We start from the raw sequence: 72,089 nt of genomic DNA, 5'->3' as shown, positions 1-72,089 counted from the left end.
GCCACAGTTAGTGTGAAGGGATTACAATATAAAAAGTAAAAAAAAATCACAGAATGTACCATCACAACAGCCACAAGTCGACTACTGAGCGCACCAAATTCCCTGCAGCACAAGCAGGCCAAGCAACGTAGTGTGATCACCTGCAGCCAATCATGGCCAAGCAGACGTATCATCACAAATCATTCGAGTCGGCTGTTGGTATGTCTTGACCTCCGCCGAACACTTGAGACTGACTCATCGAACCAGTCATTTCAACACACTTACAAGGAGTTAGTGATCACACTTATCTGAATTGCACTACACACATCAGTATGCAGGGAAAACTTCCACGTATGGAATACTGATTAATATTCTGGTGACTTCCTTGCTCTGCACTACAAGAACACTTCCTATCGGAGCGAGGATGTGCCCTTTTCTTTCTGTTCTCCCTGCTAACCAAACAGCCAAGGGGGTGCTGGTGCTTTTTTTTTTTTCTTTTTCTTTTCCTTTCCCTCTTTTTTTTTTTTAAACACCCACTGATTTCCAGCTCACCTACCTGAAGGCAAAAAAGATTAATCTTTTACAAGTGTGAGTTTTAGACGGGCACTCATGCTGTGCGAGACAATGCTCCAGAGCGGACAGCCTTTACGCAATACCAATTAATGATTTTGTCATTATAGTGAAGGAGGGGTAAAAACAATGTAGCATTTGGGGCCATCTGTTTCAGGGGAAAGAAACAAGTGTGATGATGTTTTTTTTGGTTTTTTTTTCCCCCCTGTGGAGGGTCGGAGACACATAGGGGGGGAACATATGTTGTTTTAGAGCCCCAGGGCTGACATTGAAGATGAGGAAGGACAGGACTTGAAGGCAAACGCTCCCCCCCCGACATACGGCTTCCAACACCGATACTGTGGTGATGATTATTGACAAGTCTCCAGTGCAAGAGCGGGCAGACGAAATGCGCTACCGACTTGACTCGAAAGAGAATGGAATACATGCCTTAAAAAAAAAAGGGGGGGGGGGGGGGGTATCATTTAATCAGATTAGCCTGGAGGAGATACATAATCGTGCATGTTACTCCACATGCACCTGCGGCTGCGCTCGTAGCACAAGCTGCACTCTGCCTTGCTACTGCTGTGCACAGTTTATGAGGTCACATAATGCTAAAGTCGACACATTTCACTGCTTGTATTAGTTGGGTGAAATGGAAGCACTTTGTAATGATGGTACGCAGCATGGTTCAATTATTACCACTCTGTGCCAATCAAAACTGAGCATTAATATCAATATTTTTTTTGTATTAAGCTCATTAGATTGTCTGCAGTCTTCATTACATTCCACTTTGTCTTTAAAGGAACATGAATGGCATTAATGGCACCATCCACAGTGAGTCTGACTTTAGACAACTAAAAGCTTCAGGAAAGTTCTGCCACCACTTTTAAAAGCACTCCTGCAATATTAGTTCAAGTGATAGCATTGATGTGTATCTTTGTCTTCGCCAAGTTGGTCTTAAAGCACTTCTCCACTCAAATGCAGGGCCCGCACTTTGATGGCTGGCTGAGAGCGACATGATAATTGACCCAGCTTAATATCGCTGAGGTGTTTGTACGAGAGGTCTTAATGAAGGCACCTCGCTCGTGTTCACGGGCCTAAGTGTCTCGCTCGCCTTATCTGGCTCTTAGCAGCATTGGAGCCCATGATGAATGGGAGTCGAGATGGACTGCTGCCGAGGGAGAGCGCCTGACGGGCCCCGGCAAAGCCTTGGATGATGAATAATGACTCGGTAGCCCCGTTCCCCGTAGGAAGCCCTCATATGCTTCTACAAGGGAAACGCGGTTGACAAACGCTCCTTAACCAGAGACCAAAGCCTATCACAGCGAGGTGTGGCTGGGGACCGGAGACAGCACCTGCTTTAAGCAATTTGTTCTCATGATTTTCTCGTGAATTTAGTTGGAAAGCCGGCAAAACCATTCCGGGGAATGGAACATCATTACAACCATACGACTTCACGTAAATCCTCAAGATGGTGCACCATTTTGAAAAAGAATCCATTTTTGAGGCATTCAATAGCAGTCCACTAACGTATTTTTTTTGCTTATAAAAAAAAAAGACTTTCATTGTGGTTAACAGTCCCTGTTTTTTCAAGTAATTATCAGGTCAACCTACAGATGGAATGTGAGAGGAGAAATTCAAGCAAACCGCTAAAGAATTTGATGTGTTTATGAGTGCTATACATGGGGCATGTTGCAGTAGTCCGATTGACCGGTTTTGTACTTTTTGTTCTCAGCTAAAAGGTAAACCGTGAGCATTAAGGATATGGACAATGCTTACAATACATGTCAGTATTCCCTAAAATTGTAATGTGCGCGAGTTTGTGACACGATACATTTATAATTTTGTATATTTGCATTATTGTTAGCTATCGGCAAGAGCTAAATTAGCTACACTAGAGCCATGTGAGCTAAGCTGTTGTCATCGAGTGATTTAAAGCGACAAGAGTCATTCCAGTTTCCAAGAAGCTCCACCCATCCAGTTACATTGACTAATCGGCCCATCGTATCATGGCCATGCAGTCATGCAGAACACCAAGACCATCTTTTAGTCCATCCCACAACCCGTCTCAGTACAAGTTAAACATTCCTACACAGGACACATCCATCCAGCACTCACTCACCTGGATTCTTGTAACTCTGATGTCTGAAATGTTGATCTTGGAATTTAGCTCTTTATTCGACAGAATTGTTCCTTGTACCAAAACAGATTCACTTGGGATTCAGTATGTCTCTTGGAAAATGGTTGCTAAACTTCCTCAGAGAAGACATAAAAAGAGTGCCAGATGGCAGCTGCTCCTTCCAGGGACCCCACAAGGGTGCACGCTAAGCCCACTACTCTTTAAGCTGCTAACCCATGTTACACGTTAGATTACAAACAATGGTGAGGCCAATTAGAGGAGAACTGATGCAGTGGTGCAAAAAACATTCTCTTCCTCACTGCGGGAAAGGCTACTTTCAACATTTTTGTTCTCAACTAAGGACAGTGCATTACTTTTACATTTAAGAGTGAGGCAGAAGGAAGTCTAAGAGATTAGGAAAAACATGCATGTATGTTTTCTAATGAACTTTGATGGCGTTGATCTGATTTAGCGACACCAGTGCCAATTGCCAGTGGAAACCACAGCAAGCCATGAGGCACACAAGGCAAAACAAATCCAATCATCTTATTCCATCATGAGAAAACCTTTCCAGCACAAAACAGCAGCCCCCATCCTCCATCTTAAATCAATTGCAAACAAATAAAACCTGATTCCGCAAAGAGACACAGGGGGAATAAACAGTAGCTTTCAATTTAATTCAGCCGAGCGCCACGGGAGCAGCAAACTTTCATCCATCACTTTCATGTGCCTTGCAAGGCGTTCATGAGTCTCTTCGTGGCGGAAGTGATGACAGACGGGAACGGTAAATACGTCTCAACAAGCTCCTCTGCCGAAGCAGTCAACTTGGTGGTGTGACAGGTGGCGGTGCTAAATAGCAATAGGACTTGTCATCAAGCCGTGACATATTATTGTCAAGGCATGATCCTTCTTTATTTTGTAGATCTGTTAGTGATAATTGGCTGGGGCCTTCACACATACAATATTATTCCGCTTGGCATGCTCCTCCTTCCACATTTTTCAAACGATTCTCAAATCCAGGGCCTGGTGCGCTTCAATTTTTCTCATTTCAAATATTCACAGTTTTCCCAAAATTCCACGTTTTTAACCCCAAAATTGCCCATTCATTTCAAACGGGATATTCAACCATTCGCTACTATTTGAATTTGAAAATGTTCAGCTCCTTCAATTCACCTTGGGATCAGTTTTCAACACTCCCTCATAGGAAAAGCTCCACATTTTTTCACCAATAAAATTCCTCACTCATTTCTGAGTGGGAGGTTCAGGTTATGGTCATGGTTTAGGGTTAGCTCATTTTAATGTTTAGCTCATTTAATTCACCTTGCCATTCAATCTGAGACATCTGCTCAAAACCTTTCCACATAAATCTACATTTTTACACAAAAATCCGCAATACATTTTCCTGGCACATTCAACAATTTGTTCCCATTCTACATGTTCAATTCATTCAGTTCAGTTTGGGAACAATTGGAAATGTTCCCACAATTCCCACATGCCAAAAATTCCACATTTTTCACTCGCATATTGCACATTTTTCACCAATATCATTTTGCATAATTCTATCTACTTAAGTAAATGTAATTCTCTATCATTCAACATCATTGAATATCATTCAAAATCGTTCAATATCATTCCATATCCTTCAATATAATTAAAAATTTTGAACATATTGCACACCTACACTATCATTCAATATCATTTCATATCATTCAATATTGTTCGACATAATTCAATTATCATTCAACAACATTTCAAAATACTCAATATCATTCCATCGGTTCCGATGTTTTTTCATAAAGCTTCTTTCCACACAATTTCTCCAGAAATTGCATTCGCTAGTTAGGTAAACTTTTGACTTTCAGGCCTTCGCACCTTTACGCACCACCTCTCAAACTATTTTTGACGAACCCCAAAGCTGGAAAAGGATCTCTGCAGTAGTCTATGCATAAACCTGTCTCCCTGTGTTGCTTTAAAGGGAAGGTGGTCTGTGCAGTTCCTTGCCAGCATAGCTGTGCGCTAATCTGTGCTGACTGATGATGAGCATTAGCATACAGCACGTAGCCACTAAAATGTGCCATTGTGACGTGTTTGCGCAGCGAGTTGTGTATGCATGCACAATGCATGAGTGCAACTTTTACACCCCCTGCCTCCTTCATCACTCACTTCCTGTCATTAGGACACACTCAGCCTTCTGCTTCTACAGTTTTTTGTCAATCTAGTAATAATTGAATTGAGCAGGACTGGTCAGGTCCAGTCCGCCATTAGTTTGGAGAAGCTGATTTAAGATTGATGACTTGTGTCCCCTGAGAGTGGAATGCTCGTCTTAGGTGGAGTTTGGATACACAGGGTGTGTGTGTGTGTGTGTGGGCACTTCGACGTCCGGGGCTTTTGGGCTGCGCAAGTCGTCGGGCGAATTAGGGTTCTGAATTGATTTCCTCCAAATTTGAGCTGACTAATGTGACAAGTGGCAGCTGCGAGCGCCCCCGCTGCCACGCGGCCTCAGCTGTCTCCTCCGGGCTCCTCACTGTTACACCGCGGCGAGGTGGAGGCGGAGGTGGGAGCGAGGGGGGCGGCGCGGCTCCTGCTCGCAGGTGCACACACACTATAAGGTTTGCACGGGTGCATCGTGGAGACAAAGTCATGCAGAGAGAGGGTGTGCGTGCGCGTGTGTGCGCTGCCACTCCACCCCTGTGACACAGTGTTGCACGAAACTGCTCACCCATCAAACTCAAGTCAGTGACACAAATTACAGCCGAAGACTGGATGAGGGGAGCGTTGCTTGGCCTTGACACACACACATACACACGCGCACACGCACACACTGCTACAGTACTGACAAGGAACAGGTCAACATGATGACACTGGTGAATAATTCAAGAGAAAACAGAGTGAAAGAGAGCCCGTAGTGAGCTGTAAGAACTGGGAGACAGCTGATGTATGATATGTGTGTCTCTATGTATATAAAATAAAGTCACATGTATACCATACATGATGTGTTCTTTATAAATCATACATCCTGTCACATACTTGTTGTCCATCAGATGACTAAAGAACCCATTTATCCATGGGGAACAATCGGAAAACAAAAATCAGTTGCTCGATGTTTATTTAAAATAAAATTGGCATACTGATTGCAAGATTGTACAGTTTTTTTCTCCAAACCTCATCTTCCCGATAAGGAAAATTCCACTAACTGGCTGTAGTAAGACGATAGTATGAAGAGCTGATTACAATTACTGTACGTGGCAGTCACAATGAGTATGTCACAGTACTATCAATATCTGCAAACAGAAAGCTAGCATAGCAGAGATTAAGAGGATCCGTTTTGTTTTTTCTCTTAACCTCATGGGCATGCCATTGCAAGTTATATTTCAATTTATGCTGTTTTTTTTGTTCGTTTTCAAAGTTTAACTACTCCATTTTAGTGTTTTATTTTACATAAATAGACATTTATTTCACTTTTTTTTCTTAAGAAATCTGGTATCCCGTAGCTTAAAAACTTGACGTGATCGAGAAAAAACTTGTATCGGTTTTGTATTCTGCACCCAAAATGAACAAAACAATAGGGATAGGCAAAAACTGGTACTTACAACTGCGGCAGATACGGGCCGTTTTACAGTCGGCAACTAGAAATTGGAAGAATAGAAAATTTCAATTAATTTCACACAAGTTTAAAATCATCTGCCATTGTTTTTTGGGGGGAAAATGTATATATCCAACTTACTAGTGGTCTTGGTACTTGAGATCGGTGAGTACTGAAGAATTGAGTACTCGTACTGGTATCCATCCATCCAATTTCTGAAACGCTTGCTCCTCACAAGGATCTCGGGGGGTGCTGGAGACTATCTCAGCTGGCTATGGGCAGTATGCGGGGTACACCCTGAACTGGTTGCCAGCCAATCGCAGAGATGAACTCGTGTTGGTATTGGTCTGAAAATAAAAGTTTTGTAGGGATGTTCAATACCACAACAAACAATTGTGTTACCCAGTGTTACTGTATTAACATAAGGACAAGTTGTGCATATACAACAGACTCTTTGTGAAAGTGACCAGAAGCAAAAATGGTCTTTTTTTATTCCTCAACAAAAAAAGAACAGAAAAAAACCTGCTATCTTTGACGAGTTGGAATTGGTTTCACGCATGAACGCAGCCTTTAAGACAAAAGCACCTCAGGAGATAATTACAGTGTCAAGCATATCCTCCTGCCAAGTGCCTGACGATTGGCCAATATTTAGTTTTAATTAAATCAAAGCAAGAATGCAATTTATCCGCCACAAACTCTACTACACAAGTAATGTGTTTTCTTTGGCCCTGTCATAATGTCCCAAAATCCTCGTTTAAGATAATGCAGCGTTAAATGAGCTTTGTGGCCATGACATAAGAGAACATGCCAATACAAACACTAATGCACTTGTCTGACAAAGTCAGTTTGTTACTCTGGACAAATCATTTTTTCTTCCATTAGTTTGGGTTTCCCACTTTTCATGGGTTTCATCTGCGCACCCCTGATCAGGCTTACTTTGACCCACTTGCCCAAGCAGAACTCACTGACCTGCCTCCATTTCCAAGCGTCAATCTAAAATAGGAGACCCTTATCTCGCCCATGTTCACATCTTCGTATTCTAAAGCCAGTCATGATTGTTCCTCTCTACTGGCCAGCAGGAAAAGCCCCGCTCAGGCTGGAGACTTAATTGAGCGGATCTCTCGCGGGCTCGTACGGCCACCGGCTCGGCCGTCCGGCTTTCTCGGTGAGCCGCTTTCTGCTCGACGTGTTTGGGAAGATTGCCGAGGTAGGAGAATGTCTGGTGGACCGGACTTCACTTGCGCGTCCGCGGAAGCATTCGCTCATTACGTCGGGAAAAGTGTCAGAAGCAAGACGGCTACGGCTCCTCTAATGTAATCTGGACATTTGAACTTTTTCCTCCTTAATGATTGGATAGCCTGCCTTCATTTGAACGGCCGAGCAGCATCAAGTCAGAAGACCGGGGAGAGCCCAGAATTGTACAATAGCAGACTTTGGCCAAACTGCTTGTCTATGCAAGTCCTTTGTACTTCAAGCAAAGGTTCACACACTCCACGCAATGAATGATCTTCAAACAATTAAACACACGCTGCACAGACTGACACACCTCCAGAAGATTTAAAGACTAATCTGAGATGTTTCCTCCTCCTCGGGGGGGAACGAAAGGTGAAGTCAGTTATCTGCCATTATTTGGTTTAAAACATTCCCAGCAGTATCCGACATCTCTGCCTATTTGATTCACTTTGAGCATGTCTCTCTCCTGGATGCATTCATCCTCCCCAAACTCCTGAGTTTGGAGTGGTTCGCCTCAGGCAGAGGAAGCAATAATGTGAACCCTGGAGAGCTATTCAGAGTGAAGAGGAGTGTGGAGAGGAGCCTCTTCCACTGTTCTCCTCCAGCGGGCCGTTTGGGAGGCTAAATGGAGCCGATATCCCTTATTAAACCATCTGGCTGATGCTAATTAGATTATCAGAGATAAAGAGAAGGAGTTTTCTTTGTACATTTTAATGAGATGATGTGGCAGGCAATCGCACGGAGAAGCACGAGTGTAAAGACTCTTCAGGTGAAAGAGTGAACAGATAGAGGAGGGATGATAAATGCTTATCTGCCAAACATCTTGCCTATGCGAGGAAATGAAAAGATTTGAAAAGTTCATAGTAACTGAGTATAAAAAAAAAAAAAACTTTCAAGAAACTTGGTCGCTAAATTGGACCTCCAAAGCTGTCCATCTTTGCAGGCGGATGCACATGCGAGTTCTTGGCCCTAATGAGGGCATGGAGGGTGGTGGGGTGGCTATTGATTAGCCTTGTCACCAGAGAAGAACATAAAAGTACACATTCAATAAGGGGCTTCATATCCCGTTCGGCTAGCGTAAAGGTTAAGTGCTGGAGAATATCACTGGGATCAATAAACGTCTGCAACTTCACTTTTGCGGACTAGCATGGCTGCCTTGAATCATGAAACAAAATGCAAAGCTTTTTTGAGCTTTGCATTTTGCATTTTGAGCTTGAACTTTTGGAGCTTCAATGCAAGATCCAGGTGATCCAATTGAGAGCAAGACACCATTGAGAAAAGAGAGCATTGAGACGACCAAGACTTTTGGAGGTTGCGACTGAGACAAGATCAAGACTTATCAAAGAAAATGACAAAAAAAAAATAAAACAAATTAAAATAAGGTTTGAAACAAAAATTATGCTGTTGTTTTTGGAATAGTAAAATGAAACAAATCTCAAATTTAACGTGTGTGGACTCCAGGCGACACCGTGAAGGCAGTGGAGCATCTCAATTCTGTGTTTCTCACTGATCACCGTTATACTGGCCTGGTCTCGACTGGTCTTGGTCAAAAATCCCAAATCTGCCCTGTAAGAGACGGAGGCAAGACCGAGACGAGACCAAGACCTTTAAAAGTGGCCTTGAGACCAAGACCTATCTCGAGAACTACTTCACTACACGATCCAGCCTTCTTATGAAGGAGAACTTAGCACCACATTGTTAAGAGTCCAAATTGGAGTCCATTAAAATTTGATGACCTAAGTACATAACTGCTGCTTGCTGTGTAAGAACCTATTACGATAAACAAACTGAATTTCCCAGTGGTAATGGACAGAGAGAGACAGAGAGAGAGAAACGCTCCTTAAGCAAGACAAATGGAGGGTTTGCAGCACTAAGTAACAACATTAACTGGCTAATTAAACAACAACGGCGGATGCAGCTGCCCCCTGCCATAATTACACATTGTGGTTTCATGAAAAAGGCTAACTGCGCAGAAATGAATAAGCTTACACCAGCTGAGGACTGCTCATTTGGTATCAGCCTACATCTTCTCTCCTTTAGGACTGGAAGCCATCTTGGTGCTCGTGACAGGACGACATTCTGAGAAGAACTTAAAATGTGGGCATTAACTTATTTTAGAAAGTTAACATCAACTGGTTACTCCATCCTGGGCCTTGCATGTCCGTAGATATGCTTGTGAATTTGTTTTTACTGGGATAGAGGTTACAATTAGAAGACGCAGATGGATTCGATTCAGTTTCCACAAGCCAGACAATATGAAACAATACAACTGACAACCCTGATAAGGTTTGAGTACTGTAGCAAGCTGTGAAATCTTTGCTGCGTTGCATAAAAACATGATTCATTTAACACATGCTCTAACAGGCAGATTTGAAAAACAACTGTTCTGATCAATAATATAATTCGTTGACAGCACATGTTTGTGTCAATTATTCACTAAACAAAGTGACAAAAATCCATTAGCAACTCCAAGCATGAGCCAATAACAAGAACGATGTTTCATTGGTGCATTACTTTAATAAATGTATGAAACAAAATATTTATCTTTAGTTTCCAAACGGCTCGGGATGCAAATCTCCGATGATGAGCACTAAATGGATGGTGTCTTTTAAAAAATGGATACGCCGCCGCACAAAGCCTTCTCGCAGCATGCAAGCTTGAAAGGCTTTTTTCATGAATTTATGATGAACTGTTGGTTGACAAATAGGAAAACATGAATATTGAAAACATTTACGGCATTTCACTTCATGAGTTGACACATCTAATATGCTGACTAAAAGCCCACTGTTCCAAATGACAGCTCGTGACTGCGCTGTGTTGTTTGTCTCAGGCATTCTGCAGAGAAATGCTCACTTAGGACACGCTTCAATTTGACTATGTGCTCATTGCGTTCATTAGGGTCCGAGCAGGGACCGCTACGAGGTCGCTATTGTAGGAGCTTCTTAAAGGGCCTGTCAGTAGGTTTGACAGTTTCTGTTAGTAAACGAACCGTTTCTGTTTGTAAACAAACAATTCAAAATGGGCGCCTCCCATGGCTCAACCCACACGAGCTCAACGTTCACACCCCCTGCCTCTGCCCACCGCCCCCCTGCCTCTGATCACTCTGATCACTCTACTCGTAAACAAACAACCTGTCTGCCTACACGCCCCCCGCCGCTCCAGCCACGCCCACTCCCAACCCCCACTCTGCGATTGGGTGGAGGGGGAAACAACCGTCTGTCCACAGACACCACCCAGAAACGTCCCGTTGTTGACAAAACAAGCACAAAATGGTAAAATATAGGCTGGAGGTTGGGGGTAAATTAAAAAAATCACAACCATACATTAACTTAAGCCTAGAGGAGTCGACTGAGAAGGAGTTAAAGTGTGTGCATCCTGTATTTAAAAAAGTGCCTTTTCCAGAGTGAAACTGGCAGACAGCGCCTTTAATATTCTTCTACGCAAACAATCACATTTTTGAGACTCTAAAACATGAACAAAATCTCATCATACTTTGAAATCATCGGGTCTGGCGAAATGTTTGATATTTTCAGGTTGTCATACAAGTACCAACAAACTTATCTGTACGCCCCCTACAGATGTTTAATGCAGCTCTGTCCTGCTACGTTTGACCTTCGGTGATGACAATTGGGTAGCACACCGAGACAAACCAAAAAGACTTTGGTAGCCATACCAAAGATCAACAAGAAGTGAGGTATTAGTATTTGAACGTCCAATTTTGGCCCCTTTTTTTTCTTTTTTTTTTTTTGCAAAACCATACATGGCTCAATACTTTTGCCCCCTTGTCCTCGATGAACCACCATATTGACTTCAAACTTGGGCTCTACGATCACAACACCTGGCACAATATCAGGGAAAAAAAGTTGAACATACTATATGACAGCAAATTGTGCCATGAAAATTTGGAGGCACAAGTATCAGCCATCAACGTAAAAAAAATAAAAAAAAAATTGGTCTTTTGGAGCCATGTACTAAACCCAACAGGAAGTCTCCCATTTTCATTTGCTTTAGAATTTGGCACCATTTTTTGGTCCTTTTATACAGGTCAAATTTTAACCAACTCCTCCAACTCTGATTGTCTTCGAACAGGCATGTTCCATCTTAAACTCTTTAAGATGAAAAGTTATCGGAAGTTTTTTCCTGTGGCGATGCACTGTTTGCAAAGAAAAGTGCGACAGTTTTTGAGGGTCTAAACATGGGTGAAAACTTTTGAAACCTTCCAAATACATCAGACCCATCATGAATATCAAAATTTTAGAGATTTCTCATGCAATTTTCAATAAATGGCTCTACAATTTTTTTAGCAAAGCATTTTATGTTTCAACTAAATTTGTGAAAATTGGGAGGCATATATATTAGCTTCAGATCTGCAAAAAGTATTTTTTAGCCTTATGCTAAACCTAACCAAAACTAAGTCCACCATTTTGAATTTATTTTGAGAATTGGCATAATTGTTGGCCTTTTACAAACATATTTTAATGAATACTCACAAAACTCTTTTTTTTTTTTTTTTTTTTTTTTACATTTTAAAGGGTTCTTGTCCCATGTGTCAGTACCCCAATGTGGCCAAGGTTTGCGAGGGCCCTTTATAGCTGCTCGCAGCTCTCATTAAAAGTTGAATTTTATCAGGTTGCATTAAGATCAATGAGGCCTACACTGTATGCACGTAAGTAAAAAGGCAGTCAAAAGGTTGTCATTGAGGAGATTCAATACAATCACATGGCAGAATGTAGGGATTTGGGAAATGGTCTTTTGTGTTTGTGATAGAACGAGGCAGAACAAAGGATGAGCCACAGATGACATCCCAGGGAAAAAAAAAAAAAAGTATTTTTCGAAAAGAGATCTACAGTAATTTGGAATGTTCACCACTTTTTAGAGGGTAACACACCTCACTGCAGGGAATTCCACTTCTTAGTTTTTGACTCTTTTTAATATTCAGTGTTTGACATTAACCAAAAAAAAAAAAAAAAAAAAATGGCACCGCTTTGCTCCAAAAGAAAACTGATAGATTGTCAGAGAAGAAAACGATAAATAGCACTACAACTAGTGTGATTGAACCTTGTTGTGTGAAGATCACAGTCCCAAAATCGCACCTGACAATTCAAACACCAAATACACACGCACGCGCGTGCACTCTTCATGTCTCCCCTGTCTGTCTCTCAGGGGTCCTGCTTTATTAATGAGTTCGACACATAAAACGCATCCGGGGGACGGGAAGTGTCACTCATCAAAAAAGGCTGTTTTTGAACAGTCTTGGCGCATGTTAAAGAATTATTCTCTTTCATGAGGACAAGAGACACTCACTGATTGCCATTTTTTTTTTCTTTTTTACTGATGACCAGATCGTGAATCCTCATTCTCAGACGTCAGACGTGGCATGAATATTGCATGGAAATTGTGAAAAAGTTGGCCTGGCAGGTGAGAGAGAGAGCATGCGAGAGAGAGAGCACGCGAGAGCACGCGAGAGCATGCGAGAGCATGCGAGAGAGAGAGAGAGAGAGAGAGAGAGAGAGAGAGAGAGAGAGAGAGAGAGAGAGAGAGAGAGAGAGAGAGAGAGCGAGAGAGAGAGAGAAAGAGAAAGAGAGAGAGAGAGACGTTTGGTTGAGCGTTTGATTAAGTTCATTGACTGGATGTTTGGGGTAAATAAAGATCAGTGCGAGCCACAAATGAATTCAACTAATCAATGACATTGATTTTTCTTTCCTTTTTTCATTTAATAAACTTCTCGTCTGACTCAATATATGCGCTGTGATGCTGCCAAGTTCGACAATAACAAGCTACCATAGTGGGACCACACAAAGAATGCGTGAAAAGTGAAACGTGCACCATTTGTCATCATTTCTGCCTGAACACCAAATTTTACCACGTTCAACTTTGGTGGTACCATTTTAACATTGAAGGAAAATACTGTGATGCCTTGAGATACAAATGTCCTGACATTTTCTAGATACTCATCATCTAACTTTCTTTCCGCCACTCTCAGTTTAAATTTAATACCAAACCAAGCATAAAACTATGAAAATTAGACGTTAAGTATGTATAACAAACACATAGTGTAGCCTTTTGATGCTAATCCTAATACATTTACCATTAGTACAAATTTTAAATAGACCTATATAGGCTATATCCCAATACAGCATTTCTCATTAAAATGTCATGCAATGAATGGCAATTTCTAGGTCCTGATTGTAAAATGGCCACAAGAGTGATACCGTGAAATAAGGCCTGGTTGGTAACGGTTCGATACCGACACATCCCTAATCCAAAGCACTGGCAGTATCAGTATGTGGTAACGGTGAATACGCAAGTGTGAATACTCGACAGTCCACACAACAGTATAGTCGTAGGTTTCTCTTACTCTTACTTCCCCCAGTTGGCCAAAAAAATGTGTCATTTTTAAAATTGCATTTAATTATATCATTGCTGTACTTTTATACATTCCAGTGTTATACCCCGAGTGCTATTTTCCTCTTTTAAAAAATTTTGCAGGCTTGGAGCAGATTGTCATTTCAATTTATTTAAATAGGAAACGATAATTTGAGAGTAGTCACAAAAAATTCAACAAAGGTACATATGTATAGTGGGGCTGAACAATTAACTCATTCACTCTCAGCCATTTTCTGTGAAGCAACCACCTTCGCTCCCAGTTGTTTTAATATATTTTGACTCATTTTGCAAAGCCCACAGAATATTGTGTTCTATTGCTATAAAAACATGGAACCTAACAAAAGGAAGACAAGAGTCTTCTTTTAAATATATTTGCATCTGTTTCCGTTTTGCAGCAATTAGTATTAGAATATAGCTAAGTTTCATCAACTTTCACATTCTGGGTGAAAACACTAGCAAAACGAGCTTGTTGCCACATGGCACTGGCTGATCTCTTATACGCTGCTAGCCATTTTTTATTTTTTTTTGTAATAACTACCATTGCTTTAAGCCGCCTCCTCATATCAGAAGCTGCATCAAAGCCTTCTGTATGCTTTTACATTTAAAAAAAAACAAAAACAAAAAAACAACAACAACAACAACAACGAGAGGACAAAGTATTAAAACACATTTTTATGCCTTTTTGGGATGGAATGAGTTAATTGAATTAGAATTGCAATGTAGTGCAACACACAAATAAACTGCTTATTTTGGTTGGTTGGTAGGCTTTTTTTTTTTTTTTTAAATATGCATAGAGAATCTATATTGTCACATTTACATACTGTAGCTTTGTTTCAAGAACCATGAAAAATATGATGAAGTCACAGATTTGTTTGCATTGTGGAGTGTAAAGGGAGACAACTCGCCTTCTCCTCCTCATCATTATTTACCGCACCTCCGCAATTGGTGACTCCGACATTATGTCAGAACACGAAAATGACAGCAGTGGAAGGTACGAAACTTTGATATATATATATATATATATATATATATATATATATATATATATATATATATATATATATTAAAAAAATAATATTGAGAAAAGAAAAAAATATATATATAAAAAAAATAATATTGAGAAAAGAAGAAAATATATATATATATATATATATATATATAAAAAAAATAACAATAATGAGCAAAGAAAAATCCCATTTTGATTATTTTTCTAAATCTCTCCATCCTATAGTAGAGTATGTTGTTGTTTTGTTGCTCAAGTGTTGGCAGATCCTAAACTTTTAACAGGATATCCTACAAAATGCTTATGAGAATATACACACTCGTAGGAGTATTATGCTACATATTCAGCTGGAATTTTGTTGTCACAGTCCACACACACAAGCACTACACTTGTGTGATCCCGCCAGTGTCTGGAACAAATAATGGGGGCAAAGTCGACCGTGGGGTTTTGAAGCACTCCCTGTCAGTGACACTGTGTCAGCCTGCGATCTCTCTCTTCCAAACACACACATACACACCTTTGCTCCCCCTTACTGAAACAGCATAGGAAACAAGGCCTTTGAATAATAAATACGTCCAAAGTTTCCACATTGTGCCCGGCCAGAGATGCCCGTCCAGCAAACAATGTTGATGTTGTAGCAGGAGTGGAGCCATGGAGGCAAGCCCGGATGAATACAAGAAACATGATCACACGCAACACAGGACCTGAGCAGGAGGGGGTCGGGAGGAGAGGGTGGTAGTGGAGGGGATTTTCGGAAGTGAGTGCTACCTACCTCAAACTTCCAACATTTCTGTGTACACAAAGACATCTAACGTCCCTTTGGAGGGCGGGAGCAAGTGCAGAGTAAGCAAAAAAAAAAAAAAAAAAGTTGAGAAAAATCCCAACAGAAATTTGAAAAAAAAAATAAAAAAATGCCTGACTTCATCTTGGTAAAAAATGTGTGCAAACTTCTCACCTCGGTGTGGACATCATCGATCTCAATCTCAATTTAAAATGTCTCCTGTGACTGCCTGGTGACTGCTTGCAGCAGCCATGAACATCGTAAAGATCCTTCATGGGGGCCGTGCAGGCTGATGAACAGCGGCCATTGCGTATAGTTGATGTGTTCCATCGTCAGCTGGTATTTAATCCCAGCTTCCGCGGCGCCAACCCGAACATGACAGGTAATCATTAGCCACCTCAAGGCCGTTAACGATCACATGAGCGATTGAATAGGCAGTGAGCCGTGGACGTTTGTATGGCAGGTTAACGTCGGTTCCCCGAGGGGTCAATGATGAGGCGCATTTGGCAGACAACTTTGATGGCGTGCAGCTGATGGTAGAAAAGTTCAAATTTTAAGGGTCAGCACAACTAAAACCAAATATCTTTTGTTTAATAACCGAAATCAGTGGTTCTTAACCTTGTTGGAGGAACTGAACCTCTTTTCCTGTCAATGCCTTTTTTATTGAAGAACAAAATAGGATTTTTTTTTTTCTTCCCATATAGGTACTGGTGAACAAAATGAATAGGGAAAGTAACCTTTTCATCCATTGTGTCTCTCTTCACCTTGAATTCAAAAAATGTGTTCTTGTACTTCCATCTCCACACAGTTCAATGACGTGTTCCTTTAGAATAGAACTGCTAAATTTGGCATTGCTGTTTTTTAAGCTGGGACCCAGGCTCAGCAGATACAATAAAAACAGCAGAGGCTTCACAAGTGAACCCTGTGGAGCACCATACATGTGAATTCATATTGCACATATCCGTCCGACCACTTTTTTGCTCACCATAGTTAGCAACAAGGGATTACAATCATAAAGAGATCACACGACGTACCATCACATCAGACGCAAGTCAACTACTGAGCGCACAAAATTCCCTGCAGCACAGATAGGTCAAGCAATGCAGCGTGATCACCTGCCGCCAATGATGGCCATCATCATCTCATCAATTTTGTCAAGAATTTACTGGATTCTTGAAATTCTGTTGCACCCTTCTCCTAGCTGATACCATTGGAGAATGACACCCCTCTGAAGCTCATACGGCTTGAGCTGTAAGATGTGACTACAAAAACATGAGTAACAGCCAACTAGAACATCTGTACTTTTGGATTAAAAGTGCTGACTCTCATTTAACGTGACATTGAATGTGATTGGTCATTTTCAAACGGTCACATCACCAGTTATAAGAGGGTGTGCACACTTGTGCAACCCTATTATGTCAGTTGATTGTTTTTTTTTCCATTGGGTTGTACAAATCATACTATAGGTCACATTCATGATTGAAAATATTTTGAAGTGATTTATGTTTATGTATCACAAAAGGGGTGTGTAGACTTTTTATATCCATTGTATGCACCCTCGACAAACCAGCTCTGTTGCCCACCCAGGCTTGTCAGTATCATTCATTTTGGGTATCTGGGGACGTTTATGAGAGCCTGATTTGGGTGGGATTTAGTCCCTAGTGAAACACAGCACACACACAATTAATGCTGATAATTCTGCTTCCACCATATTCATTAAACCGGTCCTTATTAAATGCATTTCCCCTTCTTTTATGAAAGAAACACATGAAAGAGGTGCAAAATTGTGGAATTATAAATTAAGCCCGGGCTTCAATCATTTGCTTGGTTTGATAATAACGTGGGTTAATTTTTGAATGAGGTTAATTACACGAGGGTTAATGACATTCTCATAAAACCCAAGAACTCGTCACATTTTGCCGTCTAAATTACATCAAATATTTTAATGCGTAATTGTTAATAAATATGTGACAATTCAACAGGGAGGCAAAGAGGGGGGGCTTGGAATGACATATTTTCACAGATCCTCAACACATTTCCCGAACAATAATTGCCACTGCTGACTTCTCACCGGATGTAATCCGACTCTGGCCGCCTTCAGGTGGGTGGCCAATTTATTTCATGAAGTGGGCCAGATATCGCGCTGTCGTCGAGCACACAGCGGAGCGAGCGGGAGGGACAAACACGATCGCTCATTGGCGCCACGGCCGCTTGACGCGGAGCCCCTGGGGGGTCTGATTACAAGGCCTCGGGTGATCCTTCAGGACTTTGACACTCGCTGCCGACCCTCTTCCATCCCGCCAAGTCTTCTTCTTCAATCTCCTTGCCATCAGTTATTCTTTATTTGCCACAGTGTAAATCCAATAAATAAAGATGTTTATCTCTTTATGGAGCCCGGCTGTGCTGTTTATCAGACTTCAGACGTGTTTACTGCGTGTGTGCACAAGTGCTGTCCATTTTTATACACAGAGGAGTTGATGATAAAAAACTGGTTGTGTTAATAGAAAATATGACAATGTTTATGATTCCTGAACTGTTACTAATACAGTTGTACCTCAATTTAGCTTACCCGAGGAGTCACCACCGGTTTGTGCCATAAAATGCTTTATGGTAGTATATTCTTGTTTATTCTTCTATTTTTGATTTTATTTTTGATTTTTTATTTATTTTTATTTCTTTTTTTTTTGGGGGGGGGGGTAAAATAAGTCTCTGTTTCTCTCGCTCTCATAATGCAAAACGAGGTCACTGAATTGAAATTCACATCGATGTTACGTTACTTTAAAACACAGATGCAAATAAAGCATAAAATACATCCATCCATCCATCCATCCATCCATCCATTTTCTTGACCGCTTATTCCTCAGGGTCGCGGGAGGTGCTGGAGCCTATCTCAGCTGGATTTGGGCAGTAGGGGGGGGACACCCTGGACTGGTTGCCAGCCAATCGCAGCATACAATACTCACAGAAATCTATTCTCCCTGCTCTGTAGGAACAGCAATTCTAAAACGACAATTGACCTTTTCTCAATGACTGCCACACACTTTCAGGTAGCAATAACTCTGATGGCACCACTAGCAAACGAACCCTTAAATGTTGACATTTGACCAAGGCAATGGCTTGATGATTTTAGCTCAGGATAGACGAGTACTGAGAGCAGGTATTGGGTCCAAACCGGGCCTTATTTCAAAGTATCTTGTGGATGTTTTACCAACAGGAATATGCAGTCAGGCACACGTTAGCCATTAAAAAATGATTTATTTATTTTTTAATTGATCACACATATGTTGTGATTTTTTATTCTCTACACTTTTTTTGCCGCGTAACAACTCCCACATAATACTTCCAATTTACACTGTTCAAATTTCAACTAGCTTCAAAAATTCACGCCTCCCGGGGTATATATCATCTGATTCCACATCACTTACAGTATTTGCACAATGTAACGTTTAATATAAAATTTTCCCCATTCATTTTCAATTGGACAGACATTGAACTTTTTCTAAGTGTCACTTTTCACGCCCACTTCCATACATATAACATCATCATTAACAAGTGTCTGATACTGCTCGGTGGCAGTTTGTAAAGGCCATTGCACAGTAACTCGGAGGTCATAATTTCATAATTTATCTCTCAATTTACTTCATCACCATTCCACATGCATTCAAAAGCTTAGTATTCATCTTTCAGCATTCCCACGCAATTTCTCCAGAAATTGCACTTAGTCTAGTTCATTTTATTTTGTGAGTTCTATACAAAATGTGTTAAATCTTTTTACGTTAATAAACATAATAATGTGTTATGCATAATGTTAAATATTACATTTTTCAAAGTCCTCATGTATTTTTTAAGTTGATTTGAGTTTAACTGTTCAGTTATCCGTACATTAAAACAAACACGCGCAAAAGAGCATCCCTGTTGGAGAAAAGATTCATAGCTGACAAAACGGGTCCAATTGGAGCTCAGTCTGCCGAGGATTTATCTTCCCTTGTTAGGACACAAGGGAGTATTTTTCAGGGGCTAAAATTCTGCCAAGATGGGCACGCCGTCACCTTTCATGCTCTACCCAACAGAGTTCATATAGTAAAGCACCCTATTAACAAAACGGTCGTAGGCATGCAGACACTTCAACAGCGCTCGGATGCTCCAAAGGCTCGTCTTTACCATAACAGACGTGTGCCGGCTGTGATGTAGCTCAAGCAGCAGGTAGGGTCTCGTTCGCTTCGCTCGCTCGACGGCGGGGATCTGTGTTGTTCCCACATCAAAAAAAGGCAGACATTCAACGGCATCACCTGCCGAGCTCTGAAAAAGGGATGAAGCGAAACGGCTTCAAATCGCTTGTTCAAGACATTTCCCCCTATTAAGGCGGCTTCGGCGCCGGCTTTAAGGCGAGGCCTGTTAAATAAGCTAAGCGGGCTAACCGGCTGTTACAGCTGGGAGATCACACACTTGCCTTTCCACCATGCAACTCTGCTACAATAGCATGCAATTAAAAAAAAAAATAAAAATCAGTGAAGAGAATCACGAGTACGTGATTTCCACAAATTGAAATTGTTTTCTGCGTTCACGAGTGAGCCGAAGATGACACGGGGACATTAAGACCATCTTCACAATCTCGTGAAATCTAACAAAGTTCTGTTTGCAGATCACAGTAAAATCAGTTGTGTTAATTCAACACCTACAGAGCTCAATTTAACACTTCAAAAGTGTCTATATTGTCCATACTAAATTCATCGAACGCCATTTTGTTTGACACTGAGATGGAGTTAAAACAATTCTAATGGTAGTAGGGCTGGTCGATATGGCAAAAAAATAAAATCATGATTTTTTTCATTATTCAGGACAATTACGGTTTTAATCAATTTCAATCTAATAAACCCAAGAAACAGTCAAAAGTTTAATTTATTTAAAAATAATTACTGTGCAAAATGTTCAGACAACAGTAATCTAAATCGGTTTTAACAAAGGTATCATTCATAGTTTGTGTTTAAATGTCAGTCGCTATTGTAAATATGTCTCGTAAATCACCCATCCAACATTCTGTCACTTAAAATTACAACTCACAATAACATTTGGATGTAACGGAACATAAGAACAACAGTTTTTAATAATGCAGAATTAATTCAATTAATTGCCCAGCCCTAAATAGTAGTTGAAATTTAGTCAACACTGGTCAGTGTTGATTTTACACTGGACTATTGTGTAAACATATTACACCATCTAGTGTTGTAGTTCTAACTAGGGTGTAACGATAACAGCAATATCGTGATATCGCGATATAAAAACTGCCACAATATATCGTCGTCGCCATGTCACGATATTAAAAGCAGCACATCTGTTAAAAAAGTAGGCTTGATTTCCATTTGTGCAGTTCTAACACCCTCTGGTGGCTAGTGTTTTAGTGCAGTTTAATTTTCACAAGGCATGTTTTGGCCCTTCTATGTTAAAAGTCCACACTTTCATTACTGTATTGTACAAAAGCACTATACATACATATATGTGTATATATATATATAATTTATTTTTTTAGTATGAGCTCACTTTTTTTTTACAATATTGTGACCTTTTTTTTTTTTTTTTTTGGTATCGCCAACCTCCCCACAATATCGTGATAATTATCATATCGTGACCTTCATATCGTAATAATATCGTATCGTAATATTTGGATATCGTTACATCCCTATTTCTAACACTCAAAACAAGTCACTTTCATCAGCACTATATATGTTAATGTTAACTAATGAATGTGTTCAATTAACACTGCCAGAATTGAGGCTGCAGTTGCTTTTGTGGGTGAAAATGACTTCATGTGCCCAAACTACCTTTTGTTTGAATGTCAGTGTTGTCCAGTGAAAAGGGAGGAGGAACAAATTGCCACTATTTCGTCTCACTCAAACTGGAGTGCAGATGTGAAGGCACAGCTTAATTACATCTTTGCAGTTAATCTAACACAAGGTGATCAACTCAACAAAAATGTAACCCTGAAATGTTAACACCAAATTTTGCTGTGTGCAGAACCGCTTATTTTAATACGATTCTTAAATCCAGTCCGTCGTCAACTCAGTATTTGCAAGCTTGTTTTTTTGTTTTGTGTGTGTGTGTACGTGCATTCTTGTGAACCCGGGCAGCGCTGCTGTGTGCGCGTGTGTGTGTGTTGTAATCTCAGCAGCAGATCATGTTTTCCAGGCCTCAGATGAGGCAAAGCAGCTTTGGCAGCGGGCCGTTTCATCTCAGGCACTGGGGCCCAAAACAAAGAGAAAATGATTGATTGGATGATGAATTATTTAGAGGTGGAGGGCCGAGGACGAAGCCGCCACACTGGAAAGAGGAGGAGGAGAGAGAGAGAGCATGGAGGCAAGTGGGAAAAAAAATAGAGAGAGCAGGTTCACCATGCCTTCATCATCACTCGCTTTCTCTTTAAAAGAAAGGAATCCCAGTAAAACGCTTGCCCTAATTGTACTAATGCACGTCACTGCAAATTTAGCCCAATAGAATATTGATGCTGACGCAGTGACATCAAAGATGGAGGGGGCAGAACCCTTCTCAATGCCAAAAAAACAAACAAACAAAGCTTGTCAATGCCTAACACTTGAACGATAACGACGACATTTCTTCATCAAGTCTGCAACGGGGAATGTGGCTAAAGCTTAAGAGGCCGCAATGCCCAACTGGACCACAGGGGGCACTGATGTGATATGCAGCATTAAACAGGGAAAGGGGGGAGAGGAGAGCAAGGGGGAGAGAGGGAGGAAGATGGATGCAATGAGGCAAGGCTACAAGGGATGAACGGCGAGCATCTCTCTCTCTCTCCCATTTTTTCAATATCCCCTCCTCATGAAATTTCATTTGGATTGTAAATGTTCAGTAATTTACCATCATAAATGTGTAATGGGCCCCTGAATCCAATGACATTGTGCTGGCTAATCAACTCATTTGAAAATGAATATAGATCTATTAAAGGGAACGCCACATTTCCCATTCGTTAAGACTGGCATGCTGTCAAACACGACAACGCTTCCTCCCTAAAAGGCTTCTTTTGGGGACGAAGGGATCCTCTTTGATGATAATCGACTCGTCGCGTGTTTTGATGTTAAACGGAGATGATGAATGAGATTAAGCGGCCGCGCTGCTTTCTGATTTGTTTTGTCACTGGAGAAATCTGACAGCGCAATCGGCTTAAGAGAAAAGGAGCTCATTTTAAAAGCTAATTCGGGGACGGCAAGTTATTGACACTTCATTTTCTGCCAGGGAAAATCAGGGCAAAATTCAATTCTTGAATTTTAAACCGTTTCTCGGCCCCGCGGCACGCGAACGCAAGGATCGTACGGAGAGAACACAAGAACGCGTGCACACACTAGGATTACTGCTTATCTGCGAGAGACGCTGCCTCAGGCGCTACCTACAAACACTTAATCAAAAAGCAAGTTCAACTTGTAGCAGCGAGTGACTCGTACAGATGTGGAATGCAAATTGCAAAAGGTCCCTCGAAATAACAGCAGAATATCTTGCCACTGATTAGTTGGTACTTCGATTAGTGTACTTTTTTAAGTTTAAAGAACGTTTCACACAACCAAAGTCTCGATTAGACTTGCTAGGGATGTGAAACATTTAGAATTTTATGAATTGAATGTTTCGTTCCTGATCGTAAAACGGCCACAAGAGGGTGGCTGATGCTCATATCGGCCACTGTGGCGAGTACCTCTTGAAATAAGGCCTGGTATTGGCTAGGGATGTAACAATATCCATACATCACGATACAATATTATCACGATATAAAGGTCACGATACGGTAATTATCACGATATTGTGGGGAGGTTATCGATACTAATAAAGGTCACAATATTGTAAAAAAAAATATGAACTCATAAAGCCCACAAGATTGTTCTTTTGTAAATTACAGCAACGTATATAAACAACCTACAATCTCTAATAAGACTTAATATTGAGGCACTTACTTGCTAATGCACGCACACATTGAGTTCCTCCACATATTGACTCGGTACGTTCCCCTTCAAATAACCATTAGCATAGCTTTTAAACATAGAAGGCCAAAACATCCCTAATGAAAATTAAATTGCACGAATAAACTAGCCACCAGAGGGTGCGAGAACTGCACAAATGGAAATCAACCTGATTTTTTAAACTGATCTGTTCCTTTTAAATATTGTGAACATGACGATGACGATATTGTGGCAATTTTAATATCACGATATCACGATATTGTCCATATCGTTACAGCCCTAGTTTTGACCCGATACGGATTCCTTGTACAGGTACTCGCCAATCCCATTTAGAAGCATATTGATTAGTGTAAGCCACTGTAACATTAAAACATCTTAAATAATGATTAAGATGAATTTCACATAAACTAAAAAAAATAAAAAAAGAACACGTTATTAAATAATAAATGCAAAATTAGCTGCATTCAAATGTATTGTACAGGAAAAGTAAAAAATACACCGTACGATTACAAGATAAGCTGCATGAATAGAGCTTTGTTCTAATAATGCATTATTCGAAATTGTAATTTTTGTAAAATTGGTATTTCATTCAGTGAAGGAATCCCACAAACGCTGTAGAATCACTGATTTTATCTATAAAATCTTTCTTGTCCCATATTGCTTATCAACTTCAGTCAAACTCTTGTTAATTAAATAAAGTGACCAAATGTGAAGCCAAAATGTATTTTACAACTTACAACATACTTATATATTAGTTGTTTTGGTACATTTTCATCAAATTGATGATTACGCAATATATTCCAAGAAAGTAAAAATAATGACTACCAAATTTGAGTGAGAAGAGTCTCGCCATTAGCACAAGATGGCAGCTGAAGTCAATTAAAGTCGACTTCTTCGACTGTGAGGTCATTCGGGTCACGTGACGATGCCCGCGGCGTCGCCGCAGCAACTTCTAACACCGCCTCCTTTTAACACAGTATACTTGCTCCGTCTTGGTCACTTTGGCTACTTCCAAGCGCCTGATGTTACAATCAGGGAGTCAAAGCCGAGTTGTGTGGCCCGATGGCGGCAGAGGACGTATTACGCTCTGGCAGGGGGTACACGCCGAGCCTGGCTGCGTGGCTTTAGGCTATCGCCCTGTTGTAAGGTCGGCGTAATTAAGTCTTGGCTCACAGCGGCAGACGTGCCTTTGAGGTTCAAATGTCTTTCTCCCTTATCCTCATCACAGTCACTTGCTTCACCATTTGCTTAGGAGATCTCACACAAAAAGTCACTAATGTTAAGCTCATTCTGTGAATATTGATTTGTCTGGGCAGTCAGATGACTTGGAATGAGTTTGATTCCCCGAACTTTGCTGGGTGATTGCTTTGTGGAAATTGAATATTAGAGTTTCTGTGATTGCTGTAGATGGGGAAACTTGATTAAACACTTGGGATTGAGGATGCTAAACTTGCTGTGACCTTAAAAGAAGGATCCCAGAGGGAGACTTGAGACTATTTGTATGTGTCTCCTTAGCTCATTAGGGTCTCAAATGGCACAGGTGTCCTAATAATTGCTTCTTTCAGAGTATTTGCCGTCCCCATTTGAATATGACTGTCAAAGATTGCATTGATCAGTTTTCTTATTGCTATTGATAAAGTGTCTCATCATAGATATGAAGGCCCTAATTTAGTGACAGGATGCTACATGTCTGAAAAAATGAGCAATCACCATCAACTTATCAATACCTGGATGCTCATATGGGGCTTGGTAATGTGACAGTGTGACAATAACCACAAATCCTCAGATGACTTGAGAACAAATTAAGCACAAGACAGGAGATTTCTAGGGAGACATATCACAAACTGCAGCAAAATACCAGAGGTCAGGTTTAAGGGTTAGGCCGTGGTGAGGGGAGACACACAAATGCATATGGCACCCAAGTGTCATTTTATTGATGTTTCTATTTTTAGTACGGCAATAATATGTTTCCTATGTTAAGAGGACATGACATGAACAAAGAGAATAATTGGGTTCAAAATTTCTTTGACTTGGTGCTGCAAAAATCTCGCTCATTTTCAAAACCCGGAATTGTATGTATTTTAACGTGTTAAGTCCTACGTGAGTGGGTGACGTCAGTGCACTTATAATGTTGCGTTCAAGTGTGCCATGGAAAATCCTCAAATCTTCCACTTCCGCACAGTCACAGCTTTGAAAGACGTGCTTCAGAACCGAAGCATGGCATCGTTTGAATTTACGGGAATCGGTGCTCGGAAGTATCGGTCCGTACCAAATCGGTCCATATCACAAAAAGTACCGTCTTTATATTATTTATTTATTTATTTTTAATTATTATTATTTATATTTTATATTATTATTTTTATTTTATTGTCCATTTTTATTTTATTTATTTATTTATTATATTTATATTTTATTCTATTATTTTATATTTATAATTATCTATTTATTTACCATCTGTATAAATGTGATGTTTAGTCTACTTATTTATGCATTTATTTCTTTAATCACTCGCCTACTTATTAGTTTACTGATGTTAAAAAAAAAGTGGACGCACTTCAAAATGTTTGCTTTGTTCTTGTTTTGTTACCTTATTTTTTACTGCAAAACCGATATTTATGTTTATGTACAGCACTTTGTATAATACCTGTTCTTAAAGCGCTTTATAAATAAAGTTGAGTTGAGTTTTCGGTACCCATCCCCACTGGAAAATGAGTTATAAGTTATATATTAATATCTATGAATACAAACCATTTTCTACAAGTCCAGTACACACAGAAACACACACACCGGCGAGTCATTTTGCCCTTTTTGAACTTGACTTTTTTTTTGGTACACCTATCAAAGAGTACCTTTAGCATCATCTGCGCAAGGCTTCATCTTTGTGACAAAATGAACACAGGCATCCAACAATCTCCCACTTACATAACGTTGGGGGATTATAGCCGTGCCACCCCCCACCCCTCCCCCTTCCCTTTCCGCCTTCAAAATGCTCCTCACACGTCTGACAGTGATCCGCGCTTGCATTTCAACTAGCGGTGTACTGTGGCGTATCTTTGAACAAGCAAACAAGTCAAGTGAAGTGCCTGCAGTACTCTAAGCACTTTATCCTCAGAGCTTCATTGGGCAACAGACAGGCAAGAGAAAAAGAAACAAGTCAAAAAAATGCAAATCAACTCACTCAAAAAAAAAATACAATGCAGAATGCTAGACTCCCCCAACAATATGGGGGGAGTGTGGGATGGAGTGATGGGGGCGTGTTCTGTACTGAAGCTCCTTGACATCGCGTTGGGGATTCCATGCGTCTCATCATCTTGTTTAGAGTGCATTAGCAGCCAATGACACAGCCTCTCCTACTCTTCATCGCTCCAGTTTTCTTGTTGTCAGGGAGAGTGTCCTGAGGCAATAAACCCAACCATCCTCCCGCCTCCTCCTCCTCCTCCTACACCTCCTCTTCAAGCCGAGACGCGCCGGGCTCTAATTTTCCATCAGCAAAGCATGAAATCAAGGGAGAATGCCACACAACAAGCACTCTTAAGGAGGAGGACACTTTGCCAGCTCGCCCGCCCACGCACCCACCCAAGGATGCAAACACTGCCGCGTGCGCATCCGAAATTTCTGAATAAATTATGAAGTGGAGAGGATGCTGAGCTCAAGTGACAATCAGAAGGTTGTTGATGAGCGCTCAAATGTGACTTTGAGAGATGATTTGCACATTTAATGCAGCCAAGTTCACGTGTTCCCTTCTCTGCAGGGTTCTTTAGTACAAACAATGATGTAGAGTAATTTGATGAGATTATCTGCTTACACCGGTTGCTGTTAGGGATGTAACGATATCCAAATATCACGATACGATATTATCACGATATGAAGCTCACGATACTATAATTATCACGATATTGTGGGGAGGTTGGCGATATTTAAAAAAAGGTCACAATATTGTAAAAAAAAAAAGAGCTCATACTAAAAAAAAGCACAATATTGTGCATATTGTACATAACAGCAATATATATAAACTACCTCCAATCTCTAATAACACTTAATATTAAGGGACTTATTCGCATTAGCGGCTAATGCAAGCACACATCGAGTTCCTCCACATGTTGACTCACTTCACAAGCATATTACGTTCCCCTTCATCTGACAATTAATGTATTTTAAATATAGAAGGGCCAAAACATCCCGAATGAAAATTAAACTGCGATAAAAAACGAGCCACCAGAGGGTGCTACAACTGCACAAATGGAAATCAACCTGACTTTTTTAACAGATGTGTGGCATTTAAATATCGTGAACATGACGACGGCGATATGGTGGTAGTTTTAATATCACGATATTGCCGGTATCGTTACATCCCTAGTTGCTGTTATAGCAAAGTGCAAAAAAAAGGCAACAGTGGATGTCGATGAATGAAATTATAGTGGCATCAGAATGGGCAATCAATGAATGTATCTCACAGGGGGGATTTATATACTGTATAATTATAATCACCACCTGGGATGTGATCATAAGATATGATGCAAACACACCATGCACATCACTGGACCTCATCTGCATATGAGCACCGAGATGCAGTAAGTCAAGGCAAGGCAGAGCTTTATTTATAGAGCGCTTTTCACACACAAGGTAACTCAATGTGCTTCATATAGTTACAAAACAACATTTAAAGGCAAAATACAACGTTCAAAGGCAAACAAACGGAACACGTTGCACAAGATCATTGTTCTTAAAAAGATGTCAGCTTATTCCATTTGTGTGAAGCAAAACAGCAAAATGCTGATGCACCATTTTCACTTTGAACTTTGGGCTCCACCAATTGACCCGATAAGTAGCAGAAACCTAAATAAGATCTCCACTTATCTTACCACATGGCAAAAACGTTAGCTGCAATTGACTGACAGGTAGGCAAGAAATTAATAATTATTTTCCACCTCCAAAAGTTTACATTTGAGGTCACGTAGCCAAACAGACCGAGCGAGCGACATCAGAGAGGCGGAACTCGAGTCGAGCATTGCTGAAAAACAAGGCAGTCAAGTTATTAGGACAGCAACGCTGACAAACACTACAGAGAGCGGAGAACTCTTTACGCTGCTTCACACAGACGCACATACACAAACACAAAAGAGAAGAAAAAGATCTCTCAGTGCTGACTGACAAAGATGCCCTGCAATATAGATGACAAGAACAAAGCTCCCCATAACAAACTCCAGTCATATTGAGACGATTTCCTTTTCAATAATGAATCGCTATCAGTATCAGGCGTCAATACCGCCTCGTCTGTTTCTGTGTGTGTGTGTGTGTTTGGAGGGGGGAATAAAAACATCTATCCTCAACAAGAACAAAACTTCTATATTTAATCTGCGCTGAGAAGAAGCAGGCCTGCAAAGTCAAAAACAAAACTGGGGTGGCAAGCAAAGGCTTTTCTGTGGCATGCAAATCGCATGCGGACCAACCGGCTTGCACGGAGCTTATCCCCACACGTCTGTGTTGATTGACAGGATTTTTAAAATGTGTAGATTATAAATATTTATAATTGACTTAATATTGGCTGTATTCTTTCTTTTTGGTTGGAAAAATAAGGGGGAAAAGGAAAAACTTTTTTTTTTTTTCATAAAAGCAAAACAGCACAATCGAGTTCATCTTGAGCTCCCTCTTCACATAAATAATCCTTCTCCCTGTGCGCCCGCATTGTGTCTGCATGTGAACATAATGCTCAGTATTCCTTCTTCACTGAGGAATGTTTGCATGGAATTTTGAGCAGTTGTCGTGAAGGGGATTTGCGGATTTGTCAGAAGCAGAAGACCTCTGAGCTCCAACTTGGAACTCTTACATGGTCAGTCGAGTCACGGAGGGAAGTGTTTTCATAAGCTAAGCTAATTAAAAATAATGCCTTTTCACATATTTAATGAGCATCGTGCACTGTTTTCATTCCAGATTAAAGGTGTAGTCTGAGTGACATCAGTCCAAATTTCCCATCCAAAATTGCCTGCTGTTGTTTTTACTGCACTCAAGCAAACACTTGGCTTCCATCGAGCTTATATGACACAGGGAGCATACAGGTGTGTGGACAAGTACCCACTGACCTCCAAAATGCCTCTCTGAGCCTTTCAGCATCCATTTGCCGTTTCCGACATGAATCACCTCCTGGCCCGACAACAGCACTTTAACCAGAAAGAGCAGAGCAACATGAAACTGGGGCCAATCACAATGGGCTTTTTTTTTTTTGTGTTAGGACAGTGTTATGGGTGGGGTCGTGCGGTCATTGAATTGTTATGGTCATGTCATGATGATGAAGTTGATGTGGTCAGTTGCTATGTCCTTTGTGAAGATGAAAATGTCAGTTGCCATGCTATGGTCTGGTATTACCCACTCTTAATTTGTCCTATATTCCTTTATTTTGTCATATAGCTTACCTTGCCTGTACCTTGGACAAGTTGGAGTTACTGAAAGACACATTTGTCAATACGTCAAGGTTTTTTCTTAGTACGTTGAGGTTTTCTATTGCTACTCTTCCGTGCATCCAGTCCACTCAAGGTTCTTAGTCAATCTTGTCTTGTAGGCCATTTGAATCAAGCCCTGCTATATGTTGTTACTTTCTATTTTTGTATATAGAGACTCTCTGTTTCCCAACTTATGTGCCCTTTCTGCGTTTGGATCCTAACTCCACACCTCATGACATTTTGTCACGTTTTGGGGCAGCAGTACCTAGTGTGACTGTGAGGTCTTGCATTGAGGATGGATAGACTGAATACTTAAAATATACACCATGGGGAAACAGCCACAGTTTTGTTCTCCCACAACTCTAGAACCCAACACCGTAGGACATCTTAGTGGATGTGCAGGTTGAGTGTCTGGACCTTTGGCAAGAACTCACAGTGGTCTATGTCCCTTACGTTGAAGAATCCAAATCAACATGACTTTGATTTTGGACTGCGACTTGTCTTGTTTCATCTGCCTTGCATGTTGAACTCTTCCACTGCAAGCTCTGTTGTTTGGTTTCTGGGTCAAAATCGAAGATCCGTGATTCCTCACTGGTGATAACTGTCTGGTCTTACTGATCTCTGGAATTTGCTTTCATACACTCTCTCTGTTTATTCCTTTTATGTGGACCTGAACCATGGAGGGCCCTTTCAGAGTCCAAAAAGTCATGGCAAGAAAAGAACAGACTGCCAAGATGTACTCGGATTCAGTTCTATGAGAGAAGCTCCAGATGGGTGGAGGAAACACATTCTCCAGTGTAGGACAGGGTGGGGCTAACCTCTAAGAAATTTCAATTGGCCTTTGATTGAGCGTGGCCATGTGAAGTCCACTCCTCCGCGTCTGTCTTCCTCTTTCAGGTCCACATCAAAAAGGTCATCTGCAGTCAAGAGTCCGGCCAATGCCCCTGCAATGTGCCCACGTCGACCACCGCTTGCTCGCTCTCATCAATGTTCCTCTTTGATGTCACACAAAATACCGTTGCAAAGTTTTGCTTTGTTTTTTTACTGCAGTGGACCAAAAGTTTCCTGTTATTAAAAAAAAAATCCAAACACAAGGATTTATTTTCCAGTCTCAATAATATGAACTGCCTTCAATCCCACAGAGCATTAGGATTTAAAGTGAGCATGAAACACAACCCCTTCAAGCAGATTAAATTTCAAATCAAGCAGGCCATGTAAATGATGTGGTGACAGGGGGCCTCGTGCAATTAGCATGCTGGGCTAGTGTTAAAGCAATTAGGCAAAACAGACAGCTAGAGCGCCCCGTCTGAGCATGGCAAGGGGACGAAGGACAAACATTTCCATATCGTTTGCGTGTACGCATGTGTGCGAGCGTGCGGTGGCTGGTTGTTGTGTGCCGTTTGTGTATTTCTCAGAGGGAATCAGAGGTTAATGGGAACGGGACTTTGTTTACTGACTGCCAGTGCAGCCTTTTTAGAGCGCAGACAGAAAACTAAATAACAAATGCGCTGCTCTCTGTCGGCGAATTAAAAAAAAGAGACAGTGCCTCTCAAATTGCTTAGGGGAAATGACAAAAAAACACTGAGTGGTAAACAAGCCCAGAGCAGAAACTCTGGGAAGCACTTTGGGGGAAAAAGCAGACACATTTGGGCAAATCTCTCAGGTGGAGCCATCAAAAAGCAGCGGCAGCGGTTTGTACACAGAGACGTGATCACCTGGAGACGAGGACTGACGTTCGTTTGAGCGTAAATTACTCAAACAAGCAAGCAGGGGGAAATGGCATTTAATACTTGATGTTTCCCAGCGGGAACGCCAGCATGTGCCTCTAATTCAAACAATGAGTTATGATTTACAAATGCGACTAGAAACAAACATGGGGCGCTGTGAATTTTACGTGCGAGACGCAGGCCAACGGGGACGCAAAGTAGGACACTGACTTGGTTGTCTCCAATAGAAGTAGTCCTCAAAACTAAACATTTTGTGGTGACTTCTGGTGAATGATGGGGTACAAATTATATATATTAGACCACTGTAAAAGAAGATTTCATCTCACTTTGCTATAAGGATATATCTAGTTTTTTTTGGAATTTTTTTTCCTCGCAGCCAGTGGCTTTGAAACCGTCTTTATCGGGAGCTTTCAAGAACCAGATAAAGGTAAGCTTATCCTCTACTGGTTGTAGCCTCAACAAGGCTTAGTGTACAATTCTGTTATATGGATCCGAGACTTTCTGAGGTTTAGTCGGTATCTTAAGGCATATCTGAGTGGGCAAGCATTCTTGGTGTAAATTGTGGCCACTGACATGTAAACATTTTTCAGCTTTGTTTTGACAAATCAGGTATCATATTTTGAGCAGGTCATGTTCCAAAAAGCCAAACATAGCAATACAGTATAACAAACAAGCAGAAAATAATCATGACAAAAGAAAAAAAAACTTTCTGGGGTTGCAGCCATTGAATTAAACAGTAAATGGTGTGCGCTATCACCAAAACAACAACAAAACGTTTTTAAAAATGCGTTGATGAAAGCATGTGTTTCTTGTCACATTTTCCTGCTTTTAAACAGAACAAGCTAAGAAAACAGTCAATCAGGGCTGTTTGTGTGAACACCGGGGGTTGCTTGGAGACTGCATCCCCATTGCGGATTGATGTGACACCTAATTACTGAACTAAAAGTACATTACGTGAAGGTAAATAATAAACGTCAACTCAACGGCCAGCGGTAGGCACACCACAAGCATGATGAAGAAAAAGTACAACACATCACTGTTATAGTCAGCCTCCTGCTATACTATACTCACACTCAATGATTATTGCGCCCCAAAGTGAGCGAGTTCATAACAGGGTAAATTTCTTTCAAACAGTCCTAATTTACACAAGTCAATTAACTGTAATTTAAATGAAGCTGGCTTACCAGAGACCGTACTAATTAGTTCCTGTTCAAGTCACCGGCATGAATGTACGCTATGTTATACAAGCCATTGAGACTACGCAGCGCCATATGGTCGACATGGCCTTTGGGCTTTGTGCGAATTGCTTCTTTGAGACAGTCCAAGGCACGCAGGTGAAGCAATGTTTTGCTTGCGGTGCACCAATGTGCGTTTATGGACAGAGAGGGACACACATAGTTCAATCGACCAGATGGGGAAGAAAGAATTCATTTCACAAAGGGACATTGTATGAAGGAATGATTGGAAAAACACTAAACTTTATGCATTCTTACTAAAACGCTGCCTTCCAATGAAAAGTGATATAGTCGATTGCAGTCTTCTTGTGACTTTAAAGCCAAAAGAAAACAATAGATGAAAACAATTTTCCGCAGTACTTAAAGTGTTAGCAGTACAAAAGTGGTGCTCAGCGTGACTGTAACGAAGTTTGGCGAAATTATGACCGCGTCAGTCACCTGTCACGCCGCGTCTGAGAGCGGGTGTCTGCTTTCACCTGCCAATTACGGACATCTCCTAATTTCCAGACTATCATGAACAAGACGCAAGGCTTGCAAACAAAGCGCCCTCTAACAAAGCTTCCCACTGAGAATTGGCTGCGGCCTTGCTTGCTATTTACATACAGATGCACTGGCAGCATTTGCATAATGTTTTTTTTTTGTAGCTGGGTGCTCAGGGGAGCAGCATTGTAACATATTGGTGCCTAATGAACTCTGAAAAAAATTGATTTTCCAGCAAATAAATTAAGAAATGCATTATAGTTGTTAAAGCAATCTTGGGGGAAATCGGAGGCTTTCTCTGCTAAACTGAGCTTGATAAGTAATAAATTACATGATACACAAATTAGCTTTAATTCATGCCAAATTAATGTATCACTGTAGTTGTGAGGAGAGCCACGGGAGATTAAATTATTTATCAGATTTTGCTGCGTGTTGATGCAGGCATAAATAAGGTGGACTGTTTGGTTTGTGTCACTGGGCCAGTGTGATAATGGCGAATGTTTGTCACTGTTTGCGAGTGTCCATCAGCGGCAATGTCCAATCAGTTCAATGTGTGCCAGGACTTCCTGACAGAGGCCTGATTGTCAACAGAAGCAAGGCTCCGTTTTGGCACGCTTCCTCCCTTTCCTTCCTTTCCCGATGTGTGCAGGGTGACTCATTGTTTATAAGCCTTTCACTCGGCCGTCCTATCACCCAGGCGCTGACGCTACTTTTCCATTTAATCATCGTCTCGGCGTGCCACGGTCACATGACACCGGGTCTGGTGTTTTTGCTCCGTCATAGCCACTGCATTTGTCATCAGTGTAATCACTTTTGACTGTGATTTCTTCTCATTACAAATGATTGTTTATGCATTGCGGTATAATTGGCATTATCAGGATTTTTTGGCCACTGTTATGACTTGCAACTCAAAGAGAGTTTGAGATGCAGCTTGGGTATGTCTTTTGGATCTGGAATCTGGATGCAGATCATTTTGTAGCAGACAAATTCACAATTCAAAACCAATCCAATCGGGTTTGCGCACTTGACTCAATAAGAGTGGTTCTTAACCTGGGTTTGACTATAGCCCAGGGGTTCGGTGAGTCAGTCTCAGGGGTTCGGCGGAAGGTCAAGACACATTGGTGATGATACGCCCTGCCTAGCAATCATTGGACGCAGGTGACCGCATTATCTGGTTGTTGCGATGGTACGTTGTGTGATTTCTTTATTATGTTAATTTCTTCCTACTATGTCAAACAAAAAAAAAGAAAGTGGTTGGTCCATGGGGTTCAATTGCGGGCCCTGGTATCTGCTGCCCCTGGGTTCCATCTTAACAAAACAGCGGTGGTTGTTTTAAAGTGCACAATGAGTGATGAGAGTCAACGTCCTTAACGACATGATTTGCAATGCCAAGTTGAGCAATTTGAGTCCATTACTACTAGCTATCTAGCAAAGCTAAAGGAACACTTCCTTCAGCATGGAACAAGAACACAACACTTTCTGAATTCAAGGTGAAGAGAGCCAGATTCGTTAAAAGACTGCTCTCCCTGTTCATTTTATTCACCTGTAAACCTTATACGCTTCAACTTAAAAGAAAAAAAAAACATTTTATTTTTAAATAAAGAAGGGTTTGGTGAATCAAGTTTCATCAAGATTAAGAACCACTGCTCTTATAAACTTGACCTCCAAGAGGAAACAATTAAGGCCTAACTAAAATCAGATTGGATTTTTTGACTACTCGGTGATCGAATGATGTGCTTCTGTTTCCCTCCTTGATCCAACAGCTGGAGGCATATGTCTCCATGCAGCTACAATTACTACACACAACTGCGCAATCATAAAATGACTAAAACAGCTCATTAGATCCGCAAGCAAACCTGGAAAAACATTTCAACAAGAGTGACATAAAGGCCTCTTCTGTCACGCTGAGTAGGAATTAGAGGGAGTTAGCGCTACTTTGAAGCATCCACCGTGTCTCCTTCCCTATCACGGAAATATTAAAAAGCTTAGCCGCCGATGGTTTTTCCAAGTAAATTAGAGAAAACAAAATCTTTCAGATTAGTCAATTAAGTGGCACATTAGCCCGGGACTTAATTAAAAGATAGCAGCGGCCAAGCAGTCTTTAAGGATACAAAGAGGCGACGGGAGTGTTTAAACAGCAGATTGAACAAATGGCACTTATTAAAAACTTTACAGCGAGTCACTTGACACCTCTCACATCCCGCTGCACCTTGAACTACATAAACAGACTGTCTGCTCCCTGGGTTCCTGCTATGCAAATCTTGGGGAGCGGCGTTCCCCGTCTGGAACGCCGACATGCTCTCCCACAGTCATGTGGCTGACAAATATCACCGTTCTGCTCAATTTTTTACTTCAAAATCGAGATACGTAGTGTTATTTAAGAGCGAAGCGGTTGTCCAAAAGAGGGACGGTCCTGTTAGAGATGGATCTTTGGATTTATACTGTTTATACTGTATAGAACATCAAATTCCACAACACTGAACGTGTGCATGAGCATAACATTAAAGCAATCATGGGAGGGTGCCCTTAATTAAACCTTTTGTTCTTCCAAATTGACACCAAATGAGAGGCAGGCGAACGGAGGGCTGTTATTGTGTCAGCATGGCGAGGATTGAAGAGCAAGGAACGCTAAAACATCACAGTTCACTGCCCGTGTTGCCATCTCGGCGTCACATTCGATCCAGAACAATGCGACAGCTGACAGCTCGCACCCAAGAATTATCACGCTAAACTGAATTATTCCTGCCGCGTGTTAATTTATTAACAACCTGTGCATGCGCTAATGTAGCCCGCATTTGCATATACATTTTTAACCTGGAATTGTTTTAAATATTCTTTCAGGGTGGTGGTGTTGGGAGGGGTGGGCGGAGAATATTTCAAACTCTCTTCTGCATGTTTGAATTTTGAAGAATGTCCTATAAGAGGAGGGAATAAATCTCGCACATGACCGCAGGTCACATCTTCATTAAGGGCAGCCCTTCATCACATTGCAACATTCGAGCGGTGGCATCTCCAATTTGAAACATCCTCCACCTCACTAGACTAGCTCTTCCTCAGAGAAGAGGACCTACAATACGACTGTGCCCAAAATTGTCATCCTTATTTAGATGGCACTCAAGGACATTTGTACTGACGACCACCAAACTCACAGTAATCATAAGGGCCAATGAAGTATTCACATTTGGCTTCCGTGCGTGAGAAGCAATACAACAATGAGTAGTGAATATGTTTGGAATGCGTTTTGAAAGTTGGAAAAATTCTCTACATGCTCATCACAGTACATCCAGACAATAACCCAACAAAGAACACACACTACTCAGACAGCTTATATAGAGAATCTCACAATCTCATCATAGAGCGTGGCAAGACGTCGTATGACATGAAGTTCTCCTATTGGCTGTCGACCCATACATCACACACATCATCTAAAGGATTAAGGACTGACATCACACAGCCTAAAACTAGTTGAAACTAGATAATGGTTATATCACGGTTACATCAGTACAAAACAGACACTTGACCTCACGGTCGCGAACCCAACTTAACAGAGGGTGAGCGTCAAAGATTGACAACACTTAAAAATAATAATAAATAAAAAATACACGTACTTGTCCATGCACACCCATTACAAGACTTGTACTGTTTGACATCATGAGGTATAACCTACCCAAGTATCAAAATAGCTGATGCGTGCCCCAACATCATTATAGTGAACAAAAATGAAAGAAAAAAAAAACAAAACAATAAAATAAAAATGAAAACTAACAAACTATATCTTAAGTTTATAAAACTAACCATAATTATCGAAAAAAAATGTTCTCTGTTATCATCTTTGTCAATGTCATAGATGAGCTATCAGGGTTCATTTTAAATGTATTTATATCGATATTCATTTATCATCCATGCAGAAGAAGCAAGGTCAAACAGTTGGTTGAGAAATGTAGTTTATTGCGAAGTACGAAGTGACTTTTTTTTTTTTTTAAATATTGCACTCATTACTCCATATTTTAATAATACAAAAAATCTAAAATTCATACTAAACCAAATAAAAAAAACTCAAAAATGTAGCAAAAATAACTAACTGAACTAAAAAAGAAAAAAGAAAAAGTCAAAGTGAAATTAAAAAAACTAATAAATTCCAAAACTAGTATAACCCTGGTGTCACTTTTGGGAGCATAACTATCTATCTATCTATCTGTCCATCCATCCATCCATCCATCCATCCATCCATCCATCCAATCGCAGGGCACTTATAGACAGTTGTAGAGTGCTCGTCACCCAACGCAAAAGTTGTGGGCACAATCCACGGCCCTGGTGACCGTGTCCAAGTGCTCTTGAACAAGACACTGAAATCTAATTTGCTCCCAGGGGAACATGGCAGCTCCCTGCATGATGGCAGTCCAACACTGGCATGTGAATGGGTCAATGTGATGCATTTTAAGCACCATAAACAGATAAATAAATATGTTGAACGATTGAAGCTCTGATTAATTCTTTAAAAAAAAAAAAAGGGGGCTCGCAAAGGAGACTGAAGTATTTATTTGGGGGGAAAAAAATGTGAGGATATAATGTTGCCAGTATGCTTGTGTTGGTGCGCGTGTTGTTTGTGTGTGAGGCTGAGCCTGTCACTCATGTTAACTCAATGTGAAGAGGCAGTTTCAAGCGGAAGGTTGAGTCCGATATATTTGCCACAATGGCTGGTGTTATTAAGACCTTGTTCTTGTGTTGCCTTTCTGCATGGAAGGAGCCAAAAGTGACCCAACTTGTCCCTAAAGGGGGGAGGACACACAAACACGCAATCCGGCCCAGTAAACACAAATTTACAAACCACTGCGAGGGAGGTTTTCCATCAAGGGGTGTGCCTTTACGCTCAGTTCATAACGTTTGTGCTTCTATGCAGACACAAAAAAGGTCACTGCTGGTTTCCACTAAATATTTCAAATGAAGGGCAACATGCAACACAGAGCGTTTGGTGGCTGAATAATAAATTAACACACCCTTTTGGGACTGACAATTTCAATTTCATTTAGCGGTTATCCTCTCACAACAAGACAGATGCAGTTCAAGATGCTTTACATCCCAATCACCTATCACTAGAATGATCCAAAGATGTTGTTATATCAAGCATTTAAAAAATTATTATTATTATTATTATTTTAACATAAACCCCCAAAATTATTGAAAAAAAAACACTGACATTCAATTTGTTTTTCAAAAATATAAAAAGTGGCTTTTTTCAATAAAGTAAAAAAAAAAAAAATCATGAGTATGCAAATCTGTGGGTGCCGAAATGCAAAGATGCAGGGGTTGACTGTTTTAAGTTGCATTTTTTTTTTTTGTGTTTAAGTTGGAATTTCACAATTCACCACTAGATGGCTGACATGCTTAGTTGCACTTACAGTGTCTTACACTGCCCTATACTACAATATGAGTCAACATAATTTTTTGGGAATGATATGCAGGACAAACAGCACCTCCTCAATAATAATAAAACTTTGAGTGAGTTATTTTATTTTTTTGCAGGGGGAAAAAACTGCACAAAAATGCACAAAATTAATTTCTGCACTGAAAGTTGGTTTATTGTACAGCAGTTTTGTGCTGTCCTTATATAAATATATATAAATAAATATACACTCTTGTTTTCTGGATTATTAAAAAAGCTGATGTTTTAATTTCTGCTATATCGTGAGTTGTAATTTTGCACAAGTGGCAGAACACTCGATGTGCGGTTCACAAGACCTTTTACAAGAGTTAATTGTGTCATTTAAGTTATGCACAAGCTATACAGTGTATGTTTACATTAAAACTCATTTAAAAGGCCAGTGTCAATGAACTTCGGGTGGTGTGAGAGTCACACAGTGGTTAATGTTTACACATATACGATTTCTTCCCGTACTTTACATTTTCCAAACCCTTCTAACTTTTCCATGTTGACTTTGCAGTGTGACTGCAACGCACCTCGTTGCCTAATTAACATCCCCACTCTGCGTGCGACAGTAAACAACAATGAAGCACGCACGCACGCACGCCCCGCTAAACAACCTGCCAATCAGCCGTGAGATGCAGATGACTGCAGGCCATCGGGAGACCCGCTTCATTTAAGTGATGTTAAGAACAAACAATCAAAAGTGCTGCTTGGGAGAGCGCAACACGTCCAAATGGGCCCGTGACATGTAACAATGCTGACATCTAATTTATAGCTCAAGGAGCGTGTACAAGCAAATAAACAGGCATCCCTGCTCGCCACGTCCTCCTCAATTTGCCTCTCCCACGGTACACTGCCTTTCAGACGGCGGCGGGGCTGGGAGCAAAGTGGGAAAAAGTTGAAAGAGATGATGACTTATTTAAGAAAGCCGAGGCTTCTGTTTCTCCCTTTCAAAGCTGGCGCTGGCATCTGCGGCGCCAGGGCTTGAAGAAAAAAAAAATACGCCGCTTGGAAGACGAACATGCAACAGCATCTAAACGACACGGGAGGAAGTGAAATGTTTTCTGCAAAGTTGGGCCAAAAAGGGGGAAATGAATCTCTCCTTTCATTTCAGTTTCTTTCTCTTAGGCAGATGTTTGCGGGGTTCACGGCGGAATCTTTGAACCCCCCAACACTCTGGCTTGCCTCATGTTATCTTTGCATTGCCGTGGCGACGCCTCCAGGTATCAAGGAGATTAGAAGCAGTCAGAGGCCCTTGTACGGTAGCAAAGCTTTAGCAAAAGGGGGTCTTTAAATATTTAAGGTGTGAGCACCATCACGTATTGTTACTCTAAGAAGAGAAGAACAAAGAATACAAGGCTTTGCCTTGGAAAATCATTTACATTTCATTGTCACCACTGATAGATGCCTGAGCTGCATTTTGCACATAAAAAAATATCAAGAATGCCACATTAAATGAAAATAAACAAATTGGGTCTCATCATCTGTCACTACTAATGACAACCTACGAGTTTTTCATAGCACGGTTTGTGCAAGGTAAAAATAAATAAATAAATATGAAAGTAAACAAACAAGAAGCTGAGTGAGAAGCTTCCGGAGCCTCGTGTCAAAATCAATTAGATGTGTCAGGTAATGACCCTATTTGCATGGTAAACTGTGCGAGACAGCTAATGGGGCCAATACCTGATGAGCATAATTGAAAGAGACACAACTTGAACTCCTTTTGTCGTCATTTAAGAGTCTGTCATGTTTATGGAAGTGTATTGCATTCATTTGGGGAAAAAAAAATCCTGACAAATGTTTTTGGGTTCTTTTTTGTTTTGTTTTTTAAAATTTTGTTTTGATTTTTTTTCTGTTTTTCCTGAAATTTTTTTCTGTTCTCAAAAAAAATTATCAAAATAAAAATAAAAATGGAAAATTTGGATTGGCTGGCAACCAGTTCAGGATGTAACCCGCCTGCTGCCCGATGCCAGCTGGGATAGGCTCCAGCACCCCCGCGACCCATGTGAGGAAACCCAGCTCGGAAGATGGATGGATGGATGGATGGATGGATGGACATGGAAAACAAAACAAAATATTCACACAAAAAAAAAGATTATTCGGAAAAACGGGGGGAATTATTCAGAGGAAAAAAAACTGGAAAAATATTCCAATAAAATAATATAATAATGAAAAACAAATCAAAATAATCAAAATAAAAAAACAGAAAAAAATGCTCATAAAAACTGAAAAAATATTCTATAAAACATTTTTTTTGAATTTTCTCAAAAACAAAGCAGAAAAAAACTCAAGTAAATCCAATATGCTTCCGCACATTTTATTCCTAGTCAAAAAAAAAAAAAGAAAAACTTTTGATACGCATTGACAGTGAATGAGAGGCTTTCCTATTTACTTTGTGCCCACATGCTAAGACACATGACGTGAATTACCTTTAATGACTCAACACTGCATCCCTGACTAGATCAACACAAATTACGCCCAAGATAACAAGCAGGTAATGATGGCTATTATGCATTCACAGAGGTAAAAAAAAAGTGCTTGTATTTATAAAACCAATGTTCCATTAGGAAACACATATACTGCCATCTCTTTGTGTGCCAATTAGTCTTTTTTTTTTTTTGTGTGATTATAAGTCAAAAGCAACAGTTATTGTTTTCCTGGCAAAATGCAGGACACTCATTTACTTTCAAGAGAATGAGAAGGGGAACAAAGGACTGCCAGACGGTCATTTATTCAATAATGTAGACATAGAAATGAGTTTGACAACAGACAGGTCATGATTTAGTCACCTCCTGACGACAAACAGAAACTCAGGTTGATTGTCGCATTACAGCTGTGATTGCAGGATGGCAGAAAGTGAAAAGGCGGGTGACTTTGTGAAAAGGTCACCGCACGCCCACACTACCTGATGCTTTCTCGCTCTCTCTCTCACACTCACTCTCGCCCTCTCTCAGAGAGCAAGAATAAAGTATAAGAAAAAAAATGTGTGATTACAGAGAATTTTTATTTTAGATAAATGAATCTAGGTAGAAAATGATTACAAATTTTCAATACCATAAAATACAAAAAAATGCCTTTTTCATTTCCACATGAACATTTGTAGTTCCTGATTGTAAAACAGCCACCCAATGGCCACCGTTTTGAGTACCAATACCTTCAAATAAGGCTGCCATCGAAAAGATCAAGAAAAAGTGTTACTTATATGAACCGAATGGGATGTTCCATTTACTACAACGTACAAACCAACAATTCAAAAGTTTGCACATTGTGGCTACAAGATCAGACAACGCGTTTTGATCAAAAACAAAAATATTGAGCATTTCAAGTAAGCAAAAACATTTTAACAAAATTTGCAATCAACACTGTTGCATCACTCCGGTATTTATTTTAAAATTTACATTTCACAATTATGTACAACAGCAATAAAATGAGCAACTTACAGGGGTAAAGTAATGCATTAACAAAATTGCAAAGCTTGAGAATTGTAGTAGCAAAATATCAAATGACTTCTGTAGCTACGGGTTATTTTTCTCTTTTTTTTCAAAAAAAGATCTTCACATTGTGCTTTCTCAACGCTACAAGTTGACCCAAAGGAAAGGATGACTGAACTGGAGCAAAAATCCCAGTAATTTAGTAGAAAAATGGCACAAAAGACATCACTTATTTGCTCATGCACCTCTTCCACCTTATCCACGATGCCACAAGCTTGTTGACATCAGCAAGTGACAATTTTCCATCAGTTAGCAAGTGGTGCAAATGAGGACCAGTAATGAGCAAGCACCACTGAAAGAGCATGAAAGCTTGCGGGTGAGTGGAGATGTGCAGCTTTATGGAACTCTACAAGTGACTATATCCTCATTAATTTACAAAAGCAACATGTCAGTTGGCTTGAGTACACCAACACTGCTTACATGGCAACTATAGGGTTGCTGATTTTTAAATTCCTGATCAGCCCCTTCCTATGCAGAATGACAGTAGATATGGATACATAAAACTGAGTCGTCACATTTTACAGTGTTGTACAACTTGGCAATGGCAATATAGTAAACGTGATAGTCCAAAGGTTCTCAAACATTTTGGGTGCAGGCCTACATTTTTATATAGACTGTTATTTAGCTAGTAATTAAATTTTAATTAAACTGGAGACTAAAAAGGACTTAAATGTTGCCTATTTTCAACTTTATATTAAAAAAAAAAAAAAAAAAAAAAAGTTAGTATAGACTAGTACCCAGCAAAAAAATAATAATTTTTAAAAAACTAAGACTTATTCGGTGGAATAAGAAGTAATCTAATGAGAACAAAGTAAGGCTTTAAACCTATTAACTTCACATAACTATGCATTCAAATTTTTAAGTTAACTTCATAAGAGCTATTGAGCCCAGGAAGGTTCTGCAGGAAGAAAAGTAAAAATAATAATAAATTAAGAATTCAGGTGTTTTGAAAGACTATTTATTGGAGAAGACAATAAGTATGGATTCTTAAAAAATTTTGATGAAAATATTTTCCCTTTCATTAAAAGTGAAAGTGAAATGGCTCCAAATATCAGTTATTGGCTTCCTTGACAAGTAATAGAATTGTATCCGCCCTTTATTTAAAAAAAAAAAAAAGAAAAAGACTGGCTTTATTTCTATTTATCTTTATTAAGAAGTCAGTAAGAAAGTTATTGTTTTAACAAAATAATTATTGATATGTGAACTTTTAATTGGACGGGTTTTAAGAAAGGAACGAATAATTTGTTTTATTGACTCGCCCACCCACATTGTAGGTATGCACTTTTTTTCAATGATATGACATAATTTGCAGAGAGAGTTTGTGAACCGCAACAGGTTTGAGGGCCACCGTTTAAGAACCACTGGATAAGAATATATTCACGCCCTGCAAATGTACTCATATGGAAATTATGGAAGCGTTGAACTGCTATTAACATTTTTGACTGGTGATAACGTTCGAACAGATTTATGAGTATGTTGGAATGTATTAAAATATGTTCCAACATACTTGCAAATATGTTCAAACCTACTCACAAGTATACTCAAACATACTCGCAAATACGTTCGAACGTTCTCGCCAGTCAAATATGTTTACTCCACATTGTCAATTATTCGCTTCCGTGGGAAAGGACGTACTAAAAATACATCAAGTGAATAGTTATTGTTACAAGTTTACTGGACGTTATTACTTTTGTTTCAGGAGCCCAGTGTCAGTATGCATCCTAAAAATTACACTCAGGAGGTACAGCACATTTAAAAAATAAACAGTTTTTTCCCCCATTTTTGAATCAGTCCAACAAGATTCCAGTTATCCAAAGGTGTGTGCTCATCCCTACGAGGGGAAACAGATGCCACAGCACTCCATGCAGATTTCCAAGCAGTCCGACGACTCGCAGCAAGCGTCCATGATGCCGCAGTCCATGTCGCAGGGGCAGTTGCAGTCGTCGCCCATGTCCTCGGCGCAGCAGCAGCAACAGCAGCAGCACGACTCGGACGCGCACGGGCCGCACGACGCCGGCGCCACCACCAGGTTGCAAAGTGTCAGGAACTCGCAGAAGAGGCACGCCAGGATGCAGTGGACGCAGCAGTCTTTGGGAAATGAAATCCACGTTTTTGAGAAATCAAATACAAGAGTGGAAGCGGTTTAATCCGCCAAATTAGTACGCAAGTGAGTTTTTGCATGCGTGGCCAGAGAGAAGCGAGGAAATGTGAGAAATTTGCGGCAACGAATTCCTCGCCATCCGCTTTGATTAACAGACAGTTAAATAATTGCAGCATTATCATGCACACTGTTGCCTTGATCACGCAGAACGATTATCAGTGACGTCTTGCAGTCGCTGATTCCCTGGCAAACACACCGATTAGTTTTAGCCACGGCACACACCTCTTGATTAACATTTAACCTCTCCAGACCCTTTTGACGAGGGCACCTGCAAGTTTTGCTGAATTTACCATTACAAATTACAAAAGCGCTCATCTGCCAGCCCGAAGGTGTTTATAGATTAGGCCGAATTAGTCGCGTTGCAAAATGGCATGTAGGACTTGAATTATTAATGACAAAAATGCCCACTTGAGTGACTTTCTAAAGCAGAGTGGTGCATAGGCACTTTTAAATTGTACTGTGGTACCTCTACTTATGAACGTCCCTTTATATGAAATTTTCAAGTTACGAAACTCCTCAACAGGAAAATATTGCCTGTTTTTACGAAAGAAGAGACGGGGCTTTTTTTGGAAAAGATGCCTCGCCGTACCTGAAGTTTCCATGAAGTTTCGGAATTTGTTGAAAAGAATCACCTAGGAAAAGTGTTCACCAGTCGGGCAATCGCTCACTATGATAATATGTTTGCCTTGGACATTTTCGAAGGATTGTGTTGTGTTTTTTTTTATAAAAGATTTTGGTTTTTACATTATGCACAACTCATTTATTCTACAATAATCTAATTGGAACATGTATTTGTTACATGTTTTGATGAATTTTTATGCTTTATGTAACATGTCTGAATTTTGGGAGGCTTGGAACGGATCAGGGAATTTACATAGAAAATATGTCTCTACTTATAAAATTTTCTACTTAAGAACTTTTTTCTAGAACCAATTAATTTCGTAAGTAGAGGTACCACTGTAGTTGCACCCAACAGTTAGTAGTTAGTAGCCCTTTGTTAACAATGCCATTCACCATTCTTCAAAAATAGAGTGACCAGAATTTCAAATTTAAACATTGGGACGCTACCATTTTGCTGAAAATCAAGTATACAATAAATACTCACCGGGAACTATTTATAACAAGTTTAATCGCTTGTCAATCTGATGAGCGGTCCTTGTGCAATACTTTAGCTACTGCTAAATGTAATCTTGGTTGACAGTTCAACAGCACTAAGGAAGCAATAGACATCACCGTTATCTAAACTAGCGATGTTAAATAAAAATCCCACCTACATTACTTCAAGGTAACTACAAGTCATTTTCATATTGTTATTATTAATGATCAAATAACCGTGCTAATTCCAATTTAGAGTCTCTAAACCAGTAACATACAACTTTTCCTGTCTGTGTAGGTGTCAAAACTAAACATTGGAAGCAAAATCCAGTGTGGCACAAATGCTTTGGAGTGCTAAAAAGTCATGCTGATGTATGACCAAAAAAGTGTGTAAAAAAAAAAAAATACCATTACAAACAGGCCACATTTGCATAACTTTCATCAGCCCATCTCGAGCTGTCGGAGAGGGCTGTTGCTGATTGGGTTAGAGGCGGAGGAGAAAGCAGGGGAGTATGGAGGACGGCATGGGAAGGCAAGCAGAGGACTGCTGGATGCTCATGTTTGATTAATCAAAGTCAATTTTTTTTTATGCTCAGAGGGGGTGCAGAGCTGACCAGGAGCACAGGCTTGCTGTGATATAAGCAAGATGCGTGAAGTGTGTACTGAACTTTTAATGCATCTTATTATGCTGATCTGAAGACATAAGACTTGCAGGGATGGAGCTCCTTCACTATTAAACATATGGCTGTACCCCAAGGTGCCGAGGAGAGTGCTAAACTCCTGGCTGGGCCGCCACTACTTGGTAGAAAAAAAAATAGAAAAATAACAGAGAAAGAAAACCTCAAAGCTCAGTCTAACAAACTTTGAAGGACCCAGAGGGCAGAGCCACGAGCCACGCAAGTGTTGAGAATCTAAAGAGCCAACTGTAAAAACGATAAATAAAAAACACAGTACACAATCATTAAGCAGTGGCCGGCCCTTCTCAGCTATTCACTTGGATGTATAATTGAAGAGCAGAGATTAGTGTGGATCCAGTGAGGAGGAGTAGAAGGCGGTCATACACTGCACACAACAGAACTGGACACTGACAGAAAGCAAACTTCCAGACTGGCTGTACAGAATTTGCAAAAATGGAACTTGAAATTGAAGGCACCTGTAAATGATGCTGATGACGCCTCAAGACTACAAAACAAAATTTACCGAGCAAGTAAGAAACAGTGGCCCATCATAATCAGATAACAGCAGCTTTTCTTTCTTTTCATATATTACATTTAATACAGAGTAGTGTGAACAGCTAAAGCTGCACTGCCTCTCATTCAGCTGTACAACTGATTTAAAAATTATGCTACTGATCTATAAATCACTGAATGGTTTAGGTCCTGAATACATGAAGGACATAGTAATTGAAAATAAAGCCAGTAGGACTCTGAGGTCTGAAGACAGACCAAGGCAAACATGGTGAAGCGGCATTTAGCTGTTATGCTGCAAATGAAAGTTGCCATTAGAAATGATGTCAGCCCCAAGTATAAACGATTTACTTAAACTCAATTTCTCTCTGTGGTCCATTAATAATTCCAGAAAGCTACTTTTTATTTCTTTACTTTGCTTATATGTCTTTAAACCTTTTCTTTGAAAATTATGTCAATATAAATTATTGTAATAATTTTAGATGTGTGAAGCACCGAGTTATCCTGTGTATGTAATGTTCCATGTAAACAAAGTTGCCTTGCCAAAAGGGTTCACAAATAGTGAATGGCGGGGATTTACAAAGGGGGAAGTCACTCAATCCTGAGCATTAAAAAACAAATTACACATTACAGACAAACTAAGCACCCGGCATGCTAAAGTAGCTTGAGGAGTGTATCTTATTATACACAATTAAGCAAAACGGCAGCTGGATGGCACAAGTCGATCCGACTGCGCTAAACAGAGGAAGAACTTCTTAGAACCCCAACGGGTTCTGGCAGATTGGTCCCGGTGCCAAAGAACACAGGGAATCCCTGGAGCGAGCTCCTCCGAACTCACGCCTTTTATTTATTGTGTTCAGGGGCCTGTTTAGGAGGCTAATTTCACAGTCAAACAGATTATGCTAATCCATGTAAACACTCAAACACAACAGCTTGGCTTTTCTATTCTTTTTTTTTTCCGCGGGGAAATAAACACTCGGGAGCTCGTGAATTGACGCCGAGAGCTCACGTCTGCGAAACAGTCAACACAAAAGCCGTAATCAGACCGACTTGTTGAGCTGCTGTTTTATTTATTTATAATAATAATAATAATAGCAATAACAATAATTATTAATATTATTATAATTATTTATCTATCTCTCATTTCACCCTTGTCACCCTCTCGTGCACTCTTTACCAATTAAGACACACATGCAACATCCCTGGAGGATGCTTTACTGTATGTGCCTCTCCATGTTCACCCGCTACGCCACCTGATGCATAATTCAAGTGTGGCAAATCATCAAATAAAGCTTACGACACGTACTTTTCTCCTTCATGTAAACACACATATCAATCGGACCGTTATAAATCAATGTCCTTAGGATAGATGTGCGCGCTAATGCTTCATAAAAGCTTGTGACCCGCGAGGGACGCCGATGAAGGCAGCAACGTCCGTGCCGTTAATGAGGACCCTGCTTGCCACGATGCAAGGCGGGCAAGGAGAGAAGGCCCAGAGAGGTGTGAGGGGCCCGGCGAAGGCTGGTCATGACTTTTAATGGGCACCCCGCGCTCTCGGCCTTTGTTAGGCGGTCACACCTAGTCTGTATCTGTGCCGATAGTCATTACTGGACCCACCTCGGCCCCACACCTGACAAAGTGATGGCCTCGCCGTGAGGCGTACAACGCTGGCGTGTCGAAATTAAAAACACGTGCCTGATGCAAGTGATAAAAAGGAGCGACAATGCACGCCACCATTACAAGGTGAGTGAGAGTACAAATGTGCTGCCAGTAGCATACTCTACTTGGAATCCAATTACCAATACATTCTTATGTGTTTTTCCCAACACCCTTATTGCATATGTCTGCCTTAGAAGTATGATAAAAGATACTGGTAATGGCTCTATAATGACCTTCTTTCAATGTATTGGCTCTTCCTGAAGGCTGCCAATACCAGCCACCGTTAATTTAGGCAAAAATAAAAAATAAAAATCTGACAAGTTTGGTACATGGGGGAGAAGAGGGGGAGAGAGAGAGAGAGAGAGAGAGAGGGGGGGGGGGGGATGGGGAAAGAAGAGAAAGAAAGACAGAAAGAAAGAGAAAATGAGACAGACAGAAAAAGAAAAGAAGAGAAAGAGAAAGAAAAACAGGCAGACATGTGGTCTACTTATTACATCTGATTTTGACTCTTTTTGTGCTTTAATTTAATAATGTAAATCTCATTGGAAATTATTCAACATCCATCCATCCATCCATCCATCCATTCATTTTCTGAACCACTTGAAAAACAGTAAATTCATAAGAATATTTTTTTGTTAAATATTTCCAATTTTTGGAAAACCTGTCATCTAGTTTAACATCTATCACATGGATATGACATTTTAATAAATGGTATTCATATATTTTATAAATATGTCTACTTGCCAGTAAACTCAAGACAAGTAAAGATGAAATGAATTGACTTGACTTCTGATTTGTAAAAAGCAGGATGCGTTCATTTCAGTTTAGCTGTTAGTGGTTAGTAAGTTTTAGTTCTGAATTAGTTTCAAGCAAGTGGGCAACGACTCACCTTCTGGTAAAGATGGTTTTGGCGACTCGGTGGAGCTTCCTTTGCTGCGTCGGCTGCCGTCGCTGTTGACCGACAAGCTGGACTTCAACTTCCGCTGCATCCTCTGCGAAACCGGCGTGGACGGTTGCCTGGCGTTCGGCGGCGCCGCTCTCGTACCGGAGGTCGGCCCTCCTGTGGCGCCGGAGCTGGTGCCGTTGCCGCATAAACATTTGCACGTTGTCCTCGCACCAGTCGCGCCAGGGTAGATGGCATTGAGATCGACGGGTGTGCCGGGGCGAGTGAGGAAAACGCCATTTTGTCCTTTTTCAGTGTGGGGTTGAGCTGAAAACAAAGACATCATGTCTTGTAGTCAACTAAATAAGCTACTGCTCACAGGTAAATACATTTTTTGTCATCCCAATGAGAACATAACTCATTTAAATGAGATCAGGATGAGAAAGTTTCCTGCCCTAATGAGAAACCTATTTCACCCACCACCACCAATGTCACTTTCGGACACCGTGGGCATTCATTGACTAACTAATAAGAGTGATTTCCATCTAACTTACTTTTAAAATCAAGTAATCAGTAACTATGACTTTTTCAAGTTAACTGTGAAATTAACCCTGTAAGCCAAATTACCAAGGTACCACTGTAGCTGCATATGATCATAGCAATACCATTTCTGTCAAATGAACTTTCCTTTAACTCCGACGGCGGTAAATGCTTGATAACGGCACTTTATTTAAACGAGAGCGAGAACTTTGTCAGCACTCTGCCATCAGGCTTGGTGAAAACTTTATTCGCCCCGTTGGTTCTTAGCAAATCTTCCGAGTACGCCGTAGCGCGATATTGATCAGATGGCAAACATTTCTGTGCTGGGATGACAGGAAGACGCTGAAAGATGTAGGGACCTCACATGTGACAGGATCACAAAAGCCGCCGCAGTTGGCGGATGGGAGCAGTACCCAGGTGAGTTATGCGAGGGAACGTGAGATTAATACGAGGGGAAATAAAAGTGCTTGTGATAGTGTGCTTATACAAAATAGCTGCTGTCTGCAACAGTAATGATCTCCTTTTACTTGAACGCTCAGGTGGCCTCAGCAAGTCTTCAAGTCAGAAGACGGCGACCTGTCTGATAAGAAAGGCGGCAAAGGATGAGTGAGCGAAGGATATGGCATCTCGCCGAGAGGAGTACCTGCGCATTCAGCTCTACTGGGAGTTCCCCTTTCGTTACCACCCCCCCCAGTACACATCAGAGCCCACCAGTGCAATGTTCACTTCGGATTTGGTGAATTATTCACCTCCTTTTCATTCGCCATTCGACACTTTCTTTACCTCCAGTCTTTCTCAACCATCCTAATTGAGCTGCTTTATGGAACATCCCTCAAGTGTTTTGCCGTCTCAAAAAAATAAAAAATAAATAAAATGTAGCGCCTAATGTAATTCTGAGCCTTTATTTCTATCGCTGTGTCAGCTCACAACAATTACAGTTAAATAGGAGCGAGTGTGGGAATCGGGCCTTGGCGCTTTTTTTTACTGCACATCACCCAGGGAGAGGCCGGATGTGAACGTAGACGTAAAACAAAGCAATTAAACGCACTCCTCGAACTGCTTCAATAAACAAATAGGGACTTCAGGGATGGGGATTCCTTGCGGTCAGAATTAGACAAACTGGCAAGCAGGCGGCGGAGCTTTGTATGCAGTGATTTACAACCCACTTGATGGATTTCTCTCCGTCTCGTTTTACGAAAGACAAAAGGCCGCCCGTGACAATGCGGTGGCGGCAGCGTGAAGTGTATTAACGAGAGAAGAGGATGGTGATGAGGCAACAGCTGTTGTGGTTTCGCACTTTGCCGTAGCAGATGCGGCTCGTCTTCGACGACGCGTTCTCTTCCCATCATTCATACGCTCGGCAACACTTCCTCATAAACGCGCGCACACACACGTACGCGTGGATTTTTTCTGGACCGACCGCAACAGCTTCACTAGATAGGACGTAGTTCAACACGACAAGGACACATTCGGCGCACTCCAAGTTTTCTTCTGCGACTTCATTCACTCATCACACTTGGAGTAACATGTAATAGAACAGTCGCTTTTCCCATTGAGGTTGGCCACATGCACTCCCAACGCACATAAATGCTCAAAAACGCCAAAGTAGACTAGCAGGTATAATTATCTCCCCGCCACACAGGAAGGCAAACTTTCAATTTTCCGGAGTAGAAATAGTTGTTAAAGCAGCCACCAATGTAAGCAAGAAAAAAAATAAAATAAAAAATAAAAGATCTTGCCGAAGCACCGCAAAGCCATACAAATGACTTCAATTCATTGCGGCAGGTTCTCTGAATTAGAACTTTTTGTTCTATTTTTATCCCAATGAAGATGAATGGACACAATGCATAATATACTATGCATAACCATTGATCACATTAATGATGATACTGTCAGGGATGGCAATGACAGACGTGTACAGTCGCCCCTCAACAAATGAAAAAATAATGAGACAAAAAATGGAGTGTGGAAAGTTGTGTTGGAATTATTGTACTGAGCTAAGTAAGTCAGGGCAAAGTTTTTGTGTAGGAACAAAAGGGATCATCGTCACTGGATTGATCAGGTAAATTTTAGCTGGCAAGTCACATGTTCACAAACAGATGCATCATATTTCTCTAGAATAGAAAAAAAAAAAAATCAAATTAAAAGCTGTCCTGTTGCTACACCAGTGCAGCGATAACTGAATGTACCAAACACGACAGGATGCATTAAAACCTCATGTATCCTGCACCCACACGCACACATACATACACAATGGACTAAATTGGACTTGTAACCGCCCTATTTCTAGCACATCAACAACTGTTGAGAGTGTACATTTGTAGTTGAATAAAACATGCTATTCCCCTGCACACACTGTCACACACATCACAGGGGAAACTGCGGGGTGAGTGCTTCTTGACTGTCTAAGCAGCATCCCAATTTGGTCGCCACTACCACTAGTTGACAGGCTGGGATATCTGGGGAGCATTTTTAAAAGGCCAGTGTTTGATGGATTCATGAAGAACACACAAATATAATTGCCATTTGTCACAGAGTCTTCAGCGGCGCCGCCATACAGGGACAGAGCACCAAAGAGCTGGGCGGGGTTTGGGGATCGTGGATCACTCCATATGTAAAAGAAACACCTTGTGTGTTTTTTTTGTCACAGAAAATAGGTCCTACAGGAAAATTTGAACATTGCACGCAAAAGACGCAAGAGAAAGGGCAAGTGTGTATATATGGTATACAGGACTGTCTCAGAAAATTTGAATATTGTGATAAAGTCCATTTTCTGTAATGCAATTAAATGAGCAAAAATTCCAGACAGACATTCTGGATTCATTACAAATCAACTGAAATATTGCAAGCCTTTTATTATTTAATATTGCTGATTATTCTTAGTGCTTAAGAAAACTCAAATATTCCATCTCAAAATATTAGAATATTTCCTCAGACCAAGTAAAGAAAAAATTGCCATAATCAGCAATATTAAAACAATAAAAGGCTTGCAATATTTCAGTTGATTTGTAATGAATCCAGAATGTATGGCATTTTTGCTTATTTAATTGCATTACAGAAAATAATGGACTTCATTACAATATTCTAATTTTCTGAGACAGTCCTGTACACAAACAGGCTGGAATATACATACATGTAGCCAGCAAGGTAGCTGTACAAACAGCAATAGTGAAAAAGGCAAAAACATTAAAGTCCAACAACGAGGTCACACAGGCCAGTGTGAAGATTGTCAGGAGCCCAATAACAAGCGGCATTTTTTAATATTAACGCCCGACAGGGAGTGGCTGATGAAAGGTGTTTGCCCACATAGATTAGAACTATGGAGGACCAAAACTGACAAAATTCGGAATAAATAAATGACTAAATAAATAAATAAATGACAAAGTGAAAATAAAAAAATTAAAATAAAAAAATATAATTTGAAAATTATATCAAAAAAATAAATATAAATGGAAATAAATCTGTTTTTATTATCACTTTTAGCCATTTATTTACCTATTTATTTATCTATTTCAGTCATTTATCTATTTTTTTTTTTTAGTCATTCAATTATTTATTTAGTCATTTATTTAAACTGCCTGTCATTGGTGGAGTGAGCAGCTCGGCAAACAAGGAAGTCTCGCCGGCTTGCAAAGGAGAGCTCCAGCAATGGACGACTATCTTGTCCACCATCTGCTCTCACTTGTTGTCTAACAACTCAAGTCGCAAGTTGAGGTGACAGTGGAAACGATAGTCGTCCATTGCTGGAGCTCTCCATTGCAAGCCGGCGAGACTTCGTTGTTCGCCGAGCTGCTCACTCGACCAATGACAGGCAGTTTGCAACGGTGGAGTTCAACCCAAGGCACGCATAGGACTGCCCCCTCATTTGAATAACATTTCGACTTGGAAGTACAGCCCAAAACTCCCAAAATTCAAGATAAATAAATGACTAAATAAATAAATGACTAAATAAATAAATAAATGTGATTGGCTGGCAACCAGTCCAGGGTCTGCCCTGCCTTCTGCCCAAAGCCAGCTGAGAGAGGCTCCAGCACCCCCCATGACCCTTGTGAGGAATAAGCGGTCAAGAAAATGGATGCATGGATGGATAAATAGATAAATAAATGACTAAATAAATGAATGACTAAAAGTGAAAATAAAAATGGATTTATTTCCATTTATATTTATTTTTTAATATATAATTTTCAAATTATATTCTTTTTATATTCATTTTCACTTTTAGTCATTTATTTATTTAGTCATTTATTTATTTCGAATTTTGGCAGTTTTGGTCCTCCATATACAACGGCCATCATGGCGCAGACAGTCATACAAATGTCACATCATGTCAAGCAAATAAACAAGGCAGCTCATATTCATCCGCTAAGTGCCATTATTACACAATGCAAAGACTTTAAAGCCGAATGGAAAGAGCGGTGTCATTCTGAGCCAAGTTCTGAAAGGAATAAACCGCAGGTAGCTCGGAAATGCTAATTCCCCGCGCCGGTGTTTTGTTTATCTTTTGTGTGGCGGCATTAGGAAAGCGTGTATATTTTCCACTTGGCTGCGCATGTACCTGCATGATTGAAATGCTAATTTGTCAAATGTGCAATGACCTAGCCAGAGTCCTCCCTACCACCATCAACGCCAAAACAGCCCCAGGTACCATCTCTCCTCCTAACAAATAGCAGTGTGTGGAACAGCCCCTGCCTTTCAATCCAAAGGGATATATTTTCTCATTAGAAATTATACATCTTCCCCGTCCGTATTTATAGACGCAAAACCAGGGGAATTATACGACAGAGATAGCGAGGGGGGAAAGAGAGAGGAATATATAGTACAATGAATGTTATTACAAAAGGGCTCTGATTGAAATGTTCCTTGGCCGTATCAAAGCCATGTTTACCATTTGACCTTCCAAACTTGAAGACAAGGACTTTCTTTGAAATATGCAAAAGATGCGCTGGCTGGAAAACAAGCCACTCCAGTGTTCATAAATATGTTTAAGCATGCCAAGATGTTGACATGATACCAACATGGAATTATATAGTGTATGTTGACATTATACTGTCAATGCGAAACACTGAAAATGGCTTAATCTAGAATTCAGATTTATCAATGTTGCTTGTCGGTAAGTACCGTATTGAACGTTTAAATATGGTCAAAGTCGAACCAGTCAAAAAAATATATTGTGAAGTAAAAAGCAAAACAAAAAAAAATTTTTCCAGAATATACGTCAATTTTTTTAGGGGAAGCTCTTTTATATGAAAATCCAGACGAAAAGTAGAGCTATGATCCAAAATCCCCGTTCATGCCGTGTTCTCAGATCGCGTCACTCAGACCATTTGGAAACAGAGTGTTGTTCAAATGTGGCCTTCAGTTATTCCGAGTGCATCAGGCCGTACTTCTTCTACTTTGTGAGACAAGGTAGAATTTCAGTAGTAGTAGTCATCATGGCAACCAGCATTCTGCTTCCTTACATCAAAACAAAGATTTAGCATTTACAGCACCAAAAGGCGCAATAACCGACCAGGATTCTACCTTTGGCCACAATGCGACATGGGATTCTAGCTAAGGTTTTAAACTAAAATGAAAAACATTAAAATGTAGTTATAAATTTCTTTGTCATCGTTTGCTGCCGGGTGCATCCGGAAATTCGCACCAACTCCTTAACACCACTTGTATTTTGGGGGGCTTTTGGAGAACTCCCATTCACTTCCGAAGACCCCTACTCTCAAGTCTGGTGTACGAGCATCAGAATGAATTTCCGAACCTGAGGGAACGGGTATTTTTGGTGCATGTCAAGCTGTAATTTTAATATATACAAGTCACACCTGATTATAAAACGAGGACTGGCCAAATTAAGATTTAAAAAAGAAAAGAAAAAAAAAAAAAAAAAAAAGGAAAATAAAAAGTGTGACAGTATGAAAATAAAGTCGATAGATCCCTTTTTTAGATCATTATGTTGATTTTTTTTTTTAGGCCTAGGCACTACTATAAAACCTTTTTTGTTAATTTTTAATGGCATAATCCTCCACAACTGAAGATCGGGGTAGCAATATAATCTATAAATATGTACTCTTGTCAGAAGTGGAAGATGATGTGACATGTGCTAGCAGAAATGTCACTTGTTCCATTGCATCTGAGGGGGTGGGGAGCTTACCCCTGACACTTAAACACTGTTGTGAATTTGTCCCACATGAAATAATGATGATAGTGGCGATGGAAGTGATGAGGATAGCGGGATTACCTGCTTGGATATTGGTTACTCATCAGCAACAGTGACACTCTTGGGCATGTGTGGCCTCGATTAGCTGTCAAGACTCATCTCATTTAAATCATTTAAACGCGGAAATGTTGCATTATTTTGCTGTTCTTTGTGGGTCGATTGTGTTCTACTCGTATTGGCTCAGATGTGTAAAGTATCATGTTCTATGTAGTTCACAATGAATGCTGTGCTTGGCAAATAATGCGATTTAAAAAAAAATTTAAAAAAAGAACTTCATTTTGGTCGGTCGAGGAATTTAAGTGATTAAGTGCAGTCCACGTTTACATATTATTTCATGTAACATGTTTGCATTATTTTTATATTCTGACGTTTATGGTTTCGCCACACTTGGTAAATTGTCATAGTGAAAAGCTTTAATAGACTGCAAGCTAAAGTGCTAAGTTAACTCTAATGGAAGTAGATAAACTGTCTTTCATATGATATACTGCAAGACCAAAACTTTTATTTACAATAAATACATTATTGTAATTCAGATTTTTTTTGCGTTTGTTAAAAATAGGAGGAGGACCTTAAAAAAATAATTGTATATTAAATTTCAATCACAGGCTGGCATCTATGCAGCGTCCAAAACTGCTCACGTGTTCCGATCTACAACTAACGGGAATCTTGTTGAGTAGACGCCATTCGCCTTCAACAGCGCCTCGCCCCCTCCCACCACCCCATTTTTCAACACTGTTATGTGGAATTTGGCAGTGTGCTAATTTAAGCGCTCATCTTGTAGCAGAAACACTTGCATTACTTCTGATGTAGTTGCACAAGTTTGTGTCATTCATTGATGTCATTTCCTGTTTCTCGCCATTTGAAGAGTGCACACACACCGGCAATAGTGACCACTGAATGCTTGATGGAGGTTCATGTTGCAATAACGTCTCAAAACGACGTGACTCAGAGGCCGCCTGTGGGAGCTGCCTCAAAACAAACCCCACCCTCCTCCACTCCAAACTGGAGTGAGTGAGAAAGAGGCGGAGAAGTGAGGGAGGGCGTCAAAGTTGAAGCAATGACTCAAATATTCCACTGACTTCGACATCCCCGCGCCGAAACACAAGTTCCACAGGAAGTTCAAGCGTTTGCGCGGGAAAAGTATACGCCGCACAACAGACCATCTACAGTATGTGCCCCACTAACCGACTGAAGCTCCCTAAAAGGCCAAACACATCTGAGGTGTGACTGCGGGTCACAGAGAGGATTGGCAGTCTATCAAAATAGCCCCACGCCGAGTTCCTTTATTTGCTCAGTAGCAATCTCAGCATTAACCCTCCGCTAATGGGACAGCTGTGGGTCAGCGCCTCACATCTCGGGGATGCCAATCAAAACCCTAAGCTGAGAGAATCAGCCTTCGGGACGGAGGTGCTCGTCCGCCTTTGAGTGGCTTCTTAAACGCCGAGACGCCCGTATCGATTTTAGCTCCAGCCTGAAAGGGAGAAGGGAGGAGGGGGCTGGTTGGATCGCTTCAGCCTGAGACGGAGTCAGGGCGGCAGCCATGCAGCCAACTCGCCCCCGCCCCCAGACTCTGGTCACCCTCTACTGCTCAGGGGGGGCCTGACAGAATGACCTCGCAGCGAGGCATTGAACCTACAAACACGAGGGGGCCAGGGAGCTGCAAACTCAGGGGCTGGCGGGGGCAACAGCAGCACAGATCGCAGTAATAGAAAAGGGTTTTAACCTTAATGTTGGAGCCAAAACCCTGTTAGAGGCCACATAATCCCCCCCATGCAGTTCTCATTTAAACTGGCTGGAGGACCCCCCCACACACACACACATCCCTTATCAACCCCGTTCCCTCTCTGGAAAAGATGCTGTCATGTGTGGCGCACTTGGTGAACACACTATAAAGCCTGCCATAAACCACTCAAGTAAAAAAAAAAAAAACATTTTATTTTAGTGCTTCATCTAAACTCGTCTACTTGGAAACGAATTAACTTTTTAAGGAGCCATAAACAAAAAATGCCTTGCTTGTGAGTAATACAAAAGAAGCCAGGCATCAAAATGCTTCACAGGTGACATTTAGGTACCGAAAGGTCATTTGGCATTAAAACAGTGGTTCTTAACCCGAGTTCGATCGCAACCCAAGGGTTCGGCGAGTCAGTCTCAAAGGTTCAGTGGAAGTCAAGACATGCATCCCCACTTGGCCGTCATTGGCTGCAGATGATCACAATACTTTGCTTGGCCTGTCTGTGCTGCAGGGAATTTGGTGTGCTCAGCAATCAGTTTGTGGCTGTTGAGGTGCTACGTTGTGTGATTTCTTTATCAATTTTAATCGCTTCATACTATGTTAAGCATAAAAAGAAAGCAGTCGGACGAATATGACCAATATGATGATGTGTGCATGCATAACGGAACGTATGGTGTTCCACAGGGTTCCTTTCTGAGACCGCTGCTATTTCTATTGGGTTCCATCTTAAGAAAACAGCGGTGGTTGTTTAAAGTGCACTATAAATAAATAAAGAGTTGAGCTGGGTGATGGAAGTCAGCATCGTAACTGCATGATTTGCAGTGCCAAATTGAGCAATTTGAGTCCAGTACAACTAGTTATCACAGGCAAAACTGAAGGAACGCATTCTTATGCTGCACGGAGAAGGCAAACAATACCATGCTTGCTTAATTCAAGGTGAAAAGAGCCAGATTCCATGAAAAGGCTACTCTCTCTGTTCATTTTGTTCACCATTAAACCCTATACCGAGGTCTTGAATTTGGGGAAAAACAAAACAAATGTATATATCTCATTTTTCTAAAAACAGCGGTTCACTGAATGAGCATAATAAATTGGTGGGCTTCAGTACCTCCAACAAGGTGAAAGAACCACTGCGTTAAAATAACTTCTACTCTCTGCAGCAATAATTAAACAACTCTTAAATCACAATCAAAATCCATATACTTTCTTCACAATCGGGGTATGCATAACTAATCATGTGGCTCGAGTATGTCGACTATTAAAGAAAAGAAAAAACACTAAATACACTCGGGCACTTTGGGTAAAATATGCTAATTAACACACTCGAAATTTCCCATATGAAATCTATCTGCGGCAAGACAATGAGAAAATAATTACAACAGAGGTAGAATTACAATGGCCATTATAATCAACCCCTGCGCTAGCATTTCACCCTATTTATACCATTCAGGATTCTGTGACCCAATGCTAAGTAATCACTTGAAAATAACGGTGGAGTTCATAATGGCTCTGTACTTTAGAAACATTGTTTCTGCACAGTCAGGGCTCGGAGGGCTACAAAGAAGATATGTATCTTGCATAACAACAATCACACAGTTCCAATAGCTGAAAAGAAAAACTAACAGGTTAAAAAGTCTTGAAGCACTTTGGCAACTTGGAGGCAGCTTGAGAATGTTGATTTAGTTTCGCTTTGATTCGACTCCTTTTAGTAGGTCTGCATGTAAATCACAAAATGACAATCTTCCATTAGGAAATCTATTTCACGTCAGTTATTAGAGGTCGCAAATTCACTTCCAAAGAGGTCAATTGAGCGCACAGGTAATAACCTTGAAGGTGTGCTGCTCAAGTCCAATCAGAGAGTCACACAAAAGGTGATCTTTCTTTAAAACAGAGTGGTGTTATTTGACAGGCCTTTCGCACGACAGATAAAAGCAGCAAGTAAGGTCATCTTTATCGGGCATTCAAAAGTATTTGACAATCCGGTGAATAATGGTGACGATTAAACCCCTCAAACCGGTTGCAATTTATTCAGGGATGAAGCCAAGGGAGGCAGGGTCCTGTGTGCAGGAGATACGAGCTGCTGGAAAACCCAAAAGGGTCTCTTGGGGACTGTCTGTCGACAAGCCCAAACCCCTCCAGAATGGAGGAGCCACTGAGGAAGCCTTCCCCCGGTGACAGCCTTGCTGGAGATTTTGTACTTTACTGTAGTCGAGCAAATCTCGGTCGGTTGACAATCCCCACGGCATCTGTACTATAACCTTCCGACTAGTGTGTCACTTTTGGTAAAACCTTGAAATGATCAAAGTCAGCTATATAATTTCAAACAAATTAACTGAAAAGCTGGTCAAACTCTGAATGATCAGATACCCTTATGGTTTGACAAACAATTCAATAGTAATCCAAAATACTAAGACGAATGGTAAAAAAGATGGAATTGCTATGTTGGGTTCAAGTCTTCTGTTATTTTCAGTAGGTTTTGAAAAAATAACCTAAATGCATTTTTATTTAATATTGCAATTTAATAAGCGATTATTTTCTTTTCCTACATATTCTTAAACAAACAAATTATTCTTTATTGCAATGAACAATAGCATACCTATTATAGATTGTTTTGGTTTACACTACATAAAAGCAAATAATCCATCAATTAAAACAGACTGTTTTACCTACTTCTATTAGAGTTATGAACTTAAACACTTTGACTTGCAGTTTTAAGAATTTACTTCAACTTCATAAAATTCTCTCAAACAAATGTCAAACATAAGTCAGTTATAAATCACATCTTAACAATAATGCAAACCAATCTACAGCGTTCTCTTCAACAGGTTTCATTAAAAAAATAAAAAATAAAAAAAAACACTTCTCAACATATCTAGACTAAGGATGGGTGAGTGCCGGTACCAGGTATCGTATCAGTGCCGATACCGGCCTTATTTTTATGTATCAGAATTTTTATGGCGGCCGATACCAGTATTGGCCACCCTATGGCGGCTGTTTTATGATCAGGAACCGGAAATGATAAAAGATAATTGACATTATTTCCTGCAATTTTAAGGAAGAATGCTATATTGGGATATATAATTTAGGCCTTTCTTTAAAATTAGGCGTTATTGTTTTTGGGGGGAATCTTACTAGTGGTATCGTATCGGTGACGACTCGAGTTCGGTCTGAAAAAAAAAGGTCACACTATAATGTATAAATACATAAAATTAATGTCCAAAAAAATAAAAGCATTTACAATATGAAAACTGTATTCTACTACATTGCAATGTTCATGATTTGGGTTTTTGTTCCCTATTTTGTTGATCATTTCTATCAATAAGTTGAATGAATTCTGCTGTTTGATCAAAACATTTTGACAGACTAGTTTGAAATTATGTGGGAGAGCATTTAAAAAAAAAATATTAAAAATTGGCTTCACTGCCACCAGTCTTGTATCTATTATCAAAATCTACAGGCACCATCGGCGCCACAAATACATGCGTCCCTCTCAGCAGAGCATGTTTATCTTCCTGTTGTAAGTCGATACGCCTAAAGCGCTAGGAAAAAAAAAAAAAAAAAAGGATATGTGCCGTCAGTACAACAATATAGTTGACTTCCTCGTGCTGTGAGAATGCAGCACCAACATAGCGTACATGAGCTTTAAATCAGACGGCGAGTGAGAGCTCAGGGGCAGGATGCAGCCAAGCAGATGATCTCTTATTGATTTCCTGTTGTTGCAGCCGATGAAGGCTCTCAATTAACGCGTGGAGCAAGGATCTGATAGGCCCCAGGTACAAAACGGGAAGACTTCAGACAACAATGAACTTCGGGTTTTCAAACTAATATATAGTTTGAGATGTCGAGTCACACTTCTCGCTTACACACTTACCAGACGCTTTGTTTGTGTGAGGGTGCGGCGAGATCAAATACGAGCGCAAAACTGTTGTCACATGGGCTTATTTTCCGATAAAAGAAACACGCGCCTCCCTTCAGGAGAATAACACTCACACCTGACAAGCTTAGAAGACCTCTTGACAGAAGACATTTTCTTCCCCTTCTTTTTGTAACCAAATCGCTCCCTCGCCACTCTGGTAAACAAGCCCCTGGCAAGTCATTAAATTTAATACAGAAAAAAAAAACAGACCTGGAAAAGTTAACAAGATCGAAACAAAAGAACTGTTGTGTCAAATTCAAACACGGTTCTTATTATAGCTCACGCACTGTCATGGAAGCAATCAGCTGCTATTAGCCTGCCCCGACACATTTTTCCTTCTCCTTTGTAAACATGCACATTTGGGAAAAAATGTCCGCAAAAATGACACTGACGCTCACTTGACGCGTCTTCAAGTCAGCAGGGTTCATTCACACAAAGAACTCCGTGACACACCGATCAATCAACATTTTACAGCCTCATGTTGGAGTGCTGACTAATAAACAACTACTGAACTGCATATAGGCAAGCACATTTTGCAAAATGGAAGTTTGTGGCGTCTGATCAACACTCAAACTTGGGCAACGAGAGAACTCAATCGCGGGTTGAATGGAATTTGAGACACTTCGCATATTGGATTCCAACGTGCAGAAGTTGACAGCTAGTCTTGAAGAATTGATCGCTAATTCGGCCAACACATGCCAATTGAGAGCTCCAGTGAAAGACTCAAGGCTGACTGAATTGTCCCCTTACAGGAGCACAGTATGGATTTTTGTTTTTTGTTTCCCCCCCCCCCCCCCTCCCCCTCATTATGTTTTTCTTTTCATCTGCGAAAAAGGGGTGTTCCCCTTTTGTATACTGTTGGCCATTGTTTTTATATGTCTGTTTTACTTGTGTCTGTTCCATTTCATTGCACCCTGTGGTACAATGACAATAAAGCTAAACGGATTGAAGATACCAACTACATCTGGCAGCACTGCTGGTCTAAATGCCCAATTTTAATTTAGTGCTGATACAGTTAAATTAACGGCAAATGGGAGGGGATGCATTGCTGTCTTGCCAATTGTTTGCTGTGGGCTGAAAAAAATAAATAAAAAAATACAGTTGGTGAGATGCAATAAAGCCCTAGCAGGATTTCCCCCTGGATAGGAAGTAGAGGGACAATGGAAATAAAGAGGCCAAGCTGAGACGGAATGAGACAGCAAACATGTGGGCCACTGGCTTGCCAAAAAAGGGTCTCAAGGTGCCATCTTGCTATTATTGCAACTGGAAACACTGGAGCTTGTATTTCAGTTGGCCAGCAAACTCGAGGCCTCGTGCACACGCACAGTCAAACTGTCAAAACATCCACCCTTGACAGCTTATTTTGTTGTTAGGTAAGACATTACTCAACCAGCAGACTGTGCCGTGTTGCCGATATGCAATACATTGTGGGTAAGCAAGCACAGCGAATAAAGGGAGTGCTTGTGTTTCGCTTTCATACAGAAACCAAATGCTAAATACTGTGCCATTTTGATTCACCGCCAGCCCCCAATTAAGTATTTCTCAACATGTCACATTCCTGTTGGTTCAAACGTACCTCTTATTGGCTGGCAGTGGTCCTCCTGGCTCATGCGACTGGTAGATGGTCCCGATGCTTCGGTGTCACGGGCATCTACGGTCAAAAACGTTGAGTTAGCTAAGCAGAGAGAAGGAAAGAAAAAAAAAAAAAAAAACAGCCTCTCACAACAAAAGACCAAAGACTCCTGATTCTGTTTCTCTCAGCTGTTGTCCAAAACAGCTGTTTACAGCAAGGTCAAATGACACCATATGAATGGCATTGGGATAAACCAGAGTGACAGAAAAAAAAAAACATAAAAATAACCCACTGAAAAAATATTCTTCAAACAAATGGTTGCACAACACAATGTGTGGCTGCGGTGGTTCAGGTGAAAACTTTTCCAGAGTTCTGGATCTCATTTGTAGTACTTGTGCTCCCGGCTGGGCTCTACCTGCCATGAAAGCAGCATTCATGATAAAGTGGAAAAAAGTACGTAAGCGTCAACAGCTTCACTCGTCCACTCCTTTGACTTCTCGTTTTGGGAGGAGGGGAGACGAAAACAATCCACTTTATTGCCGTGGTTTGAGGCCAGTTTGCAGCCATGTTTGCCGTTCTCGTTGGAATGATGCTCACAAGCGTGTTTGGCAAAGCTGGAGAGAGGTGATATTCCGGTGATAGATCGAGGCGGGGACAGCATCCTGGATAGATGCGACGCAGCAGGGAGATGATGTATGGCAGTGACGTTGGCATTAGCAGCGCTACCTCGTGATGCATCGCAGTATTTAGTGATCACGGTTAGAAACGAATTGGCCTACTCCCGCTACATCCCCGCTCCCCTGGGAGGGAAAATCCAGTCTTAAGCGCAGGCGCCTTTGAAGGGGCCGGTGAAAATCCATTCGCAATCCAGCAGCCTGACTGATTGCTTACTTTGTCCTACTTTGCTATTTTTTGACAGTGCCGTAATGATGCTTGGTATAAATAGGATAGTTAACGCTTCATTGCTTGTTTGAAGAAAAATGAAAAAAGGAGGGTGTGGAGTGGGGCGGGTGGATTATTTTACATGTGATAATCTAACTAGAAAGTTAATTAAAAACTATAATTGGGCTGTGGTTTCCTGTTCATAGTCACCAGGGCGTTTCTGTGGACTTTACTAGGAGGGAAGACGACAAAAAATAAAAATAAAATAAAAAAAAAAAAACATGGCCAAGGCGCATCACTTAACACAAGACAAGGGAAAGGGCTTAACAGCTTGCATCATTCTGAGAGGAGTTTTTACTGTTTTAGCTACAAAAGAGCAAAAAAAAAAAAAAAAAAAAAAGTGTTGTTGAAAACTGAGCCTATATTTGTTAAGGCAGTATCTCTCAGATTGGAAGTCATTACCTAATAACGAATCTGGGTTATGTTTATTCCTGTATTAACAGACTTCCTATTTATACAACCAAGTCCAGTTTTCACATATGACTCAGCATGATTCAGTAAAAAGTACCAGTGTCATGGAGGAGTGTGCTGGCCAAAGAACTTATATTGTTGTGTAGTTAAGTTCAACACAAAGGTGAAGCTTCGAGAAGAGTGTGGCCTGCAACTGTTTCCTGTCACGCCTGACCGGACAGGCGATATGCATTCCTGATGAATGATGTCAATATTACCGTTCAGACAGTTTCAAGGCAGAGAACATGTTTGTGTTACAAATTGGGACTGCATGATATTCATGCAGCCACAACAATAAACCATATTATTCAATTATTACTTCAGTGAGATGTCAATCAAAAGCGGGCATTATTATTGTTGCGCAACTTCAGTTTTCAGTTATAATATTCGCTACAGATGCTGACACTGACGATGTACCCTGCCAGTAATATACAGCGACAAATGATACAGGCTCTTGCACTAGCTGCAGAAGAGGCAATCAATTTGTGTATGCGCCTGTTGCCATTCATACAAGAGACAAAGGCAAACATCAAAATGCTACATGGGTGACGCATGTTGGTAGTATTCAATAATTGGCATATGTATGGACGCCCGCTGTGGGCAAATGAGAAGTAACGTCGTCACAGGGCGGCCATCTTGGGACAGGGCTGCTCGAGCACTCATCAAATTGCTCAACTCTCTGAAATTCTCAACCAATTGTCATGTTTGCTGTTAGATATGATGCTGCGTTTTTCAAAACAAAAAATCTGCAATTTAAAATGTTCAACCAATCCATATGTAAACCATCAAGATTTCAACAAGTTACAAAACTCAAACATCTGTATTTTATGTTGGGCCTCACTTTACATATTTCAAACATAAATACACCCCTTGAATTATAGTTTTTTTCTGAAATTCAGGTATCTTATTTCAAGGTATTATTAGCTGCGTCAGTGACCACCATCTTGTGGTCATTTTACTGAAATTTGAAATTGAAATTATAAGAATAAGAAATTGCCATTTGCAAAATTGGGATATATAGGTCAGTTGTATCAAAACGAGTACTCAAGACTTGAGTACTCGTTTGAGTGTTGGGCTAGAAATAAAGTTATAATAATTATTATTTCAGTAAATGTTTTTGCGAAATTATTTTGGTGGTGTGTGATTTATTTTAAATCAACAATACACTATACAATATCATGATAGCATACAAATACTGCAGGTCCCCTCAGTTGTAAAGGCAACATGATGGGATGCATTAGATTCGAAGAAGAAAAATAGCAGAAATATACATCAATATGGAAAACTGCATTCAACATTCATGTAATAATGATGATGCATGACAGCTGTACCGTTTCACAACATGTTTAGGAAATAAATGGCACCTCAAAATATAGTGATGAATGTGCCTTTTGACATCCTTCCATCCTTACCGTGAACGATGGGCAGCAAAGGGGAGCTCGTCTCCGGCTGGGGGCTCCTTTCTAGCCCCGCTGGCCCATGCGGAGAATGGCCGCTCTCCGTGGACATGAGACCGTCAATCTCCAATGTTTCTATCCGCCGTGTAATTCTTCTTTTGCGGGAGGAGAAAAGTCACCGCATTTGGCTTGGAGACACGAAGCAAGGCGATAAGTTAGTTACCTGAGCGGCAGTAGTAGTGGGGGAAATGTCCCATTTCGCCTCTTTTTCTGACAAACTTGTTGAAAGCTGCCGGCAAACATTGTTTAGAAAGACGCCGCTTACCTTTCACAACATGTCACCTTCGCTTCAAATCTGACGCACTCCCATCCTTCTTTTTTACCCGATGCAACTCGGAGGCGAAAATAACGACGGCTAATAACCGTAAACTTTTCGAAAGGAGTTGTGAGCCTGCAGTGTCCAAAAGTTTGACTTCGCGCAGATGTGTCTGACGTCCCAAACTTTGTCTCTGTGTGTGTTTTCTTGAGAGGAGAGCTGAGAACTTTCCATCATATCCGGATTCCTTCACAGCTTCTTTCCTGCCTTGCCTCCTTGGAATAAATCACATTTCCAACATTTCTTTCCAAACTCAATCACATAAGTAAGTAAATTAATTAAAATACATAAAAAATACAGTTACAAAAAAACGCCTAGGTGAGCCTTTCATTCAAGGTGTACAATAAAAATACATTAAACACAGCTGTGCACAATCACCGTTCTGATGAATTTCTGGTGTCATACCTAGGGAGTGGGCGTGTCAACTTCCAGTTTACCTACCATTTTCATTATTGTCAGCTATTTTACATTGAGTACGAGTACTTTAAAGCATTAGAGTATAGATACTGTATACATAAATATTTACAATAACAATACCATCACATATGTTTACAATAACATCATATTCTATTTATTCTGCATTTTAGAGAGATTCGTTTCTGTACATGTTTAAGGATAATTGTTGAAAGCATGTGCATAGACTGAGAACTTAGTCTATGCACAATGTGTCACTGTTTTAGTTTTATTTATTTATTTATTTATTTATTTATTTATTTATTGTTGACGCACTTGTGTGTGCGTCCTGGCTGCCCTTCTATATTTGAAGCGAGCACCTTCTTTCCCAACAATGGCTATCAGGCGTTATGGCAAGTTGCTTATAGTTATATACTGTAAATTGGGGGATGGGGAATCCAGGTCCAGAAAGTTGTATAGGCTGAATTGCGTGTGCCGGCATGTTTAATAAATGGTTGACTTTTCATAATTCTCTGTTAAATTGACCCACACTCCGACATCAAACCAGGAGGTAATGCCACGGATAAACCCGCTGCCCATTGGGTAGCTTGCAAGCAAGCTGGTGGCAAGGGCTTCTAAACCACCCGATGGAGGTACAAGAAAGATGTACGGTATTTGATTGACAGTTAAGTGGGGTGTAGCTTCAGCGCATTCAGGGGACATGTCCACAGTGTCTGAAAGCGGTGAGACCAGCTTGATTTTTTAAAATGCCGAAGCCTCATTTTATATACCGTAGCTTTTTATTTTATTTTTAATAATTCAAAATTGTCAGTGTTGTTAACAACACTATTCTGAGTGGTGTGCCAAATTTACAAGACATATTTATTTTCACTTCACAGGGGTGAGCAGAATTGCAAGGTAAAGGTAAATGTGGTCGGCGCGGCAGACTTTAAGGATGGGTGGGCTCAGTGCCGCAAGATGGAAGTATATAAGGGAACATTGGCTCTCGGTAATATCGAAATGGCTCCAGCGAAGTACACCTTCCGTGAGAGGTCAACTTGAAAAGTTGTCCGAATCAATTTCAAACTTTCTTGGCAAACTGCAATCCAAACATCCAATATGAGCGCTTAATTCTGTCCAATTCATTTCCCGTATAATTCACTCGAAATAAATGTCCTCTGCGGAGTCAGTAGGGTATTGTTAGTGCAGTCAGTGTCTTGCTGATTGCCATCATAGCCATTGAACCCTACTGGTAACAGTGAAAGTGAGATTTAAGCCTTGGTAACATGAGAGTGTGGAGGTGATTGATGTGAAATATGCCCTCCCTCATTGACTGGCTGAACTCCATTTTCTGCTCCTAATGCAGAAATCACTCCAGGTCCCCGGCATAATGATTTACGATGAATCTGTGTCAATGTTGAACTCGGCAAACCCCACGTAATCCATCTTGCAGATGTATCTACCAACCCCGCTCCGCCTTGCCCGCTCCCACGTCGCCGCCGTCCCTCGCCTCGGCCGCGGGAGGCCAAGGCACGCCGCGCTATCCCCCCGTTATAAAAAGTGTTGAATCCATTACAGGGCTGATGTGTAATCACAGAGGACCCCCCTGTACCTCCCCAGACTGTAATTACCTGGATACAGATACTCCCTCGCTCCATTCCCTGGAGCTGCTCAAAGCCAAGAACTCAGTTAACCAGCATGCAGTGCTGCATATGCGGGTGGCCGTAGATTTGAGAGATGTGGCCTATAAGACAGAAATCATTGGAACAATTCAATTTAACTAATAGGATTTTGACCTTGCAGTGTGCAGTTCACCTCAATTCTGAATCGACTCCCTGCATGCGCGCCGATCTACTATGCATGACAACAGCGTGAAATCAACCCCACTTGTCTGTTTTTCGCCTCCCGTTCACAGTGACAGCGCTGTTGCTGCTGACAAACATTATCTTGTGCGTGATCATGCGCTTACTACGGTGTCCCGAAAACACACACACACACACACACGCCGTGCCGTCACACTTTGTCAAGCGGCGGCAACACCGTTGCATCTGTTGGCAGTCACATCTGGGAAGACACGACGGGGAAGTGTTTCTAGTCGCTCACTTCATCTGTTTGTTTGGCACGTCGCCCTGATTGCTGGAGTGTGTAAGGGTAGACATCGAGCTGACAAGGCTACCCCGCCCTTGCGAGCCGAAACAGACATGGTCGTGTTTAGGCTGAAACTGTCACCTGTAGAGCAATGACACAGATGGTGCCAAGAGAACCGTGGACCTTTAGCTACTCTTTGAACCTCAAAAACACGGCGATAGAGGAAGATGTAACATGCAAAGACTGTGAGGATTTTGGCAATGACCGGCACCCCATTCACTAACTCCAAGGTTGTTGTTTTTTTTTATGTGGTCTCTCTACATCGCTGATTTTAACCTATCGTGAAAGGGTCTGGAAGGTATCCTCCGCAATAAACTGTGTATGGTGATTTTGATAATATCACTGGGGAGAGGTCTTCAGTCTACATATCACTCACACTCAAATGGATTCTTGCAATGTAAGAAACTGTAGGACTGGTTGCAAAACTATGCTCCTACTTGGTACTGGTATGGTACTTCATTTATATAGGCCTCTTTCACCTTACAAGGCCCTCAAAGCACGTTACATTTTGACTACTCACTCACTGATTGATGACGCAGCATCAGGAGCAACTGAGGGTACAGTATCCTGCTGAAGGATACTTTCGACACGGTCACAAGGATAGGACTATAAGATCGAACCGACAACCTCAGGGTTGCGAGACAACCACTCTACCACTGAGTCACTCTGAACATCGGCTATCGTATTGAAGTAGATATTGATGATCCCAGCTCCAGAGGTTTCTTGAACTGTATATTGTGTAAAATTAACAGGAATCGTTCTCTTCTTGAAATTGGCTTTTTGGAATAGCTTAAACATGGTGTCTGGTCAGTGGTCAACAATAATCCCGATTGTTTCCTGGGAAAATCAATTTATTGAATACATATCCACTATTTACTATTCATCAACTTCCTTATAACAGCATCATACATGTTTCCAAGAGAAAACTTGCTTAAGTACGATGCAAACTTTTGCAGGGTCCTTCAATCAGTCTTCGCCTAATGATCTTATTTTCCGTTCCACTGACAGAAATATAAATGTCGTTCCTCGTATCGAGTGGAGGTGACGCTTTGAACGGGAAGAGGTGACATCTGGACCCAATCACATCTTCAAAGTTCTTTCAAAGTCCATGCCGAATGAGCTCAACTTAATGAGTGAGTATTTTTGAAGATGACCATGACACCGGCTGAACCGTGGCACCCTCGCATGATTAATGGTGCGATCTTAAATCCTTCTTGCAAGTAAGATGTCGTTTGAGGCTGCCTGATCAAAATTGGAGACTTTGTGTTAGGTCAGTTGTGGTTGCAAAGGGAATAAACTGTATAAATTGATTGATTCAATGAAAGGCAAATGCAAATAAGTTTTTCTTCAGTGGGCCTGAATAATAACTTCGGACTTGCACATCTGGTGCGCGAGCGCACGTAATCGGTAGCAAATGGTCACACAAAAGCATCACACTTCATGAATATGTATCCCACCGAGAAACAATAGCGCCAGCTGATGATTAATAGTGACATTAAAAAACAAAAGCGCTCACTGGGAAGGTTATCGTAATAACTCTGGCCAGACGCTGCTACAGTTACAGGCGAGGGAGACGACGCCTGATTCCAACTGGCGTCTACGAGGGTGTCAGATTGAAGTTGACACCCATCTGTTAGCAATCCAACCTTATTGACGCTGACCACTGGAAGAGGGAGGGGGCGTGTCCAGAGGCCCAGCCACATGATGACAACAACAATTTCAGGAAGGCACGTTTAGGCTGGGACATCAGGTCTAAACATGGAGACGGCTTGTATTGCCTTTCTGTTACGCCGGCATCACAACACGTCACAAAGTGTGACATTTACCACAGTGCCAGAGACGACTTGTTGCAAACATGTCAGTCTGGCTAACGAATATGATGGTTTATTATGCCATGTTGTGACAATTTTGACAGGAGTGACGTTTGAAGGCAATTAAGACAAATACAAATTCAGTGTTTGAAATTTTCATAATAACTGTGACTTATAAATACAGTTAAGTTGCAGTTCATTGGTGACAGATTTTTAAACGTTTTTACAGTATACAAACAAATCCATTTACAGTGTAGTACCACGTGCCATAGCATACTAGCATACTCAACCACTCAAACTTTACAGACGTGTATGTCACTCCCCTGAGCCAGAGTTCCAAGTTTAATAATGATGTTGTGAAATTAGCACGATGAAATGCTATACGGTGATATATCTGTTTATAGAGATTCAATAAAATATTGAAGTTTTGTTTAGCTTACAGTGAGAACAGTTGGCATTAAAATTGCTTTGTTTTACAACTATATTCCAATGTTTTAACATTGGCCATTTCGGAATCCAAATTCTCTCGTAAAGACTAAATAAACCTATAAATGTTCTGATTTAATTGCTGAGAACACTTTAATGTCCTTGTCCTTTTTCTGCCTTTGTTGTCCGACGCGGAATGCTAATCAAAAAATGTCAGGCTGTTTGGATTTCTATGATCCTCCGCAGATTTGTGATTAGCATAAACCGTAAGCCAAGCTAAAGCGACACTGGCTAAAGTCGCAGTGGGATCCTTATTTGTTAAGGCGTGACGCCTCATCACATGTATGTCCTTTCTCCCTGGTGCATCAGCATGTACCCCGGAGCCTTGTTAGACACCCCCCGGGGTTGAGGAAGATCAAATTCTAACATCTTCTAAAATCAACATCTAAAAACGCTAATTCTGCGCAAACAAGACTGCAAACCCTGTATAGCTTGCTCACATGCAAGCGCACACTCAAACACACCTTGATTAATTGGATGCCCAGCCTGTAAGATTCGCAGATTAGGCTTCGACACGGCTAATAATTAAATAAGACAAATTCAGGAAGTGTTTGAAATCCCTCATTTCCCCCAGCAGAGATGTGAGTTTCAATTTACCTCATGCAGAGACGAGCGGCGGTCACCTGCAGAGAGCCAATTCATGGCGCATCGCTCGATGCATGATGTCTGGATCGGACAAGGCGCGGCGTTAAAAATAGTTGCACTCCCCCTCGCTGCCAATTTTATGGAACAGCGGTCAAAT

General features: G+C 40.8%; 1 protein-coding gene across 1 annotated transcript; it reads right to left on the bottom strand.

Annotated features, from left to right (window-relative positions):
• Positions 1–42,264: 42,264 nt before the first annotated feature.
• On the bottom strand, positions 42,265–66,869 carry mdfic (MyoD family inhibitor domain containing). Its single transcript, XM_077499205.1, has 5 exons — positions 66,459–66,869; positions 66,149–66,321; positions 63,348–63,422; positions 49,382–49,702; positions 42,265–44,478 (listed from the first exon to the last, which is right to left on the bottom strand). The coding sequence occupies exons 2-5, from the start codon at positions 66,243–66,245 to the stop codon at positions 44,222–44,224; spliced, it is 750 nt and encodes a 249-aa protein (XP_077355331.1). The 5' UTR covers positions 66,246–66,321; positions 66,459–66,869; the 3' UTR covers positions 42,265–44,221.
• Between the last annotated feature and the right edge of the window lie 5,220 nt (positions 66,870–72,089).

Source organism: Festucalex cinctus, chromosome 16 (assembly GCF_051991245.1).
Source record: "Festucalex cinctus isolate MCC-2025b chromosome 16, RoL_Fcin_1.0, whole genome shotgun sequence".
NCBI lineage: Eukaryota > Metazoa > Chordata > Actinopteri > Syngnathiformes > Syngnathidae > Festucalex > Festucalex cinctus.
Note: the sequence above shows the minus strand (reverse complement) of the source record. Positions and strands in the feature narration are given on the sequence as shown.

Bases quoted from the DNA above. Each gene is read 5' to 3' on its own strand.
- mdfic (XM_077499205.1), bottom strand. From the start codon at position 66,245: ATGTCCACGGAGAGCGGCCATTCTCCGCATGGGCCAGCGGGGCTAGAA. The intron at 63,423-66,148 runs GTAAGGATGGAA...TTTTGACCGTAG, and splicing joins TTTGCTGCCCATCGTTCACG to ATGCCCGTGACACCGAAGCA. The intron at 44,479-49,381 runs GTGAGTCGTTGC...CATTTCCCAAAG, and splicing joins AAAACCATCTTTACCAGAAG to ACTGCTGCGTCCACTGCATC.